At 34.0% G+C, this 72089-nt stretch overlaps 1 protein-coding gene and 1 long non-coding RNA gene across 2 annotated transcripts; both read right to left on the bottom strand.

Annotated features, from left to right (window-relative positions):
• Window positions 1-30010: 30010 nt before the first annotated feature.
• On the bottom strand, window positions 30011-31175 carry LOC126703428 (uncharacterized). The gene is made up of 2 exons (XR_007648065.1): window positions 30471-31175; window positions 30011-30287 (listed from the first exon to the last, which is right to left on the bottom strand). It is a non-coding gene; the product is annotated as an uncharacterized LOC126703428 (long non-coding RNA).
• A 19097-nt stretch (window positions 31176-50272) lies between these two features.
• Window positions 50273-52358, bottom strand: LOC126701477 (endochitinase PR4-like). Its single transcript, XM_050399595.1, has 2 exons — window positions 51948-52358; window positions 50273-50904 (listed from the first exon to the last, which is right to left on the bottom strand). Exons 1-2 carry the CDS (start codon window positions 52342-52344, stop codon window positions 50492-50494), a joined length of 810 nt encoding a protein of 269 aa, XP_050255552.1. The 5' UTR covers window positions 52345-52358; the 3' UTR covers window positions 50273-50491.
• Between the last annotated feature and the right edge of the window lie 19731 nt (window positions 52359-72089).

Here is a 72089-nt window from a genome sequence, read left to right as displayed (position 1 = left end):
AAACTTAAGCTTGACTTGTTTATAAACAAACAAACATGAACGAGTTATTTATCAAATCAAGCTCGAGTTGTTTATGAACGGTTTGGTTCATTTACAGCCCTAACGAAAGCCCAAAAAGCCCACAAAACATCATGAGTCCAAGAAGAGTGCTAGCACAGTTTATCACTATAAAAAGCTTCCCCTCCATACTTTCTCATGCACATTCGTAGAGAACTAAAAACTCTCTTTTTAAGCATTCATAAACTTGGGCCACTTTTGGTACTTTGAAGGTATATTTGTTTGGAGGTGAAATAGGAAGGATGGAAAACTTTGGAAAGAAAATAGGAAAGAAAATGAATTTGTATGTTGTTTGGTTGTGAGGAGAGGAAAGAAAACTTTTGTATGGGATCCAGACATTTTTCACCTGGGCCCACAAAAACTTTTCTCTCCAAAATGGAGAGAAAATAAGGGAGAAAACTTTCAAGCTTGCTGTGTGACAAAAATATCCTCACTTTTTATTGCCCTCACCTACCCCTGTCACTTTCCCACGTCTTGCCCAGTTGATTTGCCTAGTTTGCCAAGTTTGCCCAGTTTCCCAGTTGCCCAGTTTTTAGTGTAAAGGGTCATTGTATTATTGAAAAGGCTAGTGGATAAAGTTTTGTTTTTTGAAAATGTCTTCCCAATTAACACATAATCAATTTTTGTTGCCTATAAATTTTAAATTATATATAATAATAAAGAAAAGTAATATAAATTTATATGTATTTGTGTTAATTTTTATATTATTTAATGGGTGTAAATATATCTATTTCTTATATATTATATAACAAGGATATAATAGTCAATTTATATAAACTACATTTTTCATCTTCCCCCTTTTCTCTTCAACCAAATAAAAGAGTTTTTCACATCTCTAACCAAACACACATGAGGAAAAACTAAATCTTTTCTATTCTCCCACTTTTCCATCCTCCCACTAATTTTTCATCCTCTCATTTTTCAACTCCTTCAACCAAACGGGCCCTTTTCATAATCTTTGTCATCTCTGTTGCTATATTGAGCCACACTACTGCTGTGAAGGCAAGTAGGCTGTACATGTTGTGTGAGGGTTTTGGCAATGTTAATAACCTGGAGAGATCCTCGTCGGTCTACGAGAAGGCAAAGAATTACTCCATGGCATGCTTGCTGGAACGATTGCCATCAGGACCTAGCCCAGGTGGCATCGGCCATTAGGGTCTTATAAATACAGCCAAATACAAGCTTAAACTAGTAAAAGAAGGATTATGCATGTACTCTCTTTTTAATAAAGAAAATTATAGGCTCACACAAGTGTGAATTCATATACTGATATACAGAATCACAAATAGAGAATTATACAAATTTGTTGTAACCAAGTTAAATAAATTTATTTGATTACTTTCAAAGTGACAAGTCATTAGTGTTTCTAATATTCGCTTGCGGACTTGGCTTATTTATTTACTTATTTTACGTTATTCTTTGTCGACATTCTTGCATGGACTTGTGTGTTTATTGCCTTGAATCCTGTGCACTGTAGCAAATGTTTGAATCATATTGATCTCAATTGATCATATCTGAGTCCAACTTTACTCATATGCATGCGGACATAATCATTTATGCGTTAAAACATGTAGGGAATGTAGGAGAGGGTCACGGATTCAATCTAGCACAGAATGTGTTCAGTTATCAAGAATAAATGTATAAATAAACCATGAAATGTTCTTTCTTTGAGTTAATTAAAAAAAAAAAACCCAACATACCACAAACTCTTCTGTTTCACACTTGCATGAGTCATATTCCCAAAACTTTTATGTGTGACTTGAATGTCACGTTGCTTGTTAGAGAATTAGTATAAGATAGTTCTAAAAAAAAAAAATTGATACTTTAAAAGTTACTTTACTTATTTTAATAAACAATTTTACAATACACCCTAAATCGCATTTTCTATTTTAAAATTACAACACAATAAAATAATCTATAACAAACCTCATCTATATTATAAAAATTAACAAAACAAATATACTTATCATGTGAATGTGGGAATGTGATGTGGGAGAGAAAATTGAATAAAAAATATATGAGATGAGGAAGAGAGAGAGAACCTGAGGATGTGATGTGGGAGAGAGAAAATTGAATAAATAAAAATACCAAAATATGTTTAGCACATATAGCCATACCATCTTATTATTAGAATAGTACACTGTCGCAAATGCTAAATTTATTTGGCATTTGACACATCTCATGAAAATGATTTTTTGTATTTGATATATTAAATATTAAAAATTTAGCATTTAGCACACATGATACTGCTTTCAATGAATTGAACTGCAATAGAAAAATCAACTATGAGATCCTATAGTAGCCAATGTATAGCCCAAGAAGTTCAGCTGTGGTGTCTACAAAGATGCAATATTCTACCACGCAAACAACTACAATCTGTTTCTTCTTATGCCAAGAAATGAGAGAATCGCCAAAAATAAAACAAAAACCTACGTCCATTGTGCCATGTTTAATTTCTCTTCAAATAAGAAAGGTAAATTTTTCACAATGGTGTGCGTTACAAGCAAATTGAGGTAGTCTTTGTTGTTCACTTGTTCCATTGTGGGGGTCCAATGACATCAGAGATGAGTACATATTTTTCATTCCTAAAACTTATCCTCTCTTGGATTAAGAGAGACTAATTCTAATGTAAGAAAAAAAGAAGTTATAATTTTTGCAGCAAATATCCTATTTAGTAAACTATCTCCATCTTTGTGATGCTCTTAAGGTACAGGTCCAAATTACAGGAGCCTCCCAGGTGCAAGACACATTTGCTGCCACCCTTCACTACCAGCTTGCCTATAGACCTACACTTTTTATCAACCATTCACCGTCTGTAATATTATATATTATGTTTTTTCTGGGTTCATAGAATTTTTGTTCAATAGAATTTCGTTCAAATAAGTTGTGCTAGTTGGCATACCGTACCTAACACTTTATGTTCTTTTATTTCATACGTAAGAATATAATTGACTAATTCATATGTCCTTGGGTCAACAAGTATATGTTCCCTAAAAGCCCACCAAAACCAACGTGTCAAAGAAGACTGATGTAAACTCCATCACTTATATATACCTCACTGGTTCACATTTTCTCATACACTTACCCAAGAAATTAACCTGGCTCTTTTCAAAGAACACACACCTTCATTACTTTTTTCTTGGAAGAAAAATTAAAGTTCAAAAATCACAACTACTTAGGAGTTATTTTCAAAGATGGGTTACCAAAGTCTAGCAACGCATTTTGATTATCTTTGTCATCTTAATGACCATTTTGTGCTATACTGGGGTCTAGGCAACCAAGAGCATTAAAAAATAATTTTGGTAGTGGTAATCACCTTGAGATATACTCAAAAAGTGATTGTTATAGCATAAAGTGGAACATAGAAAGTCCAACAAAGAATTTTTATTACTCAGCCATTTATGAGATGGCAGAGGTCACCATAGCATATTGACTCCAACGGTTGCCATCAAAACCTAGTCCTAATGACCTAGTCATTAGTTCATCAAATTTGGGATCTTATCCTAGGTTTCGGCCACAAAAAAGAAAATAATAATAATAATAATAAGACAAAACTTAGGTACAGTATTTAAATGCTATTTCTTAAGTTCTCCTCTTAAGATTCTATCATTTGGATTTTTTCTCATGGGACGAAAGTGTATTTTTTAATTAAGTAGTTACATAACTGAATCTTAAGAGGGAGCGTAAAAAACAGATATTGTACTTAAGTTTTGTCCATAATAATAATAAATCAAATAGTATATAAATTAACGTAGGAGAGACAATGACATGGTCTTTGTCTGCAGCTTGTGCAGCTTGACCACTTTGCAATAAATTTAAAAATTCAAAATCATATATATATATAATCCTTGACCTTAAAATAAACCTGTAAGGACACGATTTGTAACGACCCAAAATGATATTGGGTTCGCACGTAAAAAGGCCCAAACAATATCATTTGTAGAGCATGGGTTTGAAAGGCTAGGCCTTGGTCACCAGACAGTGGGTTTTTCGTGATATTCATACATGATTAAGTCGTATTCGCCTTAGGAACCTTTCTCCTAGAGGCGGGCTGGGAGGTTCTGGTTTTTGGCCATTTTTCCTAGCTCCTCCTATGAATTACTTACTTTTCCTTTTATATTAGCCTGTGTTTTTTTATCCTTCGTCCATGTGTAGGATCGACATTCCAAGACTGATACTTGTCCCATCAGCCCATACCCAGAGTGGTTGGGGGTGGTTGTAAAAACTGGAGAGTATGGCTCTGTCAGGTGCAGAGTATTGAATGGCAGTAAGGGCAGCTTTCCCTAGTCGTTACACTTTCCAGCATACCCTTTTCTATTGGCACAGATATTTTAGATTTTTTCTCAAGTTGTTTCTATACCATTTTTGCCCTTTCTTCTTGTGAGATCTCAAACATGCTGAGGACTGAATCGTCCTCGGCTGTGTCCCAAGACTATTTCGTACTTGTATTGTCGAGCCTGGGTCATCACCTTCCTCGGCTTGGGCCTTTGGACCCCAACGAATAAATGGGTCTGGCCCACGAATTATTGGGCCCCACAATAGCCCCTCAAAACCCTGCTATCCAACCTCTTGGTTGGAGAGGAGGATTTTGGTAATACCAAGTCTTTACTATAGCTCATTTAACTCAGCACTCTATTAATGTTGGCGTCTCCTCATCTGCCCAGGAAATGTACCGGTCTACGAGACATTCCTCTGAATTCATTCACAACGCGTTCATGCCGTTTGGCTATCCAAAACGTGCCTTTAATAGTTTCCCTTTACGAGACCATTCAAATTTAATGGTTATTGATGGTGTGGGGAAGTGGAGCGGGCATATTCTCGTTTACAGATTTTCTTGGAGATCTGAACGTATTAAATACCTTCCGTTTCGACCTTCATATAAAAAGAAAAAGCAAGAGGTTATTTCTCCTTTACATGAACCCTTTTAATCTCCCTGAAATCTGAAACCCTTAGACTCCTCCAGAGTCTACTTTTACCCGCTGGTTATACTTTAATTTGTAATTCGTTCAAAATAGGGGCAAGTAATGAAGGAGCCATTCCCTTCTTAGAAATTCCATGTTCTTATGAAGCTAAAGATGGCTCGGTTGGGACAGGGATGACAGAGACTCAAGATACTTCTCACCCTCCTTTCAGCCAAAATCCGAAGCAGGGGCTCGTCGCGTCAGGCCTTTGGCGCGACTGAGCTGGGGTCACCCATTATCAGTACCAGCCGCTCTCTTACGAGCATAGCTAACATGGCACCAGCGTGTTAGGAGTCAGGACTGATGCAGGGACAAAGCGTTCCTGCTTCTTCCTCTCTTCCTCCACTAGTGCCTCCTTTTGCCTCTCTTTCTTCTTCTTTCCACTGCCAGATCCATCCTGGCGCTTTTCCTTCTTCCTCTTCTTCTCCTCCTTCTTTCTCTTCTTCTCCTCCTTCTTTCTCTTCATCTCCTCCATCTTCTTCTGAAGAAGGTCCTCCTCTCAATATGGGCGCTACTGGGGCAGAGTTTGGAAGGACTTCGGAGACAAGTTTAAGAAGACATTTGACCGTTTATTTGTTATATTGTTATTGTTTTCCTTTTATTATTTTTGTAATTCACTTTCTGTATAGGCTTGTTTAAGCCCTTCTTTGTACGTTGTAATACCTCTTTATATTAATAAAAGTTGTTATTGCTTTATTTCACACATTCTATCTCTTCATTTCTGAAATGGTTACGCCGTGAATAGACATACTATCTTGTGAATTCTTTTTATTTTTACACTTTGACCGATGTCTAAGACCGAAATCCCAGTTAATAAAAAGATTTTACTCTGTGTTTATAGACACTATCCGACTTAATACTACTGAATCGAATTAGTGATACTTAGGGTTGAAACCCCTATTAAGAAGAAAAAGAAAGGAACATTATGGTGAGCTTATTAAGGCGGCCTGACACAATACTGCCGACCTTAGAGCACAATACTTAGGGCCAAAATCCCTTATCAAAGAAAAAGACGCTATTATGAACTTACAAGTGCTGTTCGGCACAATAATACAGACTTGAACTAATGACACTTAGGGTCAAAATTCTTGCTAAGGAAAAGATATTATCACGACTCTAATAGAATTGTTTGGCACAACAATGCCGACTTGCGAAAACAACACTTACCCCAAAATAGCCGAGATGACAACTGAATGCTCGGTGCGGTGTAGGAAGTAATCATCCGAAGACATACAACCCACAAAATGAACAGCCCCTCCAGGTTGCTGAGTAGTAGGGCGTTTCACCATCTTCTTAACAATTTTAATAGCTTTAACCTTTTAGGGTATTTGAGCCGAGGATTGAATAACTTAGAATTTTTGTTAAGTAGCCGACCTTACGAAACTCAGTTTTTCTTCCAAAACTTATTTTTTCATCTAAGTAGTTGGTTTCCCCATAGGTTTGAGTCCGAGGACCATACAATACCTTGGCTCTATCCAAAACTCAGTTTTCTCATCTAAGTAGTTGGTTTCCCCATAGGTTTGAGTCCGAGGACCATACAATACCTTGGTTCTGTCCAAAACTCAGTTTTCTCATCTAAGTAGTTGGTTTCCCCATAGGTTTGAGTCCGAGGACCATACAATACCTTGGTTCTGTCCAAAACTCAGTTTTTGGCGTAGGACCTTGGCTTTAGGGGAATTAGCTCCTCGACTAAGCCCCTAGAACCATCCACGCGATTGACGCTACCAAGCGTAGCCCCTAGTCAAGAATCATAGCCCCTAGTGGAACTTTACACTAGAACTCTATAACCAGCTGTTAGAAATGACAAGGGAACTCTCTCGACCTACCGCCTATGCCAACACACAAGCCTTCCCCACAGACGGCGCCAATTGTAAGGACACGATTTGTAATGACCTAAAATGATATTGGGTTTGCACGTAAAAAGGCCCAAACAATATCATTTGTAGAGCATGGGTTTGAAAGGCTAGGCCTTGGTCACCAAGCAGTGGGTTTTTCATGATATCCATACATGATTAAGTCGTCTTCACCTTAGGAGCCTTTCTCCTGGAGGCGGGCTGGGAGGCTCTGGTTTTTTGCCATTTTTCCCAGCTCCTCCTATGAATTACTTACTTTTCCTTTTATATTAGCCTGTGTTTTTTAATCCTTCGTCCACGTGTAGGATCGATATTCCAAGACTGATACTTGTCCCATTAGCCCATACCCAGAGTGGTTGGGGGTGGTTGTAAAAGCTGGAGAGTATGGCTCTGTCAGGTGCAGAGTATTGAATGGTAGTAAGGGCAGCTTTCCCTGATCGTTACACTTTCCAGCATACCCTTTTCTATTGGCACAGATATTTTAGATTTTTTCCCAAGTTGTTTCTATACCATTTTTTCCCTTTCTTCTTGTGAGATCTCGAACATGCCGAGGACTGAATCGTCCTCGGCTGTGTCCCAAGACTATTTCGTACTTGTATTGCCGAGCTTGGGCCATCACCTTCCTCGGCTTGGGCCTTTGGACCCCAACGAATAAATGGGCTTGGCCCACGAATTATTGGGCCCCACAAAACCAAATTGACAATTAAGTCAGTCTCAAGACTCAATTACATTTCTAGTTCTCTTTGAAAGTGACTATTGTAATAAGTGTTTTTTTTTTTTTTTTTTTTTTTTTTCATAATGAATAGAGAAGTATGTGATCATATATTAATATTAAGTTATTGTTTTAATGTTTATTTTGGCAACCATAATTCTTGTCATGTTTAATTTGTGGCGTTTACATTTGAGGGTAAACTTTCACAAAAAAGTAGTAAAAGAAATAGTAAGAGATTCATGTTCATGATAATTTCACTGAAAAGCTATTGTCCTAATTAAACTTTTCTGATAAAGTGGGTATCCATTTGACTGGAAAAATCTCTAATGTGGATTTGGATGCAAGTTTTTATTAAACAATGTGTCCATATTGCTAAGTGCTACTAATCAAATCCAGGTCCTGTTAATATTGCCAGAATTTATTAAACATGAGCCCTCACATGGTTGATATAGTTATACGTTTCATTATTGTTCTTTTCTTTTTGTTTTATTTGAATAATGGATATATTTGTGTTTATTTTTGGAGAGATGGGGATTATACATTTTAATTATAATTTAAACCAACAACACACATCGATGTCACATTTGTTCCAAGAATTATTCATTTTTAAGTATAATTCGATGTCACATAATAAAATAAAAAGGAAAAAACTCGAATTATTCATTTTAAGTATAATTCGATGTCACATTTGTTCCAAGAATATAATAAGATGCATTAAATTCATCATTTATGATAAAGAAAAAAAACTCTCATTCATGACCTAAGCAATGCAAAAAACTCTCAGTCATGAACTTGTAACAAGACAAGTCAGTCAATGCAAAATTTTCAATCACTTGGACATAGTTAACATGAAACTCAAATTCCAAATTGAGTTACTCTATTGACTCTTGACAAGAGTATCCAAAGATTTCACCTAAGCAACTCCATGCATATCCTGGAGAAACGCATTTGATTTTTCAAACTTTATGGCTGTGGAAATATGCAAAATTGGAAGTCTTATCTTTTCCATTTAACCCAAAATCAGACTCCTTTTTTTTTTTTTTTCTTGCTTTCAGTCTGCATCACTATTTTTGAACACCCTAGTCAATACGTAAACCCTACGAGCCCACTAAACATCATGACTCCAAGAAAACTGACACAACTCTATCACTATTTAAAGCTTCACTCTATACTTTCTGATCATACACATCCACCAAACACCAAAAAGCTCCTTTTAGAAACTCAATAAGCTCCAATTCTTGTGCAACTTGGGGCACTTTTTAGAGATGAAATTCCTCACCTTGTTGCTATTTTTTGTCATTTTAATGGCTATCTTGAGCCAAACCGGGGTCAAGGCAACCAGGGTGCTGTGTGAGGATTTTTCCAATGCTAATCATCTTGAGCCATACTCATCGGTTTATGAGAAGGCAAAGCACACTATGGCATCTTGGCTGCAACGATTGCCATCCGGACCTAGTGATGGAGGCTCTGGGCACTAGTTCATTGAAGTTGGAACGGGCTAGTACAGTCAATTGAAAGCTTTAAAGAACAAGTTTATAACTAATTATATACGCTTACAAGTGGCCTGTAATTTTTCAGATTTACCTGAAACAAAAATAAATTTCTTTGATTACTTCGAAGTGATAAGTGATTAGAGATTGTAATATTCTTGGGCAATTTATTTAGTAATTTTTTAATGTAATTTTTTCCACGCATTCTTGCTTTGAATCCTTTGCCACCTAGTAGGCTATCCGCTATCATATACACAAAGAGATTGAAAAAGAAAAATTATTTTTGTCATGAAATTTTCTTCAAAAAACAGATACTTGCCAAGAATAAATGCATGAAAATAGCATGAAAAGTTCTTTATTTTGATTAAAAAAATAAATAAATAAAGGATATAAAACCATATATGCAACAGACTCTTTCATGCTTGCGAGTTTCCTAACCTAGCCAAATTCTCTGGATTGAGCGATCACCGGGTGCAATACCTCTCATCATTTCTCATAATTTTTTTTTTCTTAATTTTTTATCCATTTACCTTTTTTATTTTTATTTTTATTTTACTTATGGACTGAGATTAAAATTAACTTTTTAATTTTTAATATCAGCTCTTCATCAAAGTATTGCATCAAGTTGGATCTTAATCCAACTGGTCTTATCTTCAAAAGTATTACTAGAAGTATGGTTATAAATTATAATGGGCCAAAGCTTACTTGCTTTGTATTAAATCATCAATTTATATGTTTAACTCATCTCTATCTCTCTCACGAACCCATGGACCTGATACTTGCAAAAATGGGAACCCTAAAACAGAAATCGAAACAAACAATTTTAAAAAACTTACTGTTAGTCGGCCTTGCGAGAGTGTCTTGAGTGAGATTGAGAGTTCGAGAGAGAGAGGGAGAGAGAGAGTGTGTGTATGTGCTACCGATCGATGAGAAGGGAATGGAGAGGAGGAAGAGCGGAGGGAGGAAGGGGATTCAGATAGGGTGGAAGTGAGGTAGCTTGAGATTGGTGAGAGTGGTCTGAGATCGGTGAGGGGAGTGTGTTGGATCGAGAGGTAGCTTGAGATCGGTGAGAGTGTTTTGTGGAGTGAGGGTTTTTTTTTGTGTTTCGTTGAGGGTTTTTTTTAAATTTTTTTTATTTATACTGAAAGTTGAAGCCGCGTTTAATGAAACGCAGCTCCAAACATGTAGAAGCTGCATTTAATCAAACGCAGCTCTAAAGCATGTTTGAAGCTGCATTTTTTAAACGCAGCTCAAGCTAAATGTCTAAGCTGCGTTTGTTAAGCGCAGCTCCAAACATGTAGAAGCTGCATTTAATCAAACGCAGCTCTAAAGCATCTTTGAAGCTACGTTTTTTAATCGCAGCTCAAGCTATACTACAAAAAAAAAATAAAAAAAATAAAATAAAATAAAAAAACCTGATGGGGCTGAAGTCGCGTTTTTAAAAACGCGACTTCAGTCCTAGGGAGCTAAACGCAGCCTCACTTGGGAAAAATGCAGCTCCACCCCTGGTCTATAGCCGCGTTTACTAAACGCGGCTATAGACCAGGGGTGGAGCCGCATTCTTTGAAAACGTGGCTCAAAGGAAAAGCTGTAACCACGTTTTTCAAAAACGCGGCTTTAGCACGCGTTTTTTGTAGTGTTGGTATAAGTATCAAACCCAATGAGCTACTAAGAGAATCGGTATATGTTAAACTCATCAAATTTAACTTGCCTTGTTTGATATTAAATAAATTATTTAACTGATACTTAAATATAAAATATTCTACTTAAATTCATCTTGTTAAGCCTCAAACAATATCGAGCTAGTCATGGCGGTAAAAATTGTCAAGCATCATCTAGTTAGAACACCAAGGTAGCATTCCTAATAATTTTATAGGATTATTTACTTTATGGACATCAAGTAGAAATTTGTTAATCTGAAAAAAAAAATAATAATAAATAAATAAAGAGTAAGTCCGACAACATAAGTAGAAATTTGTTAATCTTAAATCTTAGAAAAAGTCCATTTAATTCTTAACAAAATTGAAATAAAATCAATCTAAAGGGAGATTAATGGATGAATGATTGCTTGGCCATGTACATTGAAAAAGATGTAGCTCATAGGATTGATAATGAAGAAATCATGTTACCATTCCAAAATATGAAACATCATAAAAAGCAATTGTAAAAACTTTATGTACTTCGGTTTTTTTTTTTTTTAATATATATATCGATATATTATAGTTCTCTTTTGTTTTAAATTTTGTATAATTTATACTCCTTATTGACCCCTTTAAAAAATAATCCTGGAGCCGCCACTAGCATCAATGATATTCCTGCTCCCCTGTGAGTCTTGGTAAAGACATCTTGTTTAGTTGTTGAAGAATACTTTCCAGTTTAAAGTAGTGCAATATCTTTAAAGAGAAAATTTGTAAAAAGCTCTATTCAATTTCCTCCAAATCATCCATCTAGTACCTATCCTCCCTTCTGAGTTGAATAATGCTATTGTATGCTCTTCTTTTTCTTCACCAGAGTTCGAAAATATCACATATTCCTGTTTCCATAAATAATCCAGTCCCTTCTAGCATTTTTGAGTTCACATGATTTCTTCCATAATTCATCAAATTATTCTTTCACTAATTTTTTTTAAGGAGATTCTATTCAAACCTTAGATTCTACCCTTGAATAAATCATAGTTCTACTTTCTTTATATATATATATATATATATATCTTTTAATCTACCAAGGTAAACACTTCTTTATTTTAAATTTCATTTTTTTTTAAGAGAGTTTCAACCTATGATATCCGCTTCTGATGATAGTTTTTTATCATTAGACTAATACACCAATCGATTTTTGTTGTAGGCGGGGATTGAACCTCAAATCTTATACAACAATCAAAGACTTTATCAATTAAGTTAACTGGAAACCAAATTTAGCTCTAACTTCTTGTGGTTTGTACATCAATCAAAATAAATTGGAGCCTATCACCTACACTATCCAAGCTTGCTACATCACTTCTAGAGAAATTAAGATGAGTGAACCACATTGCTTTAAACCAAAATGGTCTTAGTTTGAATGGAACTTTCCTTTCCAGTATGTATAAAAAACACCACTTCTAGGCAATTAGTACAAGCCACATCTGTACAGGAAATCCACCAAGAATTTACTTAGGGATCATTGAATGTTGTAGTTTGAATGGTATGTCTGTCTATCTCCAATTGGGAGTGTGCGAGTTCAAACCTTCAAGAACATAGTCCCCTTAACTTTTACGGTAAAAAAGAAAAAGAAAAAAAAAAGAGTATGTTAGGGTAGAACTAATCAAAATTATAATTTTTAATTAATTTTAGTAATACATAATATATAATCAAAATTAATTTTCTAAATATAATTAATGACATGTAATATATTTGAAATAAATTTATCAAATATTACACATAATGAGTATTATAGGAGAAAATGGGCAAATGCCCTTTTCGCACAAATTATGTAGCATTTTTCCCTCTTTCCCAAACTAATTAGGAAAATGTTCCTTTTTTGAAACTCGATTTGAGATAAATCGAGTTAAGCCCTATAGTGGCGTTTTTAAGGAGCGTATAGTGACGTTTTAAGGACCTATAGTGGCGTTTTGTAACTCGACCTCCATGAACTCGAGTTATAGGTAAAAAAAAATAATTTAAAAATTTTTTTGCCTATAACTCGAGTTCATAGAGGTCAAGTTACAAAACACCACTATAGGTCCTTAAAACGTCACTATAGGGCTTCAGATATATTTTTTTTTTTAAAACTTGATTTATCTCAAATCGAGTTACAAAAGAGGGGCATTTCCCTAATTAGTTTGGGAAATGGGGCAAAATGCTACAATTGTTTCTCAAAAAAGGCATTTGCCAATTTTTTCCGAGTATTATATATGAATCATGAAAATAATTTTTATTAAAAATTTCTAATTAACTAATAGCATGTATGTGCATTGTGTGGGACATCGATTATTAGTCAACTTTCTTAATAGATCCTAGCCTTTACAATGACCTTATGAAAATTTTAAAATATTTTTACCTTTTGTTCCAACTATTATGTGCATTACAGTTACAAAGAATTTGCATAAAGGAAAAAACTTAAGTATAGTTAATGTGACTACATAAACCAATGTGTCACATAATTGATTCAATTATCATTTTTTTTTAAATAACACATTTTTATTACATTGGTCCATGCTATTATATAGTTATATGAAAAGGACTTTCAAAAGTAATAGGGAAAATACTAGTACAAGAATTTACTTATGGTGAAAAGAAAAACATCCTTGAATGCATGATGTGAGAGCCTAAAAGTAAAAAAGAGAAAGTCAATCAGAACAAAAACCTTAAGTTTAGTGGCCAACGCATTGACATTTATCTTTCAGGTGGAAGCATCCAATTGGAAAGGTGTGTTGCCATTAGAATCATGTTCCTAAAAGAATATAAAGGGGTAGTACTTTTGATCTTGTAAGTTACAAGCTTTCTATCAGCAAATCCTTATCTCCAAATTTAGTCAAACTTTAAAATTGTTCTTTCTTTCTTGAGATTTTATGCTGTTTTTGTGAGGTCAAAAGCATTTGAATTTATGGTACCTAGAAGGCCAGTCAAGTTATTTATTTATCTATTTATTTTGGGTCATCAAGTTACTAGGTAGAAAATAAAATAAAAATAGCTTATTAAGTTAAAAAAAAAAAAAAAAAAAAAAAAAAAATGAGAGAGAGGTAAGTCAGAGAAGCCCATACACAATACATGAGCAAAAGTGATAAGATATACATCATCAAAAATGCTCGAAGTCGGGCTAGCTCGAATTTTTTGCATGCTTGGCTAATGGCTATATACATGAATGGTACAAGTTAAAGTGTTAAAAATTAATTTTTTTTCTACACTTATTTCATCTTTATTAACACAGTTTTCTTTTTTCGTTTGTAATTTTTTACTTTCAATAGCCAATCAGATGGTTTAAGATGTGGATTGTGATCCCGGATTACATTGATACATGTTATATTTGTACAATAAAGTCAGTAATACAAATTACTGGTCATTGGAAATTACATATTTTAGAGAAAAGGATGCTGAGATTTAAACATTGCTGGAGGAATTTTGCGAAGTATATATTCCGAAAATTGGAAACAGATTAACAAGATTTAAGCCATTGGAAATATATTATAGTGTGTGTGTTTGCCAACTTATTTTACTATTCAGCTTATTTTTGTTACTATTTATGTGCCTCACTGCACTTTTTGGTACTATTTATGGGTTCCACTGTATTATTTCAGCTAACTTTTACTTTTATCTATAGTATTTTCAGCAAAAAGTTTTCAGTTTCAGCAAAATAAGCAGATCTCAAACAGTCCCTTAATATGCTTTTCTTTTCTTACTTATAAAAAAATTATTAAGATTCTTTAGAGTTTTTAGGGTACTTCGTACTTTTCCACATAGAGTTTCTTTAATCTATATTTTTCTTTTCAAATAAATCATTCAGATTATACCATGTCATCATTTCACTAACAAAACCTCTAAAAATAATAATGCAAACAAAACAATAAATTTTGGACCACCTGAGCTTGATGCTAATGTTTCCAAAGAGGCCAAACCTCAAAATCTCTACTGCCAAATTCCATCTCTCTAGAATCATCTAGAAAAATTTTCCCAACTTTTACGGTTTCTTCATCATCTTCTACAGGTCAATCTCTTCAAATTGTCCATAAAATTTTTTAGAGAATCTTGATCTAAACATGTTCTTTGATCAACCACAAGAAAATTAAGCTATGGTGTTTTAGGGAAAGAATTTTAAATAACACTTGTTAGGTTCTAAGGAATTAGGAACTAATGTATTAGAACTTCATTTTGTAATGTTGGCAAACCATGATCAAAATGTTTTAGTCTTGTTTAAACTTGCTCAAAGTATGTGTTTTTATGTAAAGTTGGAATCGAGTTACTGCAAGATTTACTATGTAAATCTACCTGGCTCGATCGATCGAGAATTAGACTTGATTGATCGAAAGTCGTGCAAATTGTTTTTTCTGCAGAATTTCCAGCTCAGCCCAAGCCCGTTTGACATGTAGGGTTTTATATTTTGTCTTAAGTATAAAAGGAAAAACCCTAGTCATGTTTTGAGGTTGCTCTTTATGCTGTGTGTGTGAATCTTCTGTGAGATCTACAAACGTTTGTCTTTACATACACTTAGGGTTTCCAATCTCAAGATTGATGTTTAAAGCTTGGTGATCAATTCAGTTGCAGATTCAAGAGCTTAAAGATATACAAGCGGGAGTGCTTGTGATTGCTGGGAATCAAAGAAAGAAGTAGTCCATAGACTCGAAGCTGTCACGTGATCGTGGTAGTAAGTTTCCTACTCGAGGTAGCAATAAGATGTTAGTGGTCTAAGTTGCTATTGTGTAAACTTCAATTCCTTCATAATGGATTCGTTTTACCTTGAGGATATTTAGATTAAATCCTCCTTAGGTTTTTTACCGATTTGGTTTTCCTAGGTTATTATATCGTTGTGTTCTTTATTTTCCGCACTTTACAATGATATGATATATTTGTGTTAACCTAGATTTAGATAATTTGACTAAGTAATCACTTGGCTAATTAACTAGGTTAATCTGGTTGTTGTTTTAAGAGATATAAAAACAAACAAGTAGTGTTAGAGCAGGGTGCTCTCTTGTTGTAGATCTTTTGATCTAAGAGCTGATCCTTGACTTCTATTGTCATGGAATACGGACACTCTCTTGTTATTCCACCTCACTTTGATGGGAATAATTATGCTTATTGGAAAATAAGGATGAAAACATTCCTGAAATCTATTGATGAGAGAGTCTGGAACTCCGTTGAATACGAATGGAAGAAGCCTACTACTCTTGTTAGTGAGTGGCAAAATTCTCAGAAAGAAACAACCGCTTTTAATAGCAAAACTATGAATGCTATTCTTAATGCTGTTTCTATGGAGGAATTTAAGAGAATCTCAAATGTTGAGATTGCTCATACTGTTTGGAATATCCCCCAAACAGTGCATGAAGGCACAAAGGCAGTTAAAATCAATACGTTGCAACAATTAACTACTAGATTTGAAAGCATTAAGATGTCTGATGATGACTCTTTTGATGAATTCTATACTATGCTTAATGATATTGTTAATTCTGCCTATAATTTGGGTGAAAACTATGATCAATCTAAAATTGTTATGAAGATTCTTAGATCTTTGACTGAGGATTTTAGACCCAAGGTAACTGCCATCGCTAAAAGCAAGGATGTGGACTCCATCCCTATTGATGAACTTGTAGAATCTCTTTAGTCCTATGAGTTGAACATACCTAACACTAGCAAATCCAAATCAATGGCTCTTAAGTCTGTTGATGATGTTGATGTGAGTGGATTTAATGATGAGCTCTCTGCTACAGAGATTGTCTATCTTTCCAAGAACTTTAAAAACTTTCTTAGGAACAATAACGGAAGGGCAAGAGGTAAAAATAATGATGAACCTAGAAATTTTAGGAGGAATGATCCCACTAAGGTGAACAACATTGAAAAACCTAAAGAGAAAGTAGGTCAACCTTCTAATAATCTTATGGGTCAACAATGTTTTGGATGTCAAGGGCATGGTCATGTGAATTCTGAATGTCCAACATTCTTGAGATCTAAGGGTAAGGCTATGGCTGTAACCCTTAGTGATGATGAAATTTCTGATAATGAGTCTGTTAGTGATGAGGATGGAAACTTCATTGCTTTCATTGCTACTGCTGTAGTTGATGAAAATATTGTTGTTGAAGAGAACCTTTCTGATGGGGAACTCTATGAGAATGCAAATTTACAAGAAACCTATAATAAACTTTGCAAAGTTGTTGCAAAGGATGCTATAAATGTTGATCTAGGATTAAAGAAAATTGCATCTTTTGAACTTGATAAGATGAATTTTCTTGTGAAACTGTTTGATGTTAATGAATTGTTGAATAATGTGAAGACTGAGAACATGCTAGAGAACAAACTTGATCAAGTTAAGAATTTGGAACTTGAATTATCTGTCACTAGAGAACAAACTATTAGGTCTACAAGCTTCAAACTTGATCACATGCTGAGTGTTCAAAAATCTTCCTTTGACAAAATTGGGTTAGGTTTTGTAGAAAGCATCTCTGTGCCTAAAACTCATTCCACAAATTTTGTTCCTTCATTTGAGCCTCCTGTGAGTGAGGTTGTCAAACCTATAGAAGTTTCACCTCCTAGGAAAATTAGGGTTGATCTTCAAGAATCTAAACCTAAGACTCCTAATCCTCCTAAGGGCAAGTTGATGTGAATCCCGTCAAGAATAACGAGACCCAACAACGAAAGGGAACCCAAGATCGTTCTATGGACAGATTCAAATGGGAGACCTCGACCCGTTGTTTATGACAAACAAGAACTTCGGTATAAGGAAGACGCCACAAACGATGGTGGAAACTCCGTTTGATAAGTCGAGATAAACACCACGGGAATTCCCGATAAGTTCGAGTAGTTCTTCAAAGAACCAAAGATAATAAACCTCACAAGTTTTATCAATAATATATGAAAAACGTTTACAGACTTAGATGACTATTTAAGGGCTCCTTAAAACTTGATGGACAAGAAAATATATTCTAAAGTAACTCCTAATTGATACCTAATCATATTAGGAATAAAGTTTGACCTAAAAAACATTAAATGCACCTAAAAACAATGAAATATATCACCTAAACCTAGAATAACGTTTTTTACATAGATCCAAAATATTTCATGCCAATTCTTAGCCTTGACCGGATCCTTCTAGAACTTGAATCAAGGTGACGATTTTTTGTTACCCACGTGGATCATGCTCAACGGGCCTCCACGAGTTTGCTTGAGCTCATAACTCTTGGATGAGTCCGTTGAGTACATCCTTGAACTTCTTTGCTCGTGCTCTTGTAACCGGCCCAATTGGTACTTGAACGAGATCCTTCGAAGCGGTGCCTTGATTTCCATCATTCCCCTTCTCTTGAAAAGGATTTGCCCTCAAATCATCACCTACATCAAAAGGACTCAAATCAGTAACATTAAAAGTAGCACTTACATCGTACTTACTAGGTAAATCTAGCTTGTAAGCATTGTCATTGATATGCTCGAGGACTTGGAAGGGACCATCTCCTCTTGGGAGCAATTTAGAACATCTTTTCGCCGGGAATCTTTCTTTTCTCATATGCAGCCAAACCCAATCTCCAGGTTCAAAAACCAGTTTACGACATCCCTTGTTGGCTTGTGTGGCATATTGCTTCGTTCTTCGCTCAATGTTGAGTCTTGCTTTCTCATGAATCTGCTTCACAAAGTCAGTTTTCTTTTTGCCATCTAAATTAACGTGCTCCGTCAAAGGTAAAGGAGATAAATCCAATGGAGTTAAGGGATTAAACCCATACACAATTTCAAATGGCGAAAATTTGGTAGCAGAATGAACAGCTCTATTATATGCAAACTCAACATGTGATAAACATTCTTTCCATGTTTTGATTTTCTTTCTAATGATTGCCCTCAATAGAGTAGACAAAGTCCTATTTACTATTTCAGTTTGACCATCAGTTTGTGGATGACAAGTAGTGGAAAACAATAGCTTAGTACCTAGCTTACACCACAAAGTCTTCCAAAAATAGCTCAAGAACTTAGCATCTCTATCCGAAACAATTGTCCTAGGCATGCCATGTAATCTTACAATCTCTCTAAAGAACAAATCAGCAACATGTGAAGCGTCATCTATTTTGTGACATAGAATAAAATGTGCCATTTTAGAAAATCTATCCACGACCACAAAAATTGAATCTCTTCCACGTTTAGTCCTAGGCAATCCTAACACAAAATCCATTGAAATATCAATCCAAAACTCACTAGGAATTGGTAAAGGAGTATACAAACCGTTGGGCTGCACTTTGGATTTAGCTTGCTTACATGTGACACATCTACCACAAATCCGTTTGACATCTCGTTTCATGTGAGGCCAATAGAAGTGTTCCTGCAAAATAGCTAAGGTCTTTGCAACTCCAAAATGTCCCATTAATCCCCCACCATGTGATTCCTACACTAATAACTCCCTCATAGAACAATTAGGCATACATAGCTTATTTTCTCAAAATAGGAATCCATCAAGCTTAAAGAACTTACCAGAGGCGATTTTCTCACAAGCTCGATATTCCTCACAAAATTCGTGGTCTTCAGCTTATAATTCTTTAATGTGTTCAAAACCAAGCAGTTTTGCATCAAGTGTGGAGAGTAAGGCATACCTACGAGAAAGTGTATCAGCGATTACATTTTCCTTATCTTGCTTGTACCGAATGACGTATGGAAATGTCTCTATGAACTCCACCCATCGCGCATGCCTTTTGTTTAGCTTGTGTTGGCCCTTCAAGTGTTTCAAGGACTCATGATCGGTGTGAATCACGAACTCCTTAGGCCATAGGTAGTGTTGTCACATCTCTAAAACCTGAACCAATGCATACAACTCCTTGTCATAAGTTGAGTAGTTTAAGGCTGCCTCGCTGAGTTTCTCACTGAAGTAAGCAATTGGTCGTCCTTCTTGCATAAGAACGACGCCTATACCAATACCTGAAGCATCACATTCAATTTCAAACGTTTTTGAAAAGTTGGGTAAAGACAACAAAAGTGCGTTAGTCAGCTTCTCTTTGATTAATTGAAATGCCTTCTCTTGTTCTTCTCCCCACCGAAATCCAACGTTCTTCTTAATCACTTCGGTAAACGGTATGGCTAAGCTACTGAAGTCCTTCACGAACCGCCGGTAGAAACTAGCAAGTCCATGAAAACTACGAACATTACTTACACTTGTGGGGCTCGGCTAATCTTGGATTGCACGTACCTTCTCTTCATCAACCTGTATACCTTGTGCACTAACAACAAATCCCAAAAATACAAGCTTATCGGTGAAAAAAGTGCACTTCTTTAAATTAGCAAACAACCTTTCTTTCCTTAGCACATCTAAAACGGATTTCAAATATACTACACGATCGTCTATGTTTTTGCTATAAATGAGTATATCATCAAAATAGACAACAACAAATCTGCCTATAAATGCACGCAAAATATGGTTCATAAGTCTCATAAAGGTGCTCGGAGCATTAGTCAAACCATAAGGCATAACTAACCACTCATACAAACCATATTTTGTTTTAAAGGCGGTTTTCCATTCATCTCCTTCTTTTATCCTAATTTGATGATAACCACTTTTTAAATCAATCTTAGAAAATATGCAAGAACCATGCAGCTCATCTAACATATCATCTAAGCGTGGGATAGGATGACGATACTTTACCGTTATGTTGTTGATGGCTCGGCAATCAATGCACATTCTCCACGTCCCATCCTTCTTAGGTACAAGTAAGACCAGAACTGCACATGGGCTCATGCTCTCCCTCACGTGCCCTTTCTCCAACAATTCACTTACCTGCCTTTGAAGCTCCTTTGTCTCCGCGGGATTGCTCCTATAAGCTGGTCGGTTTGGAATGGTTGCACCGGGAACAAAATCAATTTGATGTTCAATCCCTCGGTTTGGAGGTAACCCATGTGGTGTTTCCTCGGGGAAGACATCCTCGTACTCCTGCAAAAGAGAAACAATAGAACTAGGCAAAGCAAGGTCAAGTTCGTTAGTGTTTAAAAGTGCCTCTTTGTACAAAAGTACAATCATCGGCTTATTTGAAAACATTGCTTGCTTGATCTCGCTCACTTTTGCATAGAAATTCTTTTGTTTTCTCTCTGATTTTCTCTCAAGGGCCGAACTTTGATTTTCTTTTTCTCCCTCATTTTTCTCGGCCTCTATCTGATTTTCACTCTTTTTCTTTTGCTCACTCTCTTTCTTTTGATCACTCTCCTTTTGTAATCTTACTTGATTCTCGTATACTTGTTGCGGTGTCAATGGTACAAGAGTGATTGATCGTTGATTAAGTACAAAAGAGTACTTGTTCGTAAAGCCATCATGCTTCACTTGCCTATCGAACTGCCATGGATGTCCTAGCAATAAGTGTCCCGCTTGCATCGGTACTACATCACACAACACTTCATCTTCGTATTTACCGATTCGAAATGCAACTAACACTTGCTTGTTCACCTTGATCTCACCACTATCATTTAGCCATTGCAAGTTGTACGGTCTAGGGTGCTTTACCATGGGCAATCCCAATTTCTCTACCATAATTGTGCTTGCAACATTAGTACAACTACCACCATCAATAATCACACTACATACCTTGTCTTTAACGAAGCACCTAGTGTGAAAGATATTCTTTCGCTGTATTTCATCAACTCCTTTTGCTTGCAAGCTCAATACTCTCCTCGCCACCAATGTCAATGCATCAGGGGCTAAATACTCCTCCTCGGAAACATCCTCTAATGGCGGCATGTCGTCGGTTTCGGAATCTTCATCATTAGTCACAATTTCACCATTGGCTTGCAACACCATGACTTGTTTGTTTGGACATTGACTTACTATGTGGCCCCTGCCTTTACATCTAAAACATTTAATATCACGATTCCTAGAGGTAGAGGCTTCGGTTTTACCTTAAGGAACGTGGCTAGTGGTCGCGGACTTGGGCTCGGGTTTGGGCGTTTGTGACTTGTCCACCGGCTTAGCATGACTCGATTTCCAAGAGGTAGAACTAGAGTTATGGCCTGCACGTGTCCCATTCCCTCTCTTGAGTTGTTGTTCCACTTTGATAGCCATATGCAGCATATCTTCCAATTCCACATAATGCTGCATCTCTACCTTATCATGGATCTCCTGGTTTAAGCCAAGCAAAAATCTAGCCATTGTAGCCTCCCGATCCTCCTCTACATTAGCGCGGATCATAGCAATCTCCATCTCCTTGTAGTAATCCTTTACGCTTCGACTCCCTTGTCTAAGACCTTGTAGCTTTTTGTACAACTCTCGGTAGTAGTAACTTGGAACGAATCGCTTTCTCATCACTACTTTCATCTCCTCCCATGTGTCTATTAGGTGTTCTCTATTCCGCCTCCTGTTTATCACAAGCTGATCCCACCAAGTAATAGCATATTCAGAAAATTCAATCACGGCTAATTTTACCTTCTTTGTCTCGGAGTAATTGTGGCAATCAAACACGAACTCCATCTTCTTCTCCCACTCAAGATGTGCCTCAGGATCAAACCTACCTTGAAAGGACGGAATCTTCATCTTAATACCACCCAAGTTGTTATCTTCCCGATTCTTAGCTTCTCTAAATCTTCCTCCAGGTCTCCTATTGCTAACAATGGAATCCCGATCTTCTTCTTCATCAAAACCAGACCCATAACGCTCTTCATCCTCCTCCCTCGGTGGAACTCTTTCCCTTCTATGCAAATTACGACCGTTTTGTGGTTGCTCCTCACGTCTATTCTCCATTTGATCTATCCGTTCGTGAACCTGCGCCATCTCCATCTTCATCACACGCCTCATCTCACTCATCATGGCCTCCAAAAACACTTTCGGATCAGCCAATTTTGTATCATCTTCGGTAATGCTCTTACCACTATCGCGAGACATGATTACTGCAAAACAAAGGTTAGAAGAAAGAAAAAAAAAAAAAAAAAAAAAAAAAAAAAAAAAAAAAAAAAAAAAAAAAAAAAGAACCTCACGAATCACTCCCTTACGTGTTTACACTCAAGAATATGGATCACTCTCCACTCATGTTTCACTCAAAATAATATGGCTTTTACACTCTGATGTTCTCACCACTCTTGCCTTTTTCCACTCGATAATTCTCTTTCAGTTCTTTTGAAACTAAACAAACAACTCAAAATTTCCAGCAACAATTCACCAAGAACTAATCAAGGAATCTCATATTTGAACGTAAGGAATATGGAAATTTTCATATTAGAATTAGAAGGAATATGGCAGCTTTGGAATTTTGGAAGCACAGAATAGTGAATTTATTTTATTTTATTTTATTTTGTTCAGACTCCTTTCTGTCTTCTTCTTCGAGTCTCTCTCTTTTTTCTTTTTCTTTCTTAATTTTTATGATCAACAACTAGCTTTTGAGAATAATGAAATAAGATTTCGAAATAACTAAGAGATGTGAGACCAGACCAATAGTTTAGACATCAACAAGACAAACAAAGATTGAACAGATAGGGTAAAGGAAATTCGGCTAAGAAGAGATAAATATGTTAAAGGATAGGCAAACCTGAACTAGAAACCTTGCTCTGATGCCAAATGATGTGAACCCCGTCAAGAATAACGAGACCCAACAACGAAAGGGAACCCAAGATCGTTCTATGGACAGATTCAAATGTGAGACCTCGACCCGTTGTTTATGACAAACAAGAACCTCGGTATAAGGAAGACACCACAAACGGTGGTGGAAACTCCATTTGATAAGTCGAGATGAACGCTACGGGAATTCTCGATAATTTCGAGTAGTTCTTCAAAGAACCAAAGAGAATAAACCTCACAAGTTTTATCAATAATATATGAAAAACGTTTACAGACTTAGATGACTATTTAAGGGCTCCTTAAAACTTGACAGACAAGAAAATTTATTCTAAAATAACTCCTAATTGATACCTAATCATATTAGGAATAAAGTTTGACCTAAAAAGCATTATATGCACCTAAAAACAAGGAAATAAATCACCTAAATCTAGAATAACGTTTTTTACATAGACCCAAAATATTTCATGCCAATTCTTAGCCTTGATCGGATCCTTCTAGAACTTGAATCAAGGTGACGATTTTTTGTTGCCCACGTGGATCATGCTCAATGGGCCTCCACGAGTTTGCTTGAGCCCATAACTCTTGGATGAGTCTGTTGAGTACATCCTTGAACTTCTTTGCTCGTGCTCTTGTAACCGACCCAATTGGTACTTGAACGAGATCCTTCGAAGCAGTGCCTTGATCTCCATCACAAGTTGCATGATAGACCTGCATGTGTTTGTCATTTTTGTGGAAAGTCTGGGCACATTCGTCTAAACTGTTTCAAGTTGCAAGCTGCTAAGTGAGCAAATAAACCAAAAGTACCTGTGCCCCAAGCACAAGATCCTATGGTTCTTATTGGTGAGTTGGTAAAGGCTTTAAACCTTTATTCCAATCTTGGAGTTGCTCAGAATTCTAATTTGAAGAATAACACCAATACTAGAGTTGCATCTAAAAAGTTTTGGATGCAAAAGGCTCAATTAAATTGAGTCTTTCTGACATGGTTCTTGTGCTTCATCGTTCTACTCTTTATGACCATTCCTCTTTGTTGTTTTCGTGATTTTTGTTTTTCTAGGATTTGCATTGCATAACATTCATGCATTTCATTCTAGGTTGTTTTTGTTATTTCTTTTCAAAAATAAAAATAAAAATATTAAAAAAAAAGAAAAGAAAAGGGAAGCAAAATGTGTTTTGCATTATTTGTCTTGGATTTGAAATCAAGGTTAGCCAATTTATTTTTACATAACATGTGTATGTATCTTGTTTAGCTTTGATGAATTTATTTATTGCACTTTACTAGTCTGAGCTTTGTAATGCATGTTGTGTGGGAAGATGTTTATAGTTTTTGATCACATGATCTTGATCTTGAAGTCACATGCCTTTGATTGTCAGACTTGAACTTATTGAGAAAGGTATAAATAACCATCTCATCACTGTTTACTAGCCAATCATGAACACCTTAGTGCATATCGTAAGATTTTATGCTCGAGAAAGTGTAGCACATGCACAAAATGAACATAAGGTGTAGCCTCGGTTTAAATACTAAAATTGGTGTATACATTATTGGGCTTTAATAACTTCACAATCAAATAAAATTAGTGTGTATATTATCCTGGCTATTTTAATAAGTTTCTAATCAAATATAATTGGTGTGTATATTATGAGGCAAATCAAGAAACTTACATGATTGCAAACTTTTATTCTAGGAGATGTGGAAGTTATATGATGTAACTCTTTAGGTGATAATCTCTTTCAAATTCTATGTGATGAATTTTGTAAAAAGTGTGCTTAATTACTATTCTCATATCATCTCACATGTATTTCAAGTTTTTACTCGTTGCGCATACTACACAAGTTACTCTTTACTAAACTTTGTACATGTTATTGTGTGTGATTTTGGTTTGGCCAACCAAGTTTGAAAATTCCTTGAGTTTTATGCAAAACATGTTTGTTGTTTGAGAATTCAAGGATAATTGATTGAAAATCTTATTTTTGGGAAATCTGGGTTCAATACAAGTGTTTTTGAAGAGCATTTCATCTCATACTCATGCATTTTACTATGCTTTGAGAAGTTTCTGCATAAAATTGCTCTATTTTTCAAAAAATTGTGTTTTCTAGATTTTCGATCGATCGAATCTGTTTCTCGACCGATCAAAAATGCGATTAAAATTTTGTTTTGAATCTGACCCCACTCGATCACTGTTGGATCAATCGAAAGTGATTTTTGATCAATCGAATCTAATTTTCGATCAATCGAAAATAGTATAGAGATTTTTTAAAAAACTTTTTTCTCATGTGTTCAAACACTATTTCAAAACTTTCAAAAGCTTTTCTCTCTTTGTTTGATCGGTCTAAGATTCCAAGCAAGATTTTTGTCGTTTTTGCCCAAATTTCTTCAAGGGTTTTTGTCATTTAAGGCTGGTAAGGCCTTTATACCCCTCCTTTTTTTATTTATTTTCTTGTTTTCATGCATTTTTGCCATGCATTAAAGGGAAATTTCGAACCTAAGGGAAATTGGGATTTTTTTGATGTAAGTCTTTTCTTTCGAAATTGGTCAATGGGTTTTTGTTGTGGGATGATATACAACTATTCTATGTGAATTAATTTGATCAATTTGTTGCTTTGTGAAAAAATGAAATTTCTACGGCTTGAAACTACCCAATTTGGGGATTTTGTTCAATTGTGCTTAATTTGATGAAATTGGGTTGTTACATTGATTCATTTGATCATTATAATGTGTTATCTCTCTTGTGTAATGGTCAATTGATCAATTTGTTGTGTTTTGTAAAAATGAGTTTTTCAAATTTTAGGTTTTTTGATGTAAACTCTATGCTCAAGCCAATTTTTGGAGTAAAATTGAACTTATTCTCACTGCATTTGAGCGTGCATCATGTGTTGATGTTTATGCATCATATAGAATTGTTATTTCTAATTTTTCTGTGCTAACTTGCAGTCTGTCCTTGGTTTTTCTACCTTTTTTTTTTTTTTTTTTCTCTCTATCTCTTTTGTGTCTGTCCTTTTAATCCTTAGCATTATGGTTAGGAAGACTAGAGCCCATAGGACCTCCACCTCTACTTCTTCCCCCACCTTTGATAGTGAGAGGTTCCTGAGTGAGAAAAACCAGGAAGCATATGAGAAGCTGAACCTTCGTAGGAATATTTGGGCTGAGAGGAAGGTTTTGTTAGACAAGCTGGATGGGGAGATTAGGAGAAACTTTGACCATAGGGGCTGGTTACCTTTGTTAGATGTTGATCATTCTCCTCTAGCTACCTTGATTAGAGAGTTCTACTCGAACCTCTCTGTCCACTCCTATGATTCCAACACTCTTGTGAAAAGTTGGATACGGGGTGATGTGTATACCATTACTCCTTCAGTAGTGGCTGCTGCTCTTGGGGTATCTTTGGTCCAGTATCCTGTTTATCCGTACGATAAGTCTTCGCCCTTTGATGACATTATGTCATTTTTTACTGGTACTTCTATCTAGTGGGGTTCTGATCCTCGGATCACCTCTCATGAGTTGACCGAGACTTATTATCTCTTTTTCCAGATTTCTTGCCATTCCATCTGGCCCATCTCTCATTTGCACACCATCCCTATCGAGCGTTGTGCGTTTTTGTATGCTCTTGTCACAGACGCTCCTTTGAGTTTTCCTCATCTTTTTATTCGTTCTTTGATTGAGGTTCATAGGAGTAGTTTCACTGCTCATGCTTTTTTCTTTCCGGTTTTCATTCATCAGATTCTTTTGCATTTAGGATTAGAGCAGTTTCCTACATTTGAGCTTGTTCATATCATTGCTCTTATCGGTGCCACCTTTCTTAGGCAGAGGGCTGCTCAGATGAGAGCAAGCTTTAAACGCCCTAGGGTTGAGTCTTTTGGTGTTGCACCAGATGATTCAGACATTCAATGTATGTTGGAGACTGTCATAACCGTTCAGGCGGCTCATGGTTAGCTTTTGGTGGATATGCTTGATGAGTTTCGTGCCTTATGAGCAGATTTAGAGCATTTTAGATGGTCACCTCCGCCACCTCTTTTTGTTGATGAGTGAGTGCCCTTTGGAAATTTGTCACAAAAATGGGGAGTACATATGTAGGGGAGATTTTGTTGTTAGGGGGAGATTTTTGATGTTTTGGAGTTGTGGAGCTTTTAGATTGTATCTAGGTGCTTCATTTTGTATTTACTTTTTTGGCTCTTGATGTTTTTTTTTTTTTTTTTTTTTGATTGGGTTGTCCATGATAGGGGGAGATACATTGATGATATATGTTTATTGTTTCACATTGTTTATTGATTTATATTTCTGAGGTTTTTCATGATATAAGTCTATATTTTTATGTTATGTGAAATCAAGAAGTTATTTTATTTTACTTGTATTTTCCACACATGCGTTTATGTGTTTGTTGAGTGTTTCAAGAATATACAAGTTGATTCAGTCATGCTATTGTCTACACTTGCAACTGATAGATGGTAGTTAGGTTGAAGTTGTTGTGTTGAGCAATATTTTTTTGTAATGGGCTGTTTTTATGTAACTTTGAGCACTTTGTTTAGTTTGTGTTTTGTCATGAATTGCCAAAAGGGGAGTTTGTTAGGTTCTAAGAAATTAGGAACTAATGTATTAGAACTCCATTTTGTAATGTTGGCAAACCATGATCAAAACGTTTTAGTCTTGTTTAGACTTGCTCAAAGTATGTGTTTTTATGTAAAATTGGAATCAAGTTACTACAAGATTTACTGTGTAAATTTGCCTGGCTCAATCGATCGAGAATTAGACTCGATCGATCGAAAGTCGTGCAGATTGTTTTTTTTGCAGAATTTTCAATCAGTCTAAACCCGTTTGACGTGTAAGTTTTTATTTTTTGTCTTAAGTATAAAAGGGAAAACCCTAGCCACGTTTTGAGGTTGCTCTTTATGCTGTGTGTGTGAATCTTCTGTGAGATCTACAGGTATTTACCTTCACATACACTTAGAGTTTCCAATCTCAAGATTGATATCTAGAGCTTAGTAATCAATTTAGCTGCAGATTCAAGAGCTTAAAGATATAAAAGCGAGAGTGCTTGTGATTGCTGGGAATCCAAGAAAGAAGTAGTCCGTGAACTCGAAGTAGTCATGTGGTCATGGTAGTAAGTTTCCTACTCGAGATAGCAATAGGATGTTAGTAGTCTAAGTGACTATTGTGTAAACTTCAATTCTTTCATAGTGGATTCATTTTACCTTGAGAATAGCTAGGTTAAATCCTCCCCAGGTTTTTTACCGGTTTGGTTTTCCTGGGTTATCATATCGTTGTGTTCTTTATTTTTCGCACTTTACAATGATATGATATATTTGTGTTAACCTAGATTTAGATAATTTGATTAAGTAATTACCTGACTAATTAACTAGGTTAATCTGGTTGTGTTTTAAGGGGTCTAAAAACAAACAAAATTTGTAATTAAATGTGATTTGGTTAATGTGTTTTCATGCCTCTCTTACCCATTTTTATCTCGATCTCTTCTTTATTTGTTATCTTTTCCTAACTCTAGAAAAGCGTCTACTTCATGTTAACATTACATATTTCGAGTAGTTTTTAAAAACTATTATTTTAAGAGATTATGTTAATAGAATATTTATTTTAAAAGAAGAAATAGGATTAAAAGAACTCTACGTGGTAGAGTTTTCTAAGATTTTTTTTGAGGATCTTGTTTCTTTTAGCGTTGTACATCCTTTGAAGGAATTTAAGGTCAGCGTAATTAGGTACATATTCACAACAAGTGGCATGATCAAGAAGCCATGTGACTAAATAGCATATCAATGCATGAGTTTTCTTCCAGTGAAAATTCTTTCCTCATGGACGAGCTACATGAAAATAATACATTAACTTGGGTCCCCTCAACTAAAGGGAATATATTCCGTTAGGGCTGCCAAATAATGCACCTGACGAGAGGAAGATATGCAAAGATAATGCTCTTGGTGAGGTACTAGCTAATTTTGAATACTGATCCAAATCTAATCTTCTCTTCTTTCACTGCCTATAAATTGAAACTCCAGAACTTCAAATTAGAGCAAGAACATTTGAGAGGAAGTGAGGTCTAACATGAAGATAAGAGTCATGTTTGATAGCCAAGGATGACTTGCCTGCTACTTTGAAGAGTTTCAACTGTTTGGCACTGCCTACAAACCTTGTTTTGTTCTCACGTAGGTCATTCCTTGGTTAACTGACAAGCTCTTCTCTTTCATGTTAGACTTTCTCTTTCTTCCCCCAGTTTAGCTTTCTACTCTATTATTTGCCCCATAAAATGGAGATTGTTAAGAAGAAGGGATGTCTTACATGAAGATAAGAGTCTTGTTTGGTAGCCAAGGATAACTTGCCCAGTTCCATTGAGAGATTTCAAGTGTTTGACATAGACTAGAATCCTTCTTTGGTTTCCAGGCAGGTCTCCTTGGCTTATCTGACAAGCTCTTTTTTGTCATGTTAAGCTTCCTCCTCTTCCCTACTTACAAGCTTTCGATCTTTGAGATAAACATTGTTCTGCGCATGTATGCAAGGTTTGTATTAGATGAAGTATGGAGGGAGCTAGGCTATGCAGTTAAGCCTAGGGAAGTAGTAGAAATATACATACATATATATGTGAAACTCAAATCACTAGAAACTTGTATGTTATTTACTAGGTTAACTAGTATGGTTGACTATTTTGTGATTTTTTGGTACAGAAGAGAGAAACCCAAGCAAGGCATGAAGGAACATTCATATAGAACATTCATACGGAATGCATAATTTTTAATTATCTGATAAGCTCTTTCCCATAATTTCTTAAAAGAAAAGTAATACTAGAATTTAATAGATTCTTCAAAATTATAGCAACATAATAAGTTTCTGAATGGATTAACTACTATATGAAATCTAGATCACATAAGTTAAGAATGAAAACTACTTAAAGTACATGTCATCACCAGAAGTATCTACGTGTTATAGATGACAAAATTGCAAGAGATGTAACCTTGCAAATGGTTCCTTTGAATCAGCAGTCTGCAATGTTCCTCTTGAAAGCACAAGAGGCTTAGCATCAACAATTTCTGAATCACTCTGAGATTCTCAATTGTACATAAAAAAATAAAAAAATTATCTACATATTACACCACAAAATCCAAACCCAAATTTCACAAAAATCAAAACTGAAAATTAAATAAATAACCTAAATGTTAAGTATCCAAATCCAAACCCAAAATTTCACAATAATCAAAACAAAAAATCAAATAAATAACTTACCAAGCAAAATCAGAATGGGTATGGGTATGGGTATGGGGGTGGCAAGGGGAGAGAGGGAGAAAGGATCTTGTGGTGAGGGAGAGAGAGCCGATGGGTATGGGTCGACGGTAGAGAGAGCCGATGGGTATGGGAGGAGAGGAGTCGATGGCTGGGCTCAGCCTCATTGGCATCGTCGCTGGGCTGGGCTAGGCTCGACTAGGCACGTCGGCACTGGGCTCGGCTCTGCTCGTCGACGCTAGCGGGGTTGTGTGTGTGAATGTGAGAGGCCGTGTGAGAGATAGAGGAAACTCGCAGTGTGAGGTGAGCAAGGAGCTGAGTTTGTGGGTGAGGGATCGAGCTTGAATCCATGAGAGCAAGGAGCTGAGTTCGTGGGTTAGGGATTTCAATCTGTGTGGTGAGCGAGGAACTGAGCGAGGAGCTGAGTTAAAAAGTTGGGGCACCATGATGGCGGGGCGAGAGAGAACCTTGGAGAAGAGAGTGAGAAAGAGAGTTTGAATTTGAAATGTTCAGATGGGTTTGGTGAGAGAGAAACAGTGGTTTGTCCGATTGAGTTAAACAGCCTCTAGTTTAAGTGTAGTTAAGTGTGGTTTGGGTTAAGTGGGTTAAGTTATGACGTGGCACATTTTTGGCCCTTGATATAATGCAAAGATGATCCTGTCCGTGTACTGGAGCCTCTCCATTTCAAAGGGAAATGGAGAGGATCCGGATCCTGATTTGGATGGGCCTGAATTAAGAAGACTTTAAAATCAATCTATCTATAACCTATATCTATATATTATTTAATATATAAAAATGGAGGCATAGCAATAAATTTTGCTACTCTATCATTGTGGCACGTTATTCACTTATTTTTAACATTTTTTTTTTCTCCTTCTAAATTTAGGTTGATTATTTTTTTAATATGTCTTTAAGTGTTGTGTTCTCTTTCACCATCACAAAGTCTTATCTCTCCCTCTTAATATTCTTATAGCTTTGGTTGGAGTTAATACTTAATACTTAGATTTTTTAAGAAATAAGAAATTGAGTTTATATTAAAGTGCAATCCACATGGTTATAAATTTGAATGTGCATATTTTTTGAGTAATAAATTATTATAAAATCTATATATTATTTCTTTGGTTTCTATTATAATGTTGTTTAGGATAACATTATAATTTTGTGATAAGTTTTGATTATCAGATAATCTTTTTTTTATAAGCATGATTATCTCCTTAGTCCTTAAGAGATGAAAATTTTGAATAATAAATTTGAAACTTATAAAATTTAGTTGTATATTAGACAAATATAATAGACTACTAACCGAAGTTAGAAGAATATAGATCACCTTATGAAAAAAATATTAATCAAACATACAAAAAATTATAGACTGATATATTTGTAGAGATAAAAAGATAGTAAAAAAATACTTGTAGAAGTCATATAAAAAATAAAATACAATACTTGAAGCAATTAATGTTTTCTTTTCTTTGTAGTACACCTTATTACAAAATATTTATATATTCTCACACATTGTGTGGAGTTATGAGTAGTATATATAAAATTAAAGACATTTGACTTTTGGTTGGTTTCATAATATTTTTCTGTGTATTCTTTTTGAAAAGATACACGTCAATATTCTAATATATATTTTAAAATTTTATTTTAATTTTTATTTTATATTAAAACCTGCAATTAGAATCTTGCCAAATTTTGCTTTATTTAAGAGAAATTATTTCTTTAAATGATAAAATAAATAGTTTCACAATCATAACAAATATCTATTAATAATTATCGTAATTATTTATTTAACATTTTCATTTAAAAAATAATCATAATAAATACTCATTAATAAATACCATAATTATTAAATTCATATATAATATTTCATACACAAACACAATCATAATAAATGTGTATTAATAACTATTATAATTCTCAAATTTCATATTTATCCGCAAAATAAAAGAGAAAACCTAATTTTTTTAGATAAAAATATCAAATAATATTTTATTAAACTAGCCTGTGGCATTGTAGGTTGCTGACTAGTTTATATAATCTATATAAAATAGAAAATGTTTTACCTTTAGTTAACTTCATAATTGGTTATCACCTAAAATTTTGAAGCCTCACAATTAAAATGTCATTATTAAATATATAGTTTTTAATTAAATTTAGATTCTATACTCTATTTAAACCATCAATTAGAATATTGCAACATCATATGTTCTTTAAATGATAGAATAGACAATTCCATATAAATACAATCATAATAAATGCATATTAATATCTAATTATCAATTTATATTTAAGCCAAAAAGACTAAAAGAGAAAGAAAAAAATTATATTTGTTAAACTTTGTTGTGTATTTTGCGGGTTACTGACTAGTAAAATAATAAAAATAAGAGATTAAATTCTATAAGGATGTGGTATAAAATCTAAATTTTACCTCTCCAATCTCAACATGCAACATCATCATATTACATATTATAGAATAGGCACAGCCACACTCAATCAATTTTAATATTCATTTGAAAATCCAACTTAATTGTGGGTTTATTAAGAAGTTATTATGTGTGATAAGATTGTGTTAAGTTTCAAGTAAAAAGTTGATGTGACAATCATGGGTTTTACACCCCATCCTTACTAAATTCAGACTCTAAAAGTAAACTCAAGTCTCAATAAAAAAAATAAAAAATAAAAATAAAAAAAAAATTTTAAAAAAAAAGAAAGAAAGAAAGAAGAGAAATTCACTTGTATTTAACTAATTTGATCTAATTGGTTCCCGTTAGCTCAACTAATAAAATCTATTTTCATCGAATATGAAATTTGGGATTCAAACCCCGTTTACACCAAAATGAATTGGTTTCTTGGCCTTACGGTAAAAAGCAATTATCATGAAACAAACACTATAGATTGAAAATCTATCATATCTATAAATATATATATATATATATATATATATAGAGAGATGGGTTCAACTTACACCTGGTGTAACTCTTTAGAGTTACACCTTTTTTAAACCGTTGGATTTAAGTAGATCCAACGGTTAAAAAAAGACCCTCATTATTACAAATATTTTTATTAGGATCTCATTAATTACCCTTATTTATTACAATCTAAACCTATCTCTAAACCCAAAAACATTTGACGTCTGAATCTCTCTCTCTGGCTCCTCCACCATTGCTCCTTCACCATTGTTCCACCTTTACAGGTTGCCAACAGAAGAAAAAAAAAACCAAGCCAAACAATGGTAATGGGTGTGCTACAAATACAACCATCAAATTTATTTTATACATGACAGTCAAAGTCAAAACTCTCCGTTAGGACTATATATGAATTTGTTCGTATTGTTAGATATTGAATAGAGAGGAAAATGAAGAAGAATGAATATTTTTATGTTTGAACTCTGAAGGAAGTTGATAAGCACTTTACCAGTTTACCTTGTATAGAATCCTAAATCGTATATATTTGATTCGTGAAGATTATGTGATGATTTATTATTTTTCAGTTTAATTAGTCTTAACTAAAAACTTTGAGCCATGATTAAATGAAATTGAACCTGGAACTGGATGCGTTGTCACTCAGATACATACATCCTTCTTTTCGTTTTATTATTTGTTTTCTTTTTCAAATTTAGATTGTCTTGTTTTGTTTACAACGCACGAAAATCCTGATAAAGGCAATTAGGTGACAGCCTTTTCGATTTTGATTTCCTTGGTTCTAAAGCATTAATAGTTAGTTTTTGTTTTGATATTTATCTTTTTCCTTTTGATTTCCTTTTTCAATCATGGTTTTTTTTTTTTTTTTTTTTTTTTGGTTAGTGTTCGGCTTGGTTTTTTTTCCTTCTGCTGGCAACCTGTAGAGGTGGAATAATGGTGGAGGAGACAAAGAGAGAGAGAAACCAATAGAGAGAGAGAGTCAGACGTAAAACGTTTTTGGGTTTAGAGATAGGTTTAGAATGTAATAAATGAGGGTAATTAATGAGATCTTAATAAGAATATTTGTAATAATGAGAGTCTTTTTTTAACCGTTGATCTACTTAAATCCAACGATTTAAAAAATGTGTAACTCTAAAGAGTTACACCAGGTGTAACTTGAACCCATCTCATATATATATATATATAAATATATATATATATATATATATATTCGATCAATTGAATTTTCCCTAAAAAAACAAAAATTGATTTTATCAAAATAATTGGAATCTGTGAGAATCCTAGCCACCAAGATTATACCCATTTGATAAGAAGAAAGATGCAAGTTTCTGATGTTCCTTGTCGATTCCAAGAGCACATGTTCATTCTATCTATAATGGATTTGTAGATTCCTAGTTTAAAGTTTTGCGAAACGAGTAACCTAGCTGTTCATACCATTTGCTAGGCTCTGACACTTGGTCGAAGACTGGCTGAGGAACTATTTTATTTGGAAACTTTTAGAGATCCCTTTTTACTTTGGAAAGTGTTTTTCCAAGTCAATCCAGGAATTTTTTTTGTGGCTTTTACAACTATGGGCTTGTGATCATTATCTTTTATTAGACTCAGATAATCAGATTCATAGAAATAATTGGAATCTTATCTCCTTTATGGCTAATACTTTATGGAAGCCACATATCCTTCCTCCTCCCCATTGCTACTTGCTAATCGATTTTTGGAATAACAAATAAATTGGGCCAATAAACCTAGGTTTAATATGGAAGGGAGTCAAGCCCACAAATTCACAGTAGTATCAAATACAAGTTAAATTGGTTAATGGTGTAAATAGTAAAGAATTAGAAAGGGTCCAAAAGTAGTGACTCACAAAAGGGAAAGTAGACCAAAGAAACATTTTGAATATTTATTAGTCATAATTCATAAATATAGGTAAGAGAGAGAGAGAGAGAGAGAGTACACATGACACCCTTAAAGAGCTGCTGCTTCTGATGGTTTAGAAATTAGAAGTCTTATAATTGAGTAAGCATGGTTGGTAAGATGGGTATTAATGGCTAATTATGAGCTTGGTTTGGTATTGAGGCTTTATAGTAAGTCTGGCGTGCTTACAGAATTCGTTTTTGAATAAAAATTGAAGCTTTTAGCTGCTGTATCTCTAGAAAGATGGAAAACTTTAGATTGTTTTTTTGCTTGGATCTTAAGGTGGACTTGTTTAATACTTTAATCATGATTTTGGGTAATTTGTTGACTTAGCTTAATTTGCTGAAGCCTCATAGGCTAAAACGGCACCGAGGGAACTTGCTAAATTTGCCAAACTCGTCAGAGATCATTTACTAAAGCTAGCATGCTTCTCATGGCTAAAAAGGGTTCGGTCAAATTTTCGTACTAGTACCAATTCGTAAGTGTCTTTTTGTTTTGTGCGTGTAAGTGACCAACACGTCGACTTGTTCAGGGTATCCTAAATTTTGCAAGGGTCAACAGCCCATTTAGAAACATTAAAATTTTGGTCCCATGCTAAACTCAAAATAGGCCCAATTTGTATCATCCAAATACTATTCTACTTTAATTTCCGGCCAAAATGGCCCATTAGCATTAATTTTTGAAATATTTAGCAACAGAGCACTGTTTCAGAAATAATTAGAGAAATACCACTTTTTCTGGTACTCGAGCATGGTGAGCTCGAGTACCATCTTTTCATTGGTCAAACATCTTCTAAAAAAAAAAAACGCCGCTACAGGGCCCGAAAACGTCACTATAGAGCTTAAAAACGCCACTATAGGGCCCCTTGAACCTGTTATGGGGACTTATAAAAAAAATTTTGCAGGAAAACGCTGCTATAGGGCCCGAAAACGTCACTATACGGCCCCTTAACCTGGTATAGGGGCTTAAAAACGCCGCTATAGGGCCCGAAAACGTCACTATAGGGCTTAAAAACGCCACTATAGGGCTCCTTGAATATGGGGCGATGGTGGATTAAAAAAACATGGTACTCGAGCTCACCAAGCTCGAGTACCAGAAAAAGTGGTATTTCCCTAATTATTTCCGAAACAGTGCTCTGTTGCTAAATATTTCAAAAATTAATGCTAATGGGCCATTTTGGCCTTAATTTCCCCATCAAAATACATAGGCTTGAGTCATCCTTAAAATATTACAAATTGGAGATCCCAAAGATTGGGCTTTACTTGGCGAGGACCCGTTGGACCTTTAGCAAAATGGCATCAACACTCCCAATCCTCACTTGCATTCTACTCCATCCACTCTTAAAAATCAGGGCCCCTTGAGTTGACACTATGTTCTATCGAGCAAGTCAAGTGAGAGTTGTGTTAAATGACTACAGAGATAAAATGTGGGCGAATTTTTTGGTCTTTTGAAACCTTTTGACATTTGACGTGATAAAAATAGGTTCGGAAGATTATTGTCCTACAATGTGTGCTCCACAATTTAACCTGGTATAAGTCATTCCAGCAACTTTACGCTGGACTAGCAACATCCATTGGCATGTACAAACCGTTTAAATTCCAAAAATTTCTCGAAGTCCTCAATGCCACACAATTTTTCAAGACTTGGCAGTCTCCTTATACTACATTCTTACTTACCTTTTGCTCAAAAAAAAAAAAAAAACTACATTCTTTAACAACAATTACGCTATCCTGAATGCATTGAAGGCCATTGGACAACCATGACCATTTGACCTTGTAGAAAATGAGAAGAAACTTGCCAACCTTCCTTCTCCTGAAGAAGTAGGAATGCAAATCCTCTGTACCATTTTTTTGTAATTCACTTTATATTCTACCAATCGCAACTTGTCATGTATTTGTTTAACTTATAAAATAGCCAAAGTTTAAAATGGAAAAAAATAAACACATGACAAGTTTTGATTAGTGGAATATAAAGTAGAACAAAAAATGTGGTACAGAGGATTTGTGTTCAAGAAGTAGAGGCATCACAAGTGAATTCCCTATCACTATAGGTTTGCGTTAAGGATTAGCATTATATCCATATTTCTTTATAGTAGTGATGAATGATTTCATTATATAAACTTAAGATAAAATCCCTTGTTGTATGCTTTTTGTAGATGATATATTTTTAATGGATGAAACTAGACGTGGAGTTAACATTTAGTTAGAAATTTGGAGTGATGTTTAGAATCTAAATTCTTCTGACTACTAAAACAAAATACATGAAATGTAAGTTAAATAAAAGTAGAAATAATGATGAAGGAGTTGTATTGTTGTAGACTTGATGATCAAGAAATAACAATGAGTGAAAACTTTCTATATCTTACATTAATAATTTAGGGATAATTACAGTAAACCCACCTGGGGTTAAGCCCGATTACACTATGCCTACCCGTGGTTCAAAACTTATCACTTTGCCCACCTGAGGTGCCTTCCGTTAGGGATCTGTTACCCACCTCTCCATTTGCCGTTAGAAAAACACATTTTTAAAGAAAAACAAACATAACAAAGATCAAAAAGTAGGGTTTTTATTTCTTAAGAACTTCTATAAGAACAAAACACAAAACACAGGAATAGCACAGATCAAATGCTATTCCTGATTAAAAGTGATTTCATTGAGCATTTGTTTTTTTATTTTTGTTTTTTTTATAGATCTCTCCAACTTTTATTCAAACCAAACCAAACCCAAAAAAAAAAAAAAAAAAAATTCCAAATCCCAAAAAACAAATTACCAGAAATATATTTTGCTGTTGATCCTTGTCCTCCATTCCAAATCCATTCTCTGCAACTAGTCTGACGACCGCGATCTCGCATTCGCGAGATCGCGATCTCGCCATCACGAGATCGCGCCGGCGAGATCGCGATCTGGGATCGCGATCGTTGATGATTTTTTTTGGGTTGTGGCTTGTGTCCGCGATCGACGGCACGATCTCGCGAAAGCAAGATCGCGCCGTCTCGAGATCGCGCCGTCTCGAGATCGCGACGTTGATCGCGATCTCGCCTTCACGAGATCGCGACGTTGATCGCGATCTCGCCTTCGCGAGATCGCGCCGTCGCGAGATCGTGACGTTTATCGCGATCTCGCCTTCGCAAGATCGCGCCGTCGCGAGATCGCGACGTTGATCGCGATCTCGCCTTCACGAGATCGCGCCGGCGAGATCGCACCGTCGCGATCTCACCTTCGCGAGATCGCACCAGCGAGATCACGATCCGTTCGCGAGATCGCAACGTTGATCGCGATCTCGCCTTCACGAGATCGCGCTGGCGAGATTACGATCTGGGATCTGTAATTGCTTCCTAATCCACATTTCAATGGGTTTTCCAAGTGTGGAGCATGTAATTGGATTGTTAGGAACTATTTGATGAAGTCTTTATTGAAGGAATTGTCCTATATTCCCACCTCTGCGTGATCCTCCTGATTAAAAGGGATTTCATTGAGCATTTGATCTGTGCTATTCCTGTGTTTTGTGTTTTGTTCTTATAGAAGTTCTTAAGAAATAAAAACCCTACTTTTTGATCTTTGTTATGTTTGTTTTTCTTTAAAAATGTGTTTTTCTAACGGCAAACGGAGAGGTGGGTAACAGATCCCTAACGGAAGGTACCTCAGGTGGGCAAAGTGATAAGTTTTGAACCACGGGTAGGCACAGTGTAATCGGGCCTAACCCCAGGTGGGTTTACTGTAATTATCCCAATAATTTATGATCAAGAGATTGAATAGGATGTGAATCATAGCGTAGGAGCTAGGTAAATAAAGTAGAGAAGTGTAATAGGAGTATTGTGTAATCATAAAATACCTTCTTTTTTTTTTTTTTTTTTTAATAATAGAATACATATTAAGTTAAATAGAAAATTTTGTAAAATTACTAAGACCAACTATGTTCTGTAGTAATGATTTTGGGGCTATTAAGTAGCAATATCTTCATATAATGAATGTAGCTAAAATATAAATATTAAGACGGATAAGTAAAAACAGAAGTATAAGATTCAAAATGAAGAAATTCACTTAAAGATATGTGTGAGCACTCCTAAATGTGACCTTTGAATGTCAACATGTCATGTGAGCTACTTTTTTGGAAGTATCCCAGTGTGAGTCCATCTACTTGGACTTATAATACACTACCAACTCTTGGGTTAGGGTTCTTTTTTATTGGATTTTATGGTGTGTCTTTATGATAGAATCTCATTCTCTCTCCCTTATGTGTCCATGTTTTTTTATTTCTCAAAAAAGAAAAAAAAAAAAAAAAAGGTTAGGGTGAAAAGATGAGTTGTCACTTTGTTTAAGTCCAATCCAAGAACCACTTTGACCCTATGTATAGATTTAAATTAACAAGACTTTAGTTTGGAGTAGGGGTGTCAATATTTGACTCAACCCGTGAACACAACACAAACCTGACACGAGTTTTTGTGAGTTAGGGTTAGGCCTTAATGGGTTTAGATCATAAACGGGTTGACTCGAAAACAACACGATAAGAAACGTGTCATAAGTAGGTCAACCTGCGTAACCCACAATAGACATGTTTGACACACCAATTTATTTGTGTCAACCCAAAATGACCTACTTAACACAACCCGTTTAACTTGTATAACAAATAAATATTCATTTTATTTTAGATTTGTCAAATACCTTTTATATCCAACATATATTTTAAATTAAAAAGAAAAGTGAGTAATTACAAAAACTTACAAGGGATATAATTGGAAATTGAAACTTTACAAACCCTAGATCTCTAAACCCTACAAACCCTAAATCTCTAAACCTTCTTATAAATACCTAATTTTATTTTTGTATTTAAGCCGTACAACTTACTCTACTATCTTATAGTCTCACACCCCATTCTCAAAATCAAAGTCTCAAACCGGTTATTGCTCTCTCTCTCTCTCTCTCTCTCTCTAATATGTTTAGTGAGTTTTAGAATTAAAGAAAACCGTTTTCTTGGTGTTTCAAAATTCTACAGTAATTTTTCCTGCAGAATGTTTTTGTTCTATAAACTTTAGTCTATTATTTGCTCCAATTCTTTCAATATTGATACTTAGCATTTGGCGAGTTCTAAGGATATTATATTTTTGTTGAACTATGCTATTTTATTTTTGTTAAACTATGTTATTTTGAATTTGGGTTGAAGTGTATGCACTTCTTTTGGAGTGTAAAAAACTTATTTCTAGATGAATGTTATATTTTTCTTGAACTATATTATTTTGAATGTGGGTTGAAGACTTGAAGTGTATGCATTGTTTTTGGGATGTAAAAAAAAGTATTTCTAGATGGATGTTATATTTAATATTATGCAGGTTGAAATGAGTTGTGTTACATTCACGTCAACCCAACATGACTCATTTATTAAGCGTGTCAAATGGGTTGGGTCAAGTCAACCCGCCTTATTAACAGGTCAGGTTAGGGTTGAAAGATCATGACATGATTATTAAATGGATCAGGTTAAGATTGAGCTATTTAGTCGAATACCCCTACCTCGATATGACACGAACTCGACACGCTAACCCGAATTGACACCCTTAGTTTGAAGTTAGAGCATAGGTTTGAGAAGGGTTTAGACACTCAATTTTGCCTAACCAATCAATTAGCTTCCACTTGTGTTACATGCACCTTTTTTTATTTAAGAAAAATATTAAGGAGATTCTATATTCATTTTTCTGAGAAACAAAGGGGGTTCTGTTTCTGTATTCTAATTACACAATTATTATATATAATAAATAATGACATATAGGGCAAGATTTTATTATAAAGAGTAAATCTAAACACACACACAAAATATATATATATATATATATATATAGACATTCAAACTACAAATCTAATCACACTACATATGGGAAAGTAAATCAAACATACCATATCAAATTATATATGGAAAGCAAATCGACTAATTAAACCAAACATGGAAGGTAAAACAATTTTGCATATATGAGTTGATCTGTCTAAGGAAAGAGATTGAAAATAGACAACCCAATTCTAGGTTTTCATGCATTTTATTGTTTTGATTTTGATTTTTATATAGATACAATAGTATTTCAGTCCTATTTCAAAAATCAAACTTTTTTTTTCTCACATAGGTGAGCCCTTCTTATCACACTGCCCTCTTGGTGGTGGTGGACATGGATTCCGAATTCCTAGAAAGACTACAGAAGGTCTCCTTAATAGAGGAGAAGGAACTTGATATCAAGATATGAGTGCACCATCGCAAAGAAATGCTGGGAGAGTGCTCCCTTAGCATTCTAGGACGATTTTTGAGCGATAAACCGGTCAATCTTAGAGCGGCAAAGAACTTGCTTTGAACAGTATGGCGAATGGGCAACGACCTGAAGATAGTGGAAGTGGGGGAAGGACTTCTCCAATTCAAGTTTTCACTAGAAAGCCAGTTGAAGTGGGTTATCGAGAATGGCCCTTGGTGTTTTTATTGTTTTTGTTAACTTTTCCTACTTGTCCTACTGTGAGGCTAGTGTGTAGCCTTCTGTTGCTGTAGGACCCATTATCATACTTCTTGTATCTTTTCTTTATTTAAAGATTTATTGTTTTTTTTTTAATTTCTTTTATTTTTATTATATGGATGGTATAATTAATTAAATAATTCAATATTTTATGTATGATTATGGTTTCTAACGATTTAAATGTGTCAGTACATTACATAAACAGTACATAAAGGGCCACATGTATTGCTACATCAACATAAAATTTAATAATAATAAAAATAAAAATAAAAATTGGGATCAAAAGTCAAAACCCCTAAAACAATCTATCTCAAACAACATTGATCATCGACATTGAAGATTGAGTGCATGATGATCCTAAGTGCTAAGATCAATTGTATGAGATTAGATTTGTGTATTTAGAAGAACAAGGGCTTGTTTTTATTAGACATGGCAAAACGGGTCAAAATTTTCTAACCCGAAACAAAAACGGGTTGACCCGATTCGACCCGCGACTCGATCTGAACCCGAACAATTTTTTAAAACTTTGTTTTTTGGTAAAAAATAATAATAAAATTAAGACAATATTAGTTTAATTATTTGTTATGAGTTTTAAGGAAACAATTGAGACAATTACATAACTGCATACAAATTAATTGAAAGATGAATGATTGAGTATTCTGTAATGAGTAAAGATTTTTAGATATCAAATAACAAAGTACATGCCAAAATAATCTGGTTAAAGTAGAGTTAAAAACGTAAATTTAAAATTGTAGACATGTGTGAAAAATATTCATAAGTGTGAAAATAGTGAAGCCAAAGTATCAAATTAGCATAAATTATGAATGCTTAGACCTATTTTTTATACAATTTATTTTCAAAATAAACGGCTTTTCAAAATAAATTATGATATTTCTAAAGTGTGTATTGCTTAACAATGATGTGATATTCATAAAAGAGACCATATATAAATAAGTAAATAATCAAACTTTAATGTATATCTCAAATTGAAATAGAATGCCAATCACAATTGATAATAGATTATAAAATTAATTTTCAAGATTGTAAATTTCTTATATGTTTTTATTCCTTATCAAATGAGTTATCCAATAAGTCATTTGTAATTTTGTTTATATTTTGGGATGTTGATATATATTGTGAAAAAATAAAACTTGTGTATTTGTTTTATTTATTTTTGTGTTATTTTATTTTAGATAGCAATGTTAGGATTTGTATAATTTTCAAATTATTAAATAAGTATTAATAAGTTTAATTGAGTTCATTATTGATATAAGTGGTGAATTCAAAGTAATGCTATCTACATCAAGTAATTTATTGCATGACTTTCCAAATAGCAAATACATGATTTTTTCTTTATTAAAAAAAAAAAAAAAATCATGTGAAAAATACGGGTCAACTTGACTCGACCTGCAACCCGATTAACACGAACCCCCTTTTTAACCCGATTAAAATGATCCGTTTTGACCCGCAATCCGATTGACCCAACCCGAGCACGACTTGACCTGACCTGCCCATTTTGCCATGTCTAGTTTTAATCAATGAAGGAGCACTTGTGGAGTCCATGAAGATTTCTGTGTCGTCCTCATTTTGTTGTCTAATATAATGGGGTCTTTGTGTTAATTTACTAACCTTGTTTCTGTGTTGGGTCCATAATATAGCTGGTGGTTTTAATTTTGTCCAGCCACTGATACTTATAGAAGTATGTTCTTATTCTGCAAGGTGGAATTAATGCCTTTCTTCCGGCTTATCATCTTAGGTATATGGATATCGATTGTTTTAGGGTTTTAATTTTGATCCCAAGGGCTAGTATGAAAGATAATATTTTAATTTGGACTTTAGTTATGTCAGTATTTTCCATCCATAACCTAACGGATCATTCTGACACAATAACAAAATGTTAGAGAAAAAATTGACACAGCTTAAAAGTTAAGAATCAAATTCATAATTTACCCAATTTGTTTGTATAAATTGGGGTGGATGCAAAATACTATTAATTCCACCATATTTCTTACCCTTTGAACCTAAAATGGAGATGTAGTGTACGTGGATTTCATTGTAATTTTTTATGATATTTTTTTAATACTTTTTTTTGGATAAAATTTATTGGCAGTTTTATCACATTAATTTGTAGCTATATCATAAGGTCAGAATTTTTAATTTTAGGATTTAATATTTAATAAAATAATATAAACTTGATCTTTTTTTTTTCTATATTTTATCCTATAATTAAAAAATTATGTTCTTTCTTCTTCATCAACACAGGGGATAAATCCATAGCAGTATCTCTACCATGAAATTTACTATCAAAATAATTGAATAATCACGATCAGGATTCAGTTTGACTCTTGTTATCATCATACTAATAAACGATGACCTTCCCATTTAATAGTAACCAAATTGGCTAGTTTATATCATATTCATTTAATGGATAACATGAGTTCACCATTATCCTTGTTGTGGAATCATTAGTGGGTTAAAAGCACATGTTACAGATTTAACGATAACTTCATCATCAATTTATAAACATTTTGCAAATTGAAACCTAAATTTTTTGGAAAAAGTTAAATAGTTCAGCGGACAGTGTCCTATGCTATACTTTGAAATTAGCCATGTAAATAAATAAATAAAAACCACAACTATTGTTCTCCCTTTGGTTTATATATATGGTCAATGGTATAACTTTTGTAAAACAGCTCTACCGTGGTTTGCAATAAATAATTACATATTTACAATTACTACCACACTTTACAAAAAATAATTATAACTCTTATTTGGCTCTTCACACACACACACATATATATTTTAGGTTCTAAAGATTTAGAATTAAATGTTTAGAGTCCTAATTTGTTTATGTTTGCAAATCGAGAACAAAATCATATCTAGAATAAGTGTTAGACATTGCTTAAGGTGATTCAAGTCAAGTCTCAAGAACATTCAAGCTGCAGGAAAGATAATTCAACTTTAGTGAAGCTCGACGATCAAAAATTACATTTGACTGATTGAAAATTGTAGAAAAACAGATTCTGTAGAATTTTAAATCAGGCCCAAGCTCGCGAAAACGTTTAGGGTTTTAGTCCAACATTCCTAAGTATAAAAGGAAAACTCTAACTACGTTTTGAAGACTCTTAGAAGAGTTGTGAGTTACTCCTGTAAGATCAGAGAGGTTCTGTACCTTCTAACTCTATAAGTATCTACCGAAACAAGATCTACAATCAAGTGTTGGTGGAATCTAGTTGTTGTTGCAAGATCAACAAGTGGTGATTTGAAACCTTTGAGTGGGATCTCAAAGTCGTAAGCGTGGAAGTTTGTGTGCTACAAATCCAAAAGAGAAGAGTCCGTGGATTCGGAGGTTGCACGAGGTCGTGTCAGCAAATTACTACGCTAGAGGTAGCAATAGATTTAGAGTTAAATCTTATTGTAAAAACTACAATTCTCTATTAGTAGATTTGTTTACCTTGAGGATAGTTAGGTCAAATCTTCCCTCGGTTTTTACCTTGAAATGGTTCGTTTCACTAGTTTTCCTAGGTGATCATATATGTGTGTTATTTACTTTTTTGCTATTGTGCATAATGTGATCTTTCATTGTTAAACCTAGATCTCATAATTACCCTAAGTAATCACTTAGCTAATTTATTAGGTTAAACAATCTGCTTTAAGAAGTCTAAACAAACAATATATATATATATATATATATATACAATTGATTTTAGTCTCTTTAGTTTTTGTACCCAATAACTTACTTGACATAAAAATTTAAAAAAAATTGGATGGATATGTAGCGGAAAATTGGACTCCAATTGAAATCCAATTTAGAATCTAATTGGATTTGAACTCTTTGATTTTTACACTCAATAATTTACGTGATACAAAATTAAAAATTAAATGGGACTCGTGGCAGAAAATTGAGAATCCAATTGAAATCTAATTGGATTTTCTCAGAGCTTTGGCTATTAATAAATACATAAACTTATAAATTTGAATTTTTTTTAGTTATATAAAAAAAGCCTTATAAATATAAAATCATTCAAACTCTCTCTTTCTCTAATTATATATATATATATATATATATAGTTAGTTAGTTAGATATATAATTAGGTTTTTTATGGCTTATTTATATTAGGGGTTGTTTGGTAAGATTATTTAAATATAATTTTTTTGTTTTGTAATCCATAAAATGGTGGGTTTCACACTTGAATTTATTGTTTGGCTAATATTTTCTAAATACAGTTTTCAAAAAACTATATCTCATTTTCCTGATTTAAAACAGGATTTTGAAAATAGCTAAAGAGGTATTTTCAGGATACAAAAAAATGTTTTTAATGACATAGTTGTAAATAAATTGAAAATAGTGGACCCTACATAAATGTCCAAATTCTTTTATATCTTAAATTAAGGAGTTTATTTTTATCACAAAAAGAATTCTCACACTTCAAATTTGAAACTTATCATTAAAAAAAAAAAAAATTATGAACTCTATTCCCTTATCATTACCCAAAAAAAAAAAAAAAAAAAAAGTAATCTACAGATTCTACACGTTACTTTTTGTAAATATTTTTTTTAAATCTCAAAAATAGAAATAGTCTCCCAAAAAATTATTTTTGTTTTTAGTATTTTGAAAATTGTTCTTAAAAGTGGGAACCAAACACGTAAAATGTAAAAAATTATTATCTGAAAACTAGTTTCAAGTTCAATTTTTTGAAAATTGTTTTTATATTGTTTTGAAAACAAAAACCTTTTTTTTTTTTTTTTGGTTTAGTGTCATAATGTTTAAAAGTGAGATAAAGATAGTATTCTAATTTTTTAGAATATTTCTCTATGTGATTTAAAATAAAGTTATTTGTACGTGGGCTTAAAGTTTGTAGTTTTGAATTTAAAATAAAAATTGGTAATTCAGATAAAGTAGATAAATGAAAAGGCATGTGATTTTATTTTAAAAGTTATTTGTGCGTGGGTTAAAATTTTGAAAATTTGAATTTAAAATAAAAATTTGTAATTCAGATAAAGTAGATAAATGAAAAAGCATGTGATTTTATTTTAAAAGTTATTTGTACGTGGGTTAAAATAAAATGTGGTAATTAACAAAAAAAAAAAAAAAAAAAAAAAAGTAAATTCTTTTTTTTAACCCAATTTGTGTTTTTTTAATTTAAAATTATTTAACTTAAAGATAGGGGTATTTTGGAGAGTTTAAGAATTAGTGTGGGGGTATTTTAGTACGCAAAATGTTGAAAACCAAACAGGAAATCTTTTTATTAATAGTATATATATATATATATATATACATACAGAGAGAGAGAGAGAGAGAGAGAGAGAGAGAGATTTCAATTTAAAATTTTGATCCATATGACATATCTTTTTAAATTTCTTTTTAAATTTCTTTTCCATGGGGTTCCAATTTAGTTAATTTAATGTGTTTCTTCATATCACTTTTTTCTCAAATGAAAATGCCTTTTGCATAACCTTTCAAGGGATTGTGTGTATAAATCCTTTGGAGAATATAAATTATCTTGATGCATCTGTCAACTTTTTCCAAACGACACACTTATTATTAAATAATTCTTCGAATTGAAATACTTATAATAAACTTATAATTGTAAATGACCTATGCTAAACCAATATAGGCTAAACTGTACTAAAATTTTCACCATCTCCCAAACAAACGTCTTTGAGGCTTGATCATAGGGGCTTTTAAAAAAACAAATCAATTTTAACTAGTTATATTAGATTCTATATATTATGGTTTCACACGCTATAGTTCCAAGTAACAAAGAATTTCAAATGAGTTAGTGTGGTTATGGGTAAAATAGTTAGGAATGTACTTAATGTGATGATGATGATAGTGTTAATCATTGTTCAAGTTGTGGTGTTAGCCAACAATCCTTAATTTTCTAGTCTTTCTCCTTATCCACACCCCATTGATATGAAATACAGTAAGTTCCAAGTTCGTAAGATCCAACCTCGTAATATAAATGATGACCCTTTATTAAAGCAGGCACATCAAATAAAAAAAAAAAAAAAAAATGTAGGAACAAGTGCAAGAAGGAGCTTAAAACAAGTAATCCGACCTTCACAACCCATGATTTAAAAGTTTGCTATGATTTATGCATTGCGGAAGAATTGTTGAAAAGACCTGGAGATATTCTACTAAAAAATATGCTCGGTCCGTGATACAAAAGCAGAAAAACTGTTTATTTTGTAAGGTACAGTTTTCCTTTCACAATTGTTATCCTTTACAGTTTTAACATATCTTTTGATGCATGTTATTCTGGGTTAATTACTATTAGTTGTTTTGGGCATGATTTGAGTAGGGATTACATATTGTTGATTTACTTCTTTGGGTTAATAACTTACGTGGTGATGTCTTGACTTTTCAAACTTAAAAGTACAAATATTTATTGTATTGTAGTGTGTTAAACTCATACTACACCAAAGGTTGTATCAGAGGCAGAGCTGTGGAGGTGGCGTAAATGTCGAGTGGGGCTAATTTGTTGGTGGCTGTCATGGCCACTTGCTCGGTTGCAGCTGGCGGCGTAAGACTGTAAGAGCAATTATTTTTTTATTTTTTTTTAACAAACGGTAGTGAGCCTCCTGAAGTTTGTATCTTTGAGGTTAGGAAGTTTGGGTTGTGTTTTTGTATATTTATTGGGATTTTGGAGTCCTAATTTACAAGGGATTTGAGTTTTTCTTTTGCAAAATTGTTTATGGGCCAAAGAATGGGCTGGATTTTTAGAACTGAAATTGCTATATGTATTTTTTGTCAAAAATCTTAGGGGGCTGTGATTAAGTTTTTCCTAATTTTTAAGGGTTTTATTTTTATTTTTATTTTTTACTACTATTGGAGGAGTTTTTCAAAACTCGGGGGGTGGGTGGGGGGAGATACGCCACTATGTTTTTGTACTATATAACTTTGAACCTAATCTTGTAAGGATTACTCAGCTCTTTGCACATAAGGTTTAAGTTGATTTTTTAACTTAATCCAAGTTTTGACCGCTCTCAACACTAATCTTATAGATTTGTGGTGTGTTCCTTAGTCATTGAGTCAAGGATAGAGTCACGACTTAGAAATAAGGGGGAGTGAGACAGTTTTGCTGCTGGTTACATTCGACAGTTCTGCTGTTGCTTAGTGATAAGAGTTAGTTACAACAGCTATTTGGCAAGAGCTAAAGAAGTTAGTTAGGATGGTTGGATTCTGTTAGTAAGGGTCAGTGAGGATTAGGGTTTAAAACTAATAAGAATCAATTGATTCTTATCACTTAGCAACTGTGGGTTTTTTTTTTTTTTCTTTGATGTTTGCTTCTTCTGCTGGGTAAGCATCGTGTTGTTTGTTTTGGAAAAAATTGGTGAATTAGGCTTAATTTGTTTTAACTTTGTTATTGGTAATTTTATTGTTGGGTTAATTTTTTGGACTCGTATATTTCGTTTTAAATTTTTGATTTATAAATATTTTTATGGCCTATAAAAGGAGGAAAATGCTACAATTACAAACCTTTTTACAATTTCTTTTACAAATTACTAATGTGATGAGTGGTTATTGCTAAGTAAAAAATCAATTTAAGTGATAGGCCTAGATATGAACCAATAAGAGTTTATTACCTCAATAATTTTAACAAATATTGTAAAAATGTTTGTGACTGTAGCATTATTTATAAAATGATCAATGATATTATTTAGGGTGGCAAAATATAATTTTATTTAAAAAAATTAATAAAATTAGTCCCTATATATATTTATTTATTTAAAATAAAATAAAAATAAACTGACCCATTTAATTCAATTTTTGGTAGCAAGTACATAAGAAAATGTATCAATGGCCATTTTCTCTCTTAAACATAAGGTATAATTTAGGGTGGTAAAGTGTAATTTCTAAATGGGTCATAATACACTACAATAAATAAATAAATAAATAAATGGATCATAATACTGTACACACTTTTTAAAATTAGAGTGGCCATTAATCATTATACTATACACACTTAACTGAATTATAGTGGTTAATGATTGATAAGAGCACAAACTTAATCATCAATATCATACTGCTATGGCCTTCATCATCAATATCAAGTTCACTACAATTCTCCCTAATGAACTATTGACGATGCATAAAAATAAAAAAAAAATAAAAAAATCCCCAATCCACTCATTTTTATGTGGCTAGCCTTTACTTCAACATGGTCATGTACACTCACGACAAACCAATGCCAATGTACAAGATCTAAGATCAATCCTTGCCTACACACTTACACCATAAATCAATTGGCATTTTGGTCTGATGATAAAAAGTAATCATCTGAAGCAAATGCCATAGATTTCAACTCTCTCAAACAAAGAATTGAGAAATCGGAAAATTCTCCCATGATTTTAAAAGGTTAAAAAGTTTAAACTTTATCCATGATTTATATATATATAAAGATGGACCAAGAATGTGTAGTGCAAGAAAATGAGATACCCTTTTATGTAAGAATTCCATTGAAGGGTCCAACGACTACATAATGGAAAAAATAATTTTCTTTCATTCCTTACACTCCTCTTGGACAAGGCAAGATTGATTCAAAGTTCTCATACGAGAACAAAAAAAATTTATTATCTAAGCGAGTTGGCACCCAACTAACTTTTTATTATTTTCATTTATTTCAAACATAGATCTAATATTCAGATACAATTAAAGAAAAAAATTGTAACATGGTGAAAAATAAAAAGTGTTAGTAAAAATATACTAGCAAGAAAGATTATCACCAGGTGCAACACCAAATTGAGTACAGTACTGTTGGTAATACTGGATTCGAGACTGAACTTTACCAGGCTCATGACCATCACATTCAGCAAGACCATTAATAGCTCGAATTGTTTCTCCAAAACCTTGGCTAACAGATTGGTGAACACTGTTCATCCAATACCATAAGGCAGCCTTAAACGAGATAGTCGCATCATTGGCAACAGTTTCAGGAGAGCCTAGTCCATCAAACTGATTTTCATTTCCAGCCGCTCCATAATTGTAATTCCAGGTTAGTTGAAGTGGTCCACGGCCAAAGTAACGTTTGCTAGGATTGCATCGATATAATTGAGTGTAGGCTGGGTTACAATAGTTCTGTGTGGTTGGAACATCTCTTTCTTCTATATAGCATAAATCTGACCAAACAACATTTTGCTTCAACTCTCAGGGATAAGTCCTTCCAAATAATAATGTGTTTGCCTTTGGAAAGTCCAAAAAAGTAAAAATTTTGGGTTTTCCTTTTTTTTAGCTGATTTTTTTAGGTCAAACTTAAAAATTTCCTCATTTTGTTTACAGTAATTTCTTTTTGATGAAATTATTTATATTACTTTAAGTAAATAAACAATCAATTCAAGCCATCTAAATAAACAACTTAAAAACATGACAATTATACACAAATATGCATCTCTATGATTTTATATGTATAGTCATACACACCATTTTATTATGAAAACTATATAATTATCTGTTTTAAAGCTATTGTTTGTTTAAGATATATTTTTTTTCATAAAAAAAAAAAAAAAAGATAATTTATTTTTATTCCCTTATTTTGCTTAAATTGTTTATTACAGTAAAAATACGGTTCTACATAATAAAAAGTAAAGTTCAAAAAAAAAAATTGTATCTTCATCTTATTTTCATTTTGAAACTTTGGAAAACCAATGTTGCCTTTTTAATTTGATAAATCACATTAACTAAACAACATTACATTTATACTCTTATTTTTGTGATAGAATATGTTGAGGGACCACAATTTGAATCCCAACAATCACTTTAAAAACAAGCCCACAGAACGTGATGTTGAATACTATAAAAGATTTGAGTGTGTCTTTCTTATCATCAACTAATTTTAAGGTGAAATGGCATAACTCACGGTACGACAAATGGTATCAAAACTAAAGTTATAGATTCAAGTTACCAAAATAAATTAATAGGAGGAAATATTATCTATAGAATAGCCGTACAAAAAGTAGGGCTAATGTTGCATTTTTGTGGCGGCGTTTTCAAAAAACACCGCTATAGCCATAATTGCTTATGAAAAGAGAAATTAATATTACAGAGCATAAATATCTTTTGGGTATGGTTGTGTGCATATTATATATCACATATGTTTCTAAATAAGGATCTGAAAAAAAAAAAAAAAAAAATGAGAGATAGAGAGGGGATCAAGAGAACTTACTTCCAGTCTCATGTGTGACATGGGCAAAGAAAGCTGCAATCTCACGTTTACCAGCATCACTAGAACCAAACTTGGCAAACTGATTATAAGAATTAAGAGCAGCAAGAAATGCTGCTCTTGTGTAGAAGCTCTTTCCAGGACAATCTCCTTGGGCCTGGTTAAGTATCCCATTGAAAAAGCCTTCTGTCACAATATCAGGGACCGAAACATCATTAGTTTTTGTGGTACAAGGTCCTGATTTGCACCCCTCGCCACAGTATTCAGCAGTAGTGCCACAAAAGTCATATTTGCTGCAACATTCGTTTGCAGCACAACTACAATCACCCTTCACATTTGCTGCTAGGATTCCAACTATAATGAGAGTTAGCAGACCATTTTGTAAACTAAGAGCACCCATTTTCTTAATGATGTTTGAGGAATATATAAAATGTGTGAGATCAAGAATTAGGTTGTGATATGTATTTATAATGCAACATAAGTTGAGAAATATCTATTTCTTTAATGAAGAATAAATTTCTACGATCATGAGGAAGTATAACGTAGGGAGTCCAGTAAACGGGGCGTGAGTTAAGGGTCAAGGTGTAATACCCGAGAAAAAACAAAAAAAGAAAAAGATTTAAAGGGAGGGGTATCTAAGTAAATCTGTTTGTGGGGTCAATTTTACAATTAATTTTACTAAGGGGGTTTTTTAAAAATAAGGTTGAAATCCTAGTTATATATAAATTAATTTAAGTCGGTGTATAATGACAGATATTTTGAGAGAGACAACTACCCAAAATACTCAAGGTAAAAAAGGTTTGACTACACAATTGAGGTAAGAGCCTAAGAATCTCTTTCTTGTCAAATCTAAACTTTATTTAGAATTAGAATATTTTTTATGTGGGTAGTTTGGCCAGTAGTAAAACTATTTAAATATTCAAAAATTTTAATGATGCAAATGAAGAAAAGTTTAGTTTTATTTTTCGGTAAACTGGATGATGTGCTTGCAGATTTTTTTCTAAGTTCAGTGATTTAGAGCTCGTTTGGTTTGGCCATAACTCAGTTTTCATAACTCAATACTCATAACTCAAAACCCATAACTCATAACCCAAACCTCACTTTATCTCAAAAACTCCAAAATTCTTGTTTGGTCACATAACTTACATTTTGCCACCATAACTCATATTTCAGAAACTGAATACACGAAAATTCTGTTTTTGATTTCCATCGTCCATCACTCAAATTTTTGAGTTTTGAGTGATGGAAACATCACCTAAAAATCAAACCAAACAAGATTTTTTCAGTGGGACCACGTATTTTGGAAATTCAATGATAAAAACTGAGTGATATCACTCAAAATCATGGTAAAAATTGAGAGAGTATTACATGTTTTGGAAACATGCATCCTCTCTCTTATATGAGAGTGGACCCCATACATGTGAGGGAAAGGATGCATATTTCCTAAACATAATAATTTTCTCCTTTTTCTATGGTTTTGTCGCGTTAAGCATTGATGGAGGCTGTAAAATTTTGAGATCCACCGTCATATGAGGGAGAGAATACATGTTTTCCAAACATAATAATTTTCTCGTTTTTCTATAGTTTTGTCGCGTTAAGCGTGGATAGTGGCTGTAAACTTTTAGGCTTAATGGTCAGCTTTCTGCAGTTTAATTTGATAAATAGTACCTCATGTGGACTTCTTAGCATATGTGACAGAACCCGAAGTGGTATTGGGGTAAATACAAAAGCCTAGTAGTCTAGGCATGCTTTGAGGTCTGACATATAGTCACGTGAGTTAAAAAAAAAAAAAAACAAAGCAGTGCTCAACTCCCTTCTTTCTTCTTATTATTATTATTATTTGTTTATTGATTTTGGTAAAAGTGAATAGGAAAGTCAATGAAGTGTGACAAGTTATAATTATAAAAAAATAAAAAGGAAACAAAAGAACACACGTAATTGAAGATGCCCCATGGTCTTATCTCTGTGGCTTAACTAGTTGTGGCAGAAAAAAATGGTAATATATATAAAGAAAGGGAAATGTTAACGACTTTCTTTAGAATATTGGTTAAAAATCTAGTTAAAAAAATTTTTATAGGAAAAAAAAAAAAATTAATATTTTAACAGTTTTTTTTTATTTTCTATAAAAGTGATATCAAAATTTTCCTAAAATGGATTATTAACAAATGTCCTAAGGGCACTCTTTTAGGTGAAATTTGGGTGTGAGATAACAGTGGATTGTTATTTGATATTTTTAGTAATCTCTTTTCTGATAAGGTACTGTTATAAGTTTTTCTTAAATTATTTGTTTATTAAGTAAATCGTGTTTTAAAATTATTTAGGTGATATTCAAGGATTTTAGAGAAAGTGTTAAGAAAAAGTTATTTTGTGGTGAGCTAGCTGAGGTAAGTAAACTTATCCTAATTGATTTTATTTTGCTTATACGGCTGTATTTTAGCTATTGAAATTTGTTTATAATTGTTATAATTTTATTTATTGTTTTAGCTGCATTGATTTAAAGTAAAAAATAAAGAATTATCACAAATATATTTTGATTACTGAATATATAATTATATATATATATATATATATGTATGTATGTATTTGAATGAAATATATTTTTGTTTGAACTATGATTTGATATATATGATTTTAGCCAATCTGACTATATTTTGACTCTGATACCCAGCCAATGGGAGTTATTCATTGGTATTCTGATATCCAGCTAATGGGGGTCATTCATTGATACTAAAACTAGTTCTATTTGGGGCATCACAATCCTATCGTGTTTCTGGACCCAGCTAATGGAGGATATACATTAGCACAGAACTAGTTTCATCTAAATCTGATGCCCAATTACGGGGATATAGCGTGACCATAGTCGTAAAGATTGTTAAGAATAAGAATTATGTTTGAATATTTGAACTATTTTAAGTCCTTGAAACTGCTTATGTGTTTTTTGATACTTATTGTAAATTATAGCTTGATATATGGATTTTTTTTTTTTAAATCCATCTATGCTATATTTGTAAGATTAAAATATTTGATCTATGTTCAACTTATTATTTTACATAATTTTTTTTTTATATATGCAACTTATTAGGATTTTAGTTACTTATTGAGTTGTCAATTCATCCTCCTCTTTTCCCTTTCAGATTCTGATCAAGAAAAGTAGCATCTTCTAGGCTTCCACTGGGATGTGCGTATATGAGTGAAATTTAGGAATCATTGGAATAAGATTTGGACTTTTATGTTTAATATTGTCTTTTTGTTCAGACTTCAGTCTCAAAGATTTAGTTTATTTTCTTTACGATGTTGAATATCTTTTGGAGATCTTTTGAGAATTGCATTATTGAAGATATTTTTTTGAATTTATTAATGAAATTTTCATTGAGGATAAATTCTTTAATTGTTAAGAATGCCTTTCACACTTGTAGGGTGTAAACTTTATAAAAGTGTGTGATTGTTGTCACATGCTTAACTTTTACCTAAATTCGGGGCGTGACAATATTTATAGTATCAGAGCTCTAAGTTTGATCCTTAGGCATTGATTTATGAAACTAAATGGTGAGAGGGGTAGAAATCAGGCATTTGGAGATACGTTGTATGATATATATATTTGCTGCAACATTCGTTTGCAGCACAACTACAATCACCCTTCACATTTTCTGCTAGGATTCCAACTATAATGAGAGTTAGCAGACCCTTTGAGTTTTAGCACCCATTTTCTTAATGAAGTTTTGAGGAATATATAAAATGTGTGAGATTAAGAATTAGGTTGTGATATGTATTTATAATGCAACATAAGATGAGAAATATCTATTTCTTTAATGAAGAAGAAATTTCTACGATCATAAGTATAACGTACAGAAGTAAACGGCGCGTGGGTTAAGGGTCAAGGTCTTTGTCGACTTTGACTTGCCCAAAGCATAGCTAGTTTTTCTTCTTATATACCGTCAATAAGATAATGCATTTAAACAAAGCAACTAGACCCAAAACAAAAAAACAAAAAACAAAAAAACAAAATCCACAGACGAATCAATCCATGTGCACTTGCACATTTTCTCTCCTCCTTTTTCTCCTTATTTTGAGGAGAAAAATTTTTGGTGTTCCTCATGAGAAAATATCTAGACTCCACCATCTTTTTCTCCTCTCAATCAAACACTTTTTAAAAAGTTTTTATTCTTCTTTTTTTTCTGTTTTATTTATTTATTTTTTTTATCCTCTCTAAAATTCAATCTACTAAAAATGTTGTTAATTGCTATAATTGATGGGTAAAAAAATAATTTCAGTAGTAAGTTCAAATTAAATTTAATAACAATTTATTACCTAAAATTTGTTGTAAAAATATTATTAAAATATTGTGAACGTTACAAGTTTTCTTACTAAAATGATTCTCTCTCAAAATAATGAAACAAAGAATTTGAAAACCTTCTCAATTTATGATTTCACTATCTGAATGTTTCACCTTTTTTTATATAAAATATTTGTACTCAAATCATAAGCATCTTTGAAATGGTCACATACGTACTTTGAGATTCTTCCTGAGCTTCGTGAAGTGGTCATTTCTCCATTTTTTATTTTTCCTATTCTAAGCTCATCCTCTTCCAAGTTTCAATCAAAGACCTGTTTGACAACTGCTTCTGTTTTTTATTTTCAAAAAAACTTGTTTTTAAGAATGAAAAAAAAAAAAAAAAAAAAAAAAAAAAACATGTGTTGGCATGCAGGAAAAAATAATAATAAAACAAGTTTCTAAAATAAAAAACAGAAATTTTTTTCTTTTGCTTGTGGGTTGCGTTCCCAATCATGGTCAGATCCCACCCCATTTCCTTTCTCTTTTATGAATTATGATCATTCTGCATATTTTAAGTTTTAACTGCTCTCTTTTCTTGTATATTATTTAAATTTTAGTTTAGCATTTTCATATTCAAGTTGTTGGGCAAAAAGAAAATAAATGGGTAACAAGGAAGGTCCCAAATCCAAGTGACCCCCAAAAGCACTGTATCATCAGGGAAAAGCCCAAATTATGAGCATATATAATTAGAGTATGTTTGGATACCGCTTATTTTACTGAAACTAAAAAATTATTGTTGAAAGTACTGTAGATAAAGGTAAAAGTTAGTTGAAATAGTACAGTAGGGCCCATGAATAGTGCCAAAAAGTGTAGTGGAGCCTATGAATAATAGCAAAAATAAGCTAAAGAGTGAAATAATTTTCATTTTTTATCCTAACCCAAACGCACACTTAGTGTATGTTTGGCACAATTTTTTTTACTATTTAACTTATTCTTACTACTATTCAACTTATTTTTTCTATTATTTATGAGTCTCATTGCACTTTTTAATATTATTCACTGGTCTCACTATACTATTTCAGCTACCTTTTAGTTTTATCTACAGTATTTTTAGCAAAAAATTTTCAGTTTCAACTAAATAAGCTGTTCCCAAACAGATACTTAGTGTGCGTTTGGGTTAGGATTAAAAATTAAAATTATTTCACTATTCAGTTTATTTTTGTTATTATTTATGAGTCTCATTGCACTTTTTTGATACTATTCACTGGTCTCACTATACTATTTTAGCTACTTTTTAGTTTTATCTACAGTATTTTCAGTAAAAAGTTTTCAGTTTCAGCTAAATAAACTGTTCCCAAACAGATACTTAGTGTGCGTTTGGGTTACGATTAAAAATTAAAATTATTTCACTATTTAGTTTATTTTTGCTACTATTCATGAGCCCCACTGCACATTTTGGCACTATTCATGGGCCTCACTGTACTATTTCAAACTAACTTTTACCTTTATTTACAGTATTTTCAGTAATAATTTTTCAGTTTCAGCAAAATAAGCAGTATCCAAATACACTCTTAGTGTTTGTTTGGCTAGCTTATTTTTTGCCAACTTATTTTACTATTCAACTAATTTTTGCTACTATTCATGGGTCTCACTGTACTTTTTGGTACTTTTTTATGAGTCTCACTGTACTATTTCAATTAACATTTACTTTTATTTACAGCATTTTTTTTATTTACAGTATTTTTAACAAAAAATTTTCAGTTCTAACTAAATAAGTTGTCCAAAACAAAGACTTCTAGTAGTTATTTTAAATTGACCTGAACGCACGTGAGTAGCACGAAAGGCTACCAGAGGGACTTACAAGAGGTTATTTGATCCTTGCAAACGTGGGACACATAGCCTAAAAAGCTCACATCAAGTATAAATAGAAGACCTGCTACAAAAAGGGACTTACGAACAGAGCAAAATTAGAGATCATTAGTTATACTCACACTTTTATTTTTTATTTTTGGTAAAAGTTAATAATTTGCACCTATTATAATTAGAAATTATTACATTTTTCAATCATAAAAATACCTAAGGTGTGATGAGTGTTATGTGTTTGTGGGTGAAATGTTTTTTCATCACACCTCTAGATTTTTTTGTGATTAAAAAATATAGTAATCCCTAATTGTAATGGATGCACATTAGTAACTTTTACCAAAAAAATAATTATAGTGGATCCAAATTATTAATTTTTACACAAAAAAATAGAAGAGCCTCTGAGTGCGTGCTCGGAGGCTCTCTCTCTCTCTCTCTCTTCTAAAGGTTAATGATTTATGTTCATCATAATGATTTTTAATGTGATAATCAATGTTTAAGTGATTGGAAGTAATCACATGCTCATAGGCTAGTATTCTCGAATTAATTTGTTATTAATTAATCTTTAGGGGAAAAAAAAATTCAAGAACCTATGAACAAAGCTTAAAAATTTACACAATCACCAAGTCGAGGTCCACAACATTTGATAATGCATCACTACATTTTAGATTTTTAATAGATAACTGACTCAAAAAGAGTTTTTTTTTTTTTTTTCGTGTAATTTGTAGTTCTATAATAAGTTCGTACCTCATATTACCCAGGCTTTAACTGGAAGTAGGCAATTTGATGAAGAAAGGTAAATTGACTGAAATTGAAAAGGGTTGAAAGCAATGTTAAGAAATCTTTATATGTATTCTTTGAAACTCTCCAAACAAAAACCTCCGACATAATTTTGAACGATCTACATAGAGAGATAGAAATCATAATATTGTGTTCACAACGAAAATACCAAAAAATGAATAAATAAACCCAAATTTATATTCATTAACCAAAATTTAAGACGTACGTTGACATGTACAATATATTAAGGTTTTCAGACCCGGATCGTTCATTGAACCGTAAAAGAGAGAGATTCAAGGTTTTTGAGGTCGAACCGAGGTCAAATCAGGGTCGAACCGTCATGACGTCATAATTAATTTAATAATTATTTTAAATATATATAAAAACACTAAATTAATAAAAAAAAATAGAAAAATTAACTAAAATAGTCTAATTCATTTAGAGATCTATCTTTCAAATATTTTTTATATCATAACTTTCAGGACAAATAAGAAATGTCAAATCCTTAGCAAACATAAATATGAATTACTCAATCAATCCATAAAAATACAAAGTAAAAATGCATAAACAAGCCTCCAAGTTATAGTACACAACTACACATTGTTTCTTACAAAAATACATAAAACTTATTTATAAAATACAATAATAAAACTTCAAACTCCAAGTTACACACTATGTCTTACAAAAAGACATAGAAATTATCTCTAAAATACAAAATAGAACTTCAAAGTTCAAACAGAATTATTATGATCATAAATCATCTATGTTATGAAAGTTATCATGCTCATCATCATTCCCTGGAAATCCAGGAGGAGGGCTAATAGGTTGTCCAAATGTTCCTAAATCAATTCCTTCAACCTCATTACTATCATCTACAGATTCTACATACAAGTTTGAACAAAATAAAAAGAAAAATCATTATAATGTTTACACATGTTTGAAAAAAATAAAAGAAAAATCTCTATAGGTTATCAAATTGTTTACATATAAACTAACCTTCAATATTAGAAGAAGGCTCTACACTTGCTAGATATGCACCCTCTTCATAAATTGCATTCTCCAGCTCTTCATAATTAAGATATGGGTCTTCCTCTTCCACAAATACCCAAAAATCAATATTGTCGATACTTGCATAATCAATGGGGTCAAAATTAAACTTTTTGTTGTAAAGCCTGCATCATAAAATGTCATGCTCATTATTAGAATTTGAACATAATTAGTAACTAACAATTACATTATATAAATGACTTCTTAAAAATTAATATAATGACAAGATATAGCATTTAGTTACCTATGTCTCAATCACAAGTTATGATGAACAAATACAAGATCATTGAGCCTTTGATGCTCCAACCTATTTATCCTCTTAGAATGTATTTGGTTTGCTTCCAAATAATCAAACTCAGAAAAAGACATTTGATTTCATCAATTTGAGAGAGGGCCTAAATATGTCTAGTGTAATTTCCAATCAACCAGCTCCAAAGGTTCATAATTGATTGAAAAGTATATCCAAATCACTGAGATACACTGAATAAGCAACTATATAATCTATCACAACCATAAATCCTTGCAGCAGCATATTAACAAACTATAATGCACAAGAAACATGGATTGGATTTTTTTCTCTCTCTCTCTTGATTATTGTTTTTGTTAGAAAAATAAACTTGATTTCCTTCAAAAATTGCACAAAAAATATAAATTGACATAAAAGAAAGAAGAATTAAAATGGATAAAGTACCTTGCAATCTGGGCAAGGATGCAATGGAGTAAGAGTGACGGCGACGAGGCAGAGAGTGAGCTGCGACGACGACAAGACAGAGAGTGAGCTGTGACGGCGACGAGGGAGAAAGGCAGAGATGAGAGTGAGAGAGAGGCAAAGAGTGATTGAGAGAGTGAGCTGTGATCTGGCCTGAGCTGCGATGGCAACGAGGGAGAGAGGTAGAGACAAGAGATGTAATTGAGACAGTGAGGGAGAGGAAGAGAGCTCAGAGAATGATTGAGAGAGTGAGGCGAGGGTTTCATCGTTTCAGGGCTAAATTTTGTTCAATGCGTATGCTCCAAACGACACTATATAGGAAAAAAAAAAAAAAAAAAGATGGAACGACGTCGTTTTAAGGCTTGAAACAAGGCAATCGTTTGAATCATGTGAACTGGTCACGGTTCACAGAACTGTACGATCGGACTGCAGTCCATATGGGTCCATGCTTTTTTCACATGGAATGATTCTTCACTTTAAACGGATCGTAGAAGTGGACGGTTCGAGGTTTTCTCATTCAGACCGTACGGTCCGGTTCGGGTTTAAAAACCTTGCAATATATAGGATATATCAAATCACAATTTAAATTGAATTCTCAATGGCTTTTACGTTAGGCTTCTTCACCTCCACCTTAGGGGCAAAGACAGAGCCACTGTTGGACTAGGGGGGCAATGGCCCCCCTAATTTTTTTAAAAAATATTATTATTATTATTATTATTGTGTGTACTAATTTTAGCAACTTTGTTTTATTAAATTACATTTCGCTCCCCTTAAACAATATTGTTGATTTTTTAAAGAGTAATGTTATACTTACAAACTTTTTTACAACAATTTTACAAACTGTTTTGGTAGCAAATTATTATTGGTTCACATATGGGCCCACCACTTACATCATTTTTTCACTTACTAATAACCGCTTATTACATCAACAAATTATAATAAAAAAAAGTTTGTAACTCTAGCATTTTCCTTATTTTAGTGACCATAAAAAAAATTTATAGATTTAAAATCTAAAACAAAATATACAAGTCCAACAAAAATGATCAATTGTAAAACAAAAAAAAAAAATATGAAGCTCAATCAACCAATATTATCCAAAATAAACAACTCTATACTTTAAAAAGTTATAAACAAAAATAATTCTGTTCTTATTATTAAAAAAATAAATAAAAAAACCTCAGCGGTTTAGTAGTAGCAAAGTCAAAGGTTCTGGTTCTGGTTCTGGTTAGGGACCATCATAGTGAAAATGCCATTCTCCACTGCATCCAGCATCCACTACAATTCTCCACTCTATGCCGCGTGTATTCTTTTCTTCCTTCTCCACTTTGCTATTTGTAGTACTCCAATTTATCATATTCAACTTCATTCTTCACTTCCTCTTTCTTAAGCCCAGGAAGATTGTAAAGTTATGATTTCCAACTAGCCTTTGTTGGCTTTAATTCCGTACCAAATTTGATTGTATTTTCTTTATTCATTTCCTTGTATTTATGTGGGTTTATTTGTAAGGAATGAGTGTGAGAGATTGGTGAAGAATCAAGTTTCAAAGAAGAATCAATGCAGTTTGTGACTAGGTCGCAAGGAGGGTAACCCGCAAAAGGCCACATGTGAAGCACATGACTAGAAGCAGAAGTGTCATGCCAAGTTGCCAAATTCGCGAGTACTTCGTGAGAAAGGCCATCTCGCAAGGTATCCGTGAAACTCTCTATTTGGCAAAAAGAAAAAGTGCTTTACCAAATTCTTTACCCGCCCTATATATAACCCTCATTACCCATGAAATGTAAGGAGTGCTTTTCAGAGAGCAAAACCCTAGCAAAAACACTTGAGAGTTAGAGATTATTATACTCATAATCATTTACACATTTTCTCTTGGTTTTTTTCTATTCCTACCTCTCCATCTCTACATTCTTGAAAGGTTCTTAGCCCAAACACTTACCTCACACAATCTGAGTGTTAAGTCAAGTTTGGGTGCCTTTGGGAAGCATTGGAAGGAGCCATTAAATGGCAAATGCAATTGGGTTGAATTGCAATCTAGAAAGCTAATGAAGACAAGACTCCGAGAAGTCCGTTGGCAGTTGGAGCTTAGAGGGCTCAAGTACATGGGGTAGACTAGGCTTGGAGGGTCTTTTGTTATTCGTGTACTCCAACTTATTCACTAGGTGATCGATTTCGACTTGGAGGGTCGTGGAGAGGTTTTTTGCCGAGTTCTTCGATTTCCTCTTCGATAACACGTCTTGGTGTTATCTTGTGTTTGATTCTATTCCATCTTAATTTGTGCCCTAACTTTTAACTTAATCTAGTAATTAGGATGAGTTAGACCCTTGCACATACGGGTTAAGTTGATTATCAAACTTAATCTAAGTAGTGACCCTAACCTTGTAGGTTTGTGGTGTGTGTTCCTTGGTCCTTACGTAGAATGAGTTCATTTTGGACTTCTCTGACTCACTCTTAGCTAGGTTCTGGACACTTAAAATTAAATGAATTGACTTTAGTTTTTTGTACCAATTGTATAAGAAAATGCATCAATAGTCAATTATTCTCTTCAACATTTCCAACCCTTCTATAACGCAGTGCTTATGGTCACTCCCTCTCTTATATCATTATCATCCACTTCGCTTCCCATCCACCATCATGATGTACCATAATGTACAACCAGCTCTTCCTCTTTCCAATCTACCTCCATTACCATTTTAGTGCCAAAGTTCAAGAACCAACAACATTGTGACCTAAATGTCTGCTTATGTCTTTCTATCCTTTTACAAGTCTTCTCATTTCACTTATGTTGTGATTGGTTAAACTATGAATTGAAGTCCATCTAAATTGGTTAGTTTTATATTAAAACTTACAAAACATTTGTTTTATAAATAAATAACCTCATATATGAATAGATAACACCACCATGGGCCTTCGAATTGAATTTGTTTTTCTTTTTCTTTTTTTCCCTTTGAAATTTATATGAAGAACATGAAACGCAAAATAATATTTCTTCACTTACATTTACTTTAATTAATCACACAAATGAACATAGTTTGTGTAGGTGGTCCCAATGTAGGCATTTTTTTTTATACAAGATAGAAATTTTACTTTAGCCTAATCTATGTGTATATGTGTGTGAAGCTTTCTTCTGGAGACTTGAACCCCGGCCCTTACCCCCCACACCCCACAAACACTTATACTTGTAGGCATACTTATTCCTTTAGGTTTAGTATAACCCAATATTGTTAATAATTTTAATAAATGTTAGTTATTCAGGCAATATGGCTAGATTAATATCGGTTATCATTGTTTTTAATATCGTGTGCACATGCACATGAAAGATCCTTATGATCAGTTATCGTTGTTTTTAATATCGCTAATGCAAGGTGCAAATCTAGGGTTGATCACTTCCAAGTATTTTAAATAGAGACATTTATGGTTCAAACTCCAGCCCTAGATATATATCAAAGATGCAAATAAAATGGATGACCAAATCAATACTTTTGATTGCATTACGAAGAAGAATAATAATTGTTTTTGTATATATTTCTGTTGTATTTTCTGTTTTACGAAAATAAGGATATTAAAAATCCTGAAAGAATAAAAAAAGAGTATAGATTAAAACCTTGTGTACCAAAGTTTTGGAATAATAACCCAACATTTGTTTTTACCAACATTATTTAATTTATTTTATTTCTTTCATGTTATTTGAGATGTGAATATATTAAATTTAATTTATTTTTGGTTGATATGAATCATTAATTTTTTATTATCATAGATTAAAAAAATATTAATGAAAAACAAGAATTTGTAATTGTTTTTTTTTTTGGATAACAATCATTAAATATATTCATCTTACTAGTTTCATCTAATGCAGCTGCCAACAATAGGGATTGCAATTTATATCCGACCCGTGGATACCTGGCCCGGCCTGACCCTAATCGGTCAAATTTTACCTGGCCCGATAAATTATAGGGTCAGGTATGGGTTTTTTTTTTTAAAAAAAAAACCCAAAGCAGGTCTGGGTCAGGTTCGGGTTTTTGCAAAAACTCGGCCCGAACCCGAACCCGGACCCGACCCGTTTATATATATAAGTGAAAGTACTAAAATACCTCCCCCCCCCCCCACACACACACACATACACACACACACACACACACACACACACACACATATATATATATATATATATAAGTTTAAAAAAAAAAAAAAAAAAAAAAAAAACCTAATCCCATACCCATTTCACACAATCAGTTCACTCAGCCGCCTCCCTACTCTCTTTCTCTTCTCCCACTTTTCACTCAGTCACTCCCTCTCACTCATCCCCAACCTTCGATCTGTCATCGCTGGCCTGATTAGCTTGAAGCCCTTCACCGCCGGCCATCACTTACCTCCAGCCACCTCGCTTCCTCCATGTTTCTCCACCGAACAACCTCGTTCTCTTTTTCTTTTTCTTTTTCGTCTTTTTATCTGGGTTCATTTTGTCTCTATTATGTGAGTTGTTTGTGTTTGTGTTTGTGATTTTGAAAGGGAAAATCATAAATTTGCCGATCCTCAGATCTTTATTATTTTTCAACAATTTTTGTATGTGGGTATTTCATTCTTTGATTTTTTCTACCTAAATATACTCCTGCTAGTATAAAAAAAAATTTATGTATTCAAGGCTTGAATCTGGGCAACACTTGAATTTGGGCAAACACATTTTCAAAAATAATGATTCTAGCCAAACATTTTTTTTTTTTAATTATTGGGCCACAGTATAGGCTTCAGGCAAAAAAAAAAATTTAAGGATTGGGCCACGGTTTAGGCCCAAATCGTGGCATGGCTGGCGGGGCCCGCGGGTGCTCGACGGGCTGGGTTTGGGGTTAAGAAAAAAATTCATTTCATAAATGGGCCTGGTCCGAGTTTCGGGGGCAGACCTGCGGGTCGGGTTTGAGTATGAAAAAACCCGGCCCGAACCTGACCCATTGCCATTCCTAGCCAACAATAGTCATGGAGGTGGAAACTTTGGTAGCACGTGGACCACTTAGATTTTCTTTGGAACTAGGACTTGATAATATAGTTCTAGAAGGGGACTCTAACACTCTCATTAAGACTCTACAGACTGGCAACATTTCTTTAGCCCAATATGAACATATTGCAAATGATATACACTACCTTCTCGCACATATCTTAACTTTCACCTATTCTCAAGTACATAGGGATTGTAATAAGATTGCTCACTTACTACTTACTAGCTCAAACAACAATTCTTCCTTTTCCCCCCTCCAATTGTTAGTCTAGATAAAAGATGTACCACTAGACATTTTTTTTTTCCTGTATTACAAACTAATTTGAATAGTCTTCCTTAATAATATGCATTGAACTTATTCACCAAAAAAAAAAAAAAAAAATACTAGTTTCATCTAATGATCCCCTTTTTTGGCTATATATATCTATATTGTGAACTTATGATATAGGACAACTGAGGGATTATTCCTGTCTCTGATATCTTCTATTCTGGCAGACTTTTCTTGTGTGAGAATGCCTTTGTAGAATTTGATACTCTTTTCTGGGCTTTTGGGAAGGAAATGCCATTCAGGAGGCAAAACTTCCATTGCTAGTGCCAGTGGATCTGTTATATGGGCCAAATGCGGCTCAATATAAGAGATATGCTGAACAAAAGGTTTCTTAATATAAGAAGCTCTACCTGTTCTGGGAGGGAGAGTGTATGAGGATTGCTTAGACACTATCGGACCAAAGGGTTCTTCAACTTTGTATGGGGCTAAAGTTGCTTTGGGAGGAAGTGTGGCTAAAGCAGAACTGTAACTGTGTTGTCCTTGGGGCCTTTGGTAATTTGGTTTCGGGATTGGCTGGACCTAACAAAATCTGGTTTGCTAGAACTTGGTGCATCCTTCTTAGGTGGTATTTTCCAGTTGGTTTTGGTAATAGCATAGTTCTTTTTATGCCATTGGAAATGTTTCTCAAAGTATTCAAAGAAAGGATAATCTGCTTTTACCTCTTTCATGAACAACTTCCATTTCTCCAAAACTTCAACCTTTTGTTCCTTGGTATGGTTGGCTCGATAGGCTTCTCTTTTAACTCTGTTCTTTTCAGAATTAAATTCCTTTTCAAGCATGTCCATATCAGGGATAAATTCCTTTGTCAACACTAGGAGCTGATGGTCGTATTCAGTTTCCTGCTGAATAGGATTCTTAAAATCAGATCCTGATGGTGAAGGGGGTCTAAGACTGTCCTGACTGTTGCTATCTTCATCGCTCGGTTAAGTCTTAAGACCCAAACCCAGCTAAGAAGTGCTGTTGCCAACTTGCCTTCCGATATACAGCAACGTATATTCCGAAGCAAGGCTATGTCTGAATCGTGTGACCTATGGTTCAAACATTTGCAGATATTGGTCATCACCCATTTCCCAGTATATGATGAATCAGAAAATGCTGCTCTCATCCTATCCACTTGGGAAAAGTATTTTGGAAGTAGCCAAAGGGTCTATGAAAAGCAACATCCCTTCCCCGGCCTAATTATCAATTATGAAGATTGGTCCGTTGAAGATGACCCAAGCTGGCTTTCAAGAATGTTTGAATATGGGTTCGTCAGACTCATCAGGCTCACTAGCCATGATCAGATCAACCAATTCCCACAGATCATCCGACAGGTTGTTTCCAAAATCAAAAGTCCATTTGTCTCTATCAGATGCTGGAGTACTCTGGTGGTGAATACTGTAATGCTTCCAGTATTTCCAACAAAGTGGTAATTCTGCCATAACTCATGGGTGACATCTATAATCTCATTGTTGAAGTATCCACTCCAGCAATTTGCAAGAGCTTTAGGGTCTTGATCATGGAGATAAGAGTCTCCTTCATACCAAGGGCTACAGTGGGTGTACCCGTTGATGAGTACAAGGTGGTGAGCAGGTTGGATATCCATCCAATTGTTTCTGTCCCAGTGGGGAAGAGTACCTCTAGTAGTCCAGATGAAGCCATACCTTGCCAAGATAGCTGTTGTAGGAACAACACTATCGAAACCCTTTCTAAACAGGAAGAACTGCTCCTAGATCTCATAGAACAGATCAAGGACCCTGAAGAGAAATCTCGAAGACTTAGTGAGTTCCACAAAACCCTAGTCAAGGAAGACAGCATTTCCAAACCTAGGTTGCAGGAACCCAAAGTTGATTTGGAGAAAATCTACAACAGGTTTACCAAATCCAGAAAGGAGATAACTACCCAAGATCTACAAAAAGAGATCAAGGATACCAAGTCTGAGGTGAGAACCCTTAGGCAAGATTTAATCATCCTCAAAGTTGATCATGGTCTCATGGACCAAAGAATCAAAAACCTAGAGTTTACTTCCCATCAAGGCAATGAGGACAAAATCTCATTACAGAACCCTTCTGATGACAAAGTAGATGAAACAGTCAACCCTACTGCTGTTATGGAACGAGAATCATCCAATGGATCGTTCTTACAAACCATCAGTCGGATTAATTTTCAAAAATGGCATTCCAAAGTCAGGATTGTCATCAGTCAGGATTTTCAATTCGAGGTTGTAGCCTTAATAGACTCAGGTGCAGATCTCAACTGCATTCAAGAAGGAATCATTCCCTCTAAATACTTCCGGAAAACCAGGGAAAGGTTAACCTCCGCAAGTGGTGGGAAAATGCAGATTGAATTTAAAATCCCTAAAGCACATGTTTGCCAAGACAATGCGTGCTTCAAAACCACCTTTGTTCTTGTCAAAAATATGACAGATAGGGTCATCTTAAGAAACCCATTCATGTGTCTGTTGTATCCTTTCACCACAGATAGTGAAGGAATCACTACCCATCCTTTTGGCCAACCAGTTAGGTTTAAGTTTCTTAGAAGTCCTGAACCTAAAGACATCAATAGTCTCCACAAGGATTCAATCTCCAAGACCCTTAGCCTCATTAAAGCCAAAACCCAACACCTTAAGTACCTTGGTAATGAACTAAGTTACAAAAGAGTTGATGAGCAATTAGCCTGCAAGAGTTACCAATCAGACATCAGAAAATTTGAAGAAAAACTCAAGCATGAAGTTTGCTCTGATCTTCCCACATATATATATATATATATATATATTTATTTATTTATATCCACAAAATGGTGAACTACGTCAGACTCATATTCCTTAATCCTTCCATCCCTAAGTAGTCCATGTTTCTCTTTTGGGGTGTTTAAAAATTCTTTAATGGTTGAAAATTTTAAAATTTTCTTATTATTAAATAACCACACTTATTATTAAATAATTCCTCGAATTGAAATACTTATAATAAAATTATAATTGTAAATGACCTATGCTAAACCCATATAGGCTAAAATGTACTAAAAATTTCACTATCTCCCAAACAAACGTCTTTGAGGCTTGACCATAGGGTCTGTAGGGGTGATAGGCCCAATAGTATATATCTGTAAAAATATTGGGCCGGGGGCCTAATCTGAGGATATTAAGTAGTCTGAGGACGGGTGAACACTATTATAGGAGTCCGTAGTAGGGAGTGAAGAGGTGAGGTTCAGTCATAAAAGTCCAAGGTGGTGATCCGAGGAGGAATGTCTCATCGGCTAGAAAGAATACACATGTTGACTCTCTTGCCACGCTCGCAACCTCCTCGGCACAAAATTTACCTCTGGTGATCCTTGTGGAAGACTTGTGTAAACCTACTGAAATAAGGAGAAACATGGTTCGTATTCATCAGATTAGGGTGGGTCCTAGCTGGATGGATTGTATTGTGCTATTCCTTAAGGAGGACATCTTGCTCGATGGTAAGTTCAAAGCTGAAAAGGTACAGAGAAAGGCTCCTCGGTTTTTGGCTGTCCGAGGACCAAAAATTGTACAAGCGCTCTTTTTCTGAGCCGTATCTGCTATGCATACATGCTAAGGCAGTTGGGCTACTCCTAGAAGAGTTACATGAGGGGATTTGTGGAAGCTACACAGGGGGGAGATCTTTGTCTCACAAGGCTCTCACTCAAGGATATTGGTGGCCAAATATACAAAGGGAGGCACAGGAGTATGTGAAGAAGTGCGACCAACGCAAAAAATTTGCTCCAAACATTCACTAACTAAGGAGTGTCCTTAATCCTCTGTCCAGTTCCTGACCCTTTGCTCAATGGAGCTTGGACATTGTAGGACCTTTCCCTAAGGCAACAGGGAATAAGAGATGGTTGCTGGTCGGCACAGATTACTTCACCAAGTGGGTTGAAACCGAACCACTGGCCAATATCAGGGACATGGATGCCAAGATATTTGTCTGGAAAAATATTGTCACTCGGTTTGGAATCCCTCGTACACTCATCTCGGACAACGGTTTTCAGTTTGATAGTAAAGCCTTTAGGTGGTATTGTTGTGACCTGGGCATTACAAATAGATATTTCACTCCAGCTTACCCATAAGGGAATGGACAGGCCAAGGTTGTCAATAAGGTCATAGTGAATGGACTTAAGAAGAGGTTGGATGATGCAAAGGGAAAATGGGTAGAAGAGCTGCCACACGTCCTTTGGACATATAGGACTACGCCTCGTAGATCCACAAGGGAGACGCTTTTTTCAATGACTTATGAAGCTGAAGCTGTGATTCCTTTAAAGACCGGATTCTCAACAGTGAGGACGAGTTCTTTCACTCCAAGCAACAATGATGAGCTGTTAGAGAAGAGTTTGGATCTGATTCAAGAGCGGAGAGAAAGCGTCATGGTTCAATTGGCGTATTATCAACATAAGCTCAAGCAAGGATACGACGCCAACGTGAGGTTAAGGACATTAACACCTAGAGACTTGGTGTTGAGGAAGGTCTTGGATACTTCCAAGAACCCAACATGGGGAAAATTGGGGCCCAACTAGAAAGGGTCATATCGCATTACCTCGGTGGCTGGAATAAGTGCTTATTATCTAGAAAATCTAGATGAAAATGTTATACCACGCCCTTGGAATGTAAATAACTTATGAATGTATTATTATTAATGAAAGTCTTTTCTGCCATATTTTTTCTTATTATATTATGCATTGCACCTCTTATTCATTTGGGTATCAAACAGAACCTTAGTCATGCTTGGCTCCTCAGACCACATAACTTGGATAAATTGATATTTTCAATCATTTTTCTAAGTGTTAAACAGAATCTTAGTTATGCTTGGCTCCTCAGACCTCATATTTTGGGTAAATTAATACTTCATGACATTTTTCTAAGTATCAAACAGAACCTTGGTCATGCCTGGCTCCTCGGACCACATACCTTAGGTAAATTGATATTTTCAATCATTCTTCTAAGTGTTAAACATAACCTTAATTATGTTTGGCTCCTCGGACCACATAATTTGGGTAAATTAATACTTTATAACATTTTTCTAAGTATCAAATAGAATCTTAGTCATGCCTGGCTCCTCGGACCACATACCTTGGGTAAATTGATATTTTCAATCATTTTTCTAAGTGTTAAACAGAACCTTAGTTTTGTCTTGCTCTTCAGACCACATACTTTGGGTAAATTAATACTTCATGACATTTTTCTAAGTATCAAACAGAACTTTGGTCATGCCTGGCTCCTCGGACCACATACCTTGGGTAAATTGATATTTTTAATCATTTTCCTTAGTGTTAAATAGAACCTTAGTTATGCCTGGCTCCTCAGACCATATATTTTGGATAAATTAATACTTCATGACATTTTTCTAAGTGTTAAACAGAATCTTGGTCATATCTGGCTCCTCAGACCACATACCCTGGGTAAATTGATATTTTCAACCATTTTTCTAAGTGTTAAACAGAATCTTAGTTATGTGTGACTTCTCGGACCACATGCTTTAGGTAATTGTTTATTTAAGTATCTAATAGAATCAGCCATGCTGAATGACATAGATTTTCATTGAAGTGACATGATCAAATGGATACTCTACCATTATGTATGTTTTTGAGGATAAGGTTATACTTTGCTGAGATTGTGGACTTAGTAGGTTTAACCTATCCTGCCGCTGATCATATGAGGTGTGATAACTATGCTACCACTTATGTAGATAAATAAATGGAGCTATATCTCATTTCCATGTTAGTTAAGTGTTAAATGAAACAGAAGCTATGCTATAGGATCCATATAAATGACTCAAGTATGAAAGAAAAATTTATAACTGTCATTAAACTGATTACAAAAGGGAAACTAATTACAAGTCTTGGAAGTACAAACAATATATTAAAAAAAAAAAAAGAAGAGGAAAAAAGAAGACAAGACAACTCAGGGCTTCATTTTTATCACAAGCTTGTCTTTTGGAATTTTGCCAGGCTGAGTGGTAGCTGCCGTGGAGGATGCTGGACCCTTACCCTTGGGGTCCTCCTTGGTAGGTATTGGGAGAGTTGCTAGAACAATCTCCATATTGTGAGGGGCTTCCTTTTCCTTGGATGTGTCCTTAGGGTTAGCTGGGGGCTGGATGGCATTATGGGCCACTTTCTTGGTCATTTCGGCTGTCTTCTCAACAACCTCAGGCAGCTCTGCCTCCTTGGATGGGCTT

Source organism: Quercus robur, chromosome 10 (genome assembly GCF_932294415.1).
Source record: "Quercus robur chromosome 10, dhQueRobu3.1, whole genome shotgun sequence".
Classification (NCBI taxonomy): Eukaryota; Viridiplantae; Streptophyta; class Magnoliopsida; order Fagales; family Fagaceae; genus Quercus; species Quercus robur.
This window is presented reverse-complemented; position numbering and strand designations above follow the sequence as displayed.

Excerpts from the sequence above, each read along its gene's own strand:
- LOC126701477 (XM_050399595.1), bottom strand. The coding sequence starts at position 52,344 with ATGGGTGCTCTTAGTTTACAAAATGGTCTGCTAACTCTCATTATAGTT. Across the intron at positions 50,905-51,947 it reads TGTCACACATGAGACTGGAA|ATTTATGCTATATAGAAGAA; the intron begins GTAAGTTCTCTT and ends TTGTTTGGTCAG.